Source organism: Lingula anatina, chromosome 3, assembly GCF_051362555.1.
Source record: "Lingula anatina isolate TDL-2025a chromosome 3, LinAna3.0, whole genome shotgun sequence".
In the NCBI taxonomy this organism is placed as follows: domain Eukaryota; kingdom Metazoa; phylum Brachiopoda; class Lingulata; order Lingulida; family Lingulidae; genus Lingula; species Lingula anatina.
In genome coordinates this window covers 24,669,307-24,730,254 of record NC_141769.1, presented here as the reverse complement: position 1 = coordinate 24,730,254, position 60,948 = coordinate 24,669,307, and the positions used below count along the sequence as shown (strand labels likewise).

Sequence of the window (60,948 nt, the reverse complement as noted above, 5' to 3'; positions counted from 1 at the left end):
AAATAGATTCCACAGAATACCTGAGGTAGTCATACATCTACACTGTTTCTGTAGTCTTCATATCCAAATGAAATATTTGGAGTTAACTTAGATAATGCTTTTACGGTTACAGTAATGAATTTTCAATTACCCTTTACCAAATAGAATAGTAGTACAATGTACAACATTAAACCAGAGCTGAATATCATTATCATTTTATTTTGGATTTCTTGTACTGTTTTCCATCAAGCGTTTTATATACCAGCACATGTACTGTGCTTTCATATTTTACTGAAGTATTTATTTTCCTTCATATAGCATTTACATGCATAATTAAATTATTGCCATTTTATGACATAAGCATGAGGATAGGATAAATGTGAAATAAAAAAATGTATAATTTAAAATGTTCTTTTTTTCAAAAAACAATAACTAAATAAACAGACAGACAAATAAATAAATAAATAAAATAAAATAAAATATTTTAAATAATTAAGTATAATTAAATATATCAAATTACTTCAAATGATTACTAGTATCAATATCAAAAAGGATTTGTTGGTTAACTTCAAAGAGAATCTTATCAAAATGTTTACTATTAAGCAAATCAAATCTACCGACTTGAAAAGCAGTAGAAGTAGTGGGTACACATATTATAACCAAACTAGCCCTGTATATTAAACTTCATTTATACACATATTGAAAAAAAAAACAGTTCAATTTGCCACTGTTCCATTTTCTGTAAGAAGAACAAAATTTAAATTATAATTGTTTCTGTGTTTCAACATAACAGCAAATACACATCTAAAGGTATTTCACTATTTATTTACCAGTACTTACTTGTATTTATTTATTTAATTAAGTATCATATAATCATTTCAATATTTTGTATCACTACAGGTCCTCTAAAATCTCTTCCAATGCCTTTAATACAGAGATATCATCGACTCTTGGTTCTTTTCCTTTTAAATGATGAGTTTGTTTTATCCATTTCTGTATATTGGCAACCTCCACTTTTCTTGCCTTGATCACTGACTGTGGATCAGCTGCATTTTTAGATCTGATGTAAAAAAATTATAAATTAACATTTCATAAAATATAACTTACATTTGAAAATTCCTGAACACCATCAAAATAATTTTATAATTCTAAAAATTGTATACAAGTACAAATGGTTAAACAAAGAATAAGTTACTGGTATTTAACTGAGATTCAATTAAGATTTAAGGTTACAGGGAACGTTAAATGAACAACTGAAGAATCTTGAAATGATAATCAATGTTGTATATAATTGTACCTGAGATCTAAATGATGTGCACCACCTTCTATTTTCACTGCTATCAGGGTGCTTGAAAGGCTGGAGTTGAACTACGGGAAATATAAAATATTAAATATCTAAAAGCTGATAATTTTACCACTGGGAATAAAAAATACAAGTTCACCATGTGCCACTGTCAGAGTCATCATGCTTTGTATGGTAGTAAGATTATATAATCAATATCTTTATTGATGTTTTAGTGTGTGCGTGTGAGAGAGAGAGAGAGAGAGAGAGAGAGAGAGGGAGAGGGAGGGGATAATTTTCCTAATATTTGTACAAAATGTAGTATCAAAATATAATCAATATCTACATGTTTGAGTTTAAGTGTGTGTGTGTGTGTGTGAGAGAGAGAGAGAGAGATCTGATAGTTTTCCAATATCTTTACAACTTGTTTGAAGTCCCAATATATTTCAACACCCACCCCTCCTCTGTGCCAGGGATCCAAGTCTCCGTTAGAAAACACAATGTTGCTTGAACTTTCAATATCTAAAAAAATAATAAACAAAATTAAAGACCGCATGCTCAACACAAAAATGTTAAACAAGTTATAGCTTTGAAGCCTTCAAAGTGCTCCAAGTTGTCCAGACCATGTAACAGCTGTAGGCAATAACTTGTTTGATGTTGGTTTTTTGATCAGTAATATATATCTTGGGCAGGTCATGTAACAATGTGACATTTCGCCTGCTCTGACACCAGGGCCCTGTAATTCGAAGGCATCACACACTACGACTGAGCCCTAGAGTCTCGATTCCATAACCCCCATATGGGGTGAGTAGGGTGAGTTATGGAATCGAGACGCTTGCGCTTGGTCGCTATGTGCGATGCTTTCGAGTTACAGGGCCCAGATCTTCCTTACAGAGTGTGCAAAGAACAGGGCAAGGAAAGGGAAAGGAAACACGTTAAAGACCCCATTCTCACAGACACCATCGGCTACATGGATCAACCCAGCTCCACCACGACTCTCGCTAAGTGCAATCAGCTTAACTGAATGAGACACCTCTTGTTTTCAAGATATTTGCATAATCACCAGCTTTTCTGCATTCTACTTAATGCCAATCATTCAGTTAAGCTGATTGCAGTCAGCAAGAGTTCCCACAGAGTTGAGTTGATCCATGTAAATGGATCCAGGTGTGTATAGGAATGGGGCTTAAGTGTATCTACCTGGTCCCCAGTAATTTATCCTAGTCCAGTTATCTCTTGGAGTGACATTCCACCTCTGCTGACAGTATTCTGTCCTCATAGCCAGGGTGAAGGGCAGGACAGGAAACATGTCACTGACTCCGTCACTGCCGGGCGGCATCACAAACTCAGTGCAGGCCTATGAAAACATATAAATTATGTAGCATGGATAAGTACTGTAAGGCCATGTATATGCTTCATTCATTACCAATGACAGGCAAACTACTGGCAAAGATTGAACACTACAACACATCTTATTGATTCAATTAGCATATTAATATTATGTGTACCAACACTATGATAATTGAGTGAATAGCATGCTCATACTAGCTTAATTATACAGTTTGTATCATGTGTAAGTTTGTTTTTTTTTAAATTTTTTATCAGAAAAATTAAACAGTCTGATTATCCACTTGTTCAACAAGTTCTATACATTGAAAAGTTGACTGCACTGGAAGCGACTTGAAACTAGAAACCAACATGATCCAAGTACTGGATCTTTGCTTGAAAGCACTTTGAAAATCTTTACCAAATCCTTTAATTTTTGAAGAAATACACAGATCATAAAGTACTCTAATTATCTAACTACATGTACATGTATACCCACCTGAAAGTCCCAGGCCAAACTGTCAGAGCCCACGCCACAGCCAGTGGGGTCCGCACACTCCACAAAGTCAGAATAAATGTCAAAACACGTCCTACTGTTTCCACTGGTTGCATTATAATATAAACCTACAAATAAAATGAAGGGTCAGACTGAATAGATCCTGATCTGAGTTCCCATTCCTACTGTTAATCCATCTGAGAGTTTAAGTACATGTACATTGTATGTGATAGGGGACATTTAGGGACCATTCCCATACCCTATCGTACTAGCAGGATCGATCTATGTCGAGGGGTTTCTCGCAAAATTGCATTTAGTTTCAGTGTGCTCTAAAGTTAATAGCAGCTTCAGTGGGCATGACAGACATTTAAGCTGCTTAAACTGAATGCAATTTAGCGAGAATCCCCTCGGAATTAAATGGATTCTGCTAGTACAGATGGATCCTGCAGTCTTGAAATTTGGGGAATAGGTTTTTTATTGTCTCTTGTGGAAAAAAAAAACATACAATTCTAATCAAAAAAAGTTTTATACAAACTAAAAGTGTTGCTTGCCTGCTGCAGCTGCCAGACCCTTCAAGTTCAACTCCACGATACTACTATTAATGATTAGCTTGCACATATTCTGTTTAAGGAAAAAAAATAATAATGGGTAAATACAAAGTTCTACTGCTGTTGCTGCTTATCACTTTTCTTATTACATGTATTATCATTACAATTATCATCATTTATGTCAAATAACACTTCAAACTGCTACTCGTAGGTATACATATTAAAAATATGAGGTAAACCTACCCCAAAATTAAAAATTCACAGTTATCAATGACGAATTTGCAGAAAATGATCTAGTTTTTTTATTAATCTAAATAAATAAATAATCCCTTTTTAAAAATCAATGAGATTTCTATTGACTGAGAAAACAGCTACCTGTATGGGGTTTGCAGGAAGGTTATTTGCAGGATATGGATAATTAAACATGGCCACGTTGGCAAAAGCATTCCTTGTCCATCCCTGCAAGTGTTTGAAGTCTGCTTTATTTTTCAATGGGTTACACAGCTTGAATATTGCAGAGAGCTGCTGCAGTCCTGCAGGGAAATGTTGAGATCATTAAAATATGCAGAGCAGTTACCAGAAGATGCATGTTTTAACTTTTGGCAAAAAATAAAATAACCATTCCATTTGTGTTGTTGGCATGTAAAATTGTAAAGAAAGTGGATGACCAAGATACTATCTTGTTAAATATGTCAGCTTTAATTTCTGTTTTCATTGATTCTGTCCCTTTGGACATTCTGAAATAAGACAACTTTACTAAGTGTAATTGCAGCTGTACAAATAAAACTTTCAAGAGGATTTAATTCTTTATGAAACATATTTTGACTATACTTTATGTACTCTATATACTAATATTCAACATTAATATTTTTAACATATTCACTCTTTTTATCTTCCACTTATCAGCAAGGTCTGAAAGCTATATATGTACCTTTACTGCCCAGTTGGTACATCATTTCCATTTCAACAAAAGCAGCTCTAGTCTTGGGGACGCACTCTGGGTGAGCCATGGCACAATCCTGAAATCACAACTAACACAATCACTTTCACCTTCTACACACTTTCAAATGAGGGTTGATTATATTTAATGTGAAGAGAAAGATAATTTTTTATTGAGCTAATGGTTAAATACATGAGTTGCAAACAGGGATCCATTTTACATTTCCAAACACATGTTGCTGATGCTTAAGATTACCATGCACTTTGTCTCGCAACCTTGCAATTGGAGGGTTTTTTTTTTTTTTTTTTTTTTGGGGGGGGGGGGGGAGAGATATACTGTATTATAACTGTAAATGGGTAGCTGGTGATATACATGGTAAGTTGATGCAGTGGTTCATTCTCTTTCCAAACAAAATACTATTTCAACCAACACGAGTTATATCTTCCCAGAAGTAGGTTCCTGGAGCAGCCCCAACTGTGGAGAGCAGTGGTGCACTGGCTGCAATGGCGCCATCTATCACATTGGGGTACTTAAACCGCATGTATGCACTTAGGATTCCGCCATAACTGTGAAAGGGATAAAATGTAATGTAAATGAAGAAAAGTCAGACTACAGAAATGTTGCCATAACTTTATAAAATCTATGGCTACCTTGTGCTGACTGTTTACAACGTTAAATTTTTGAGGCAAATTTTGAAAATGAATTTTCAGAAAAAAAAAGAGCCTACAGATTAATTTTTGATTAGCCTTTAGATGATCGATTTAAAGTCTTATTTATTACTTTTGCAAATGTCCTTCTGAAGCTGAACAAAAATTTTAATATGTTTATACATATAAGTTTCAAAATATCAAAAGAATCTTCTGAATCCTCCATAAATAAAATCCTCCAAATTAAAAAGGTAAACAAGTGCACTTGGAATTTTGCATTTAAAAAATAACTAAAAGCACTTATCTACACACCTGCCCCCAAAGGCAATAACAGGGACATTCTTGGCTCCCAAGTCTTTCTTCAGCTGTGTCAGCAACACTGCGTAGTCTGCCAGTGCCTGCTCTGCTGTCAGTAAACCAATGCACGGATCCTTGAAAGATTCCTTTCCACATGGTAATGAGTTTCCATAAAATCTCTGGAAAATGATACAGATTTAACATTAAAAATATTCACATCAGGTACCATAGTCTTGAACTGAAATAAAAAATTCAACACTTTACATGGCAGATGCTAATAATTAATTTACTGGTAATTAATGAGAAAGGTCTGAAAGTAGAACCGGCATTCACTCGGCTTCCTTATAGAAACGTAGCATGCTTCTTGGCTTCAAAAGCCATATTAAGCAAATTGATACAGAAGTGATATGTTTTACATTGCATCACCCTCAAGTCTCTCCATCACCTCAAAAATAACTAATGGAATGACTTAATTAAGTTCCTTGAAGTGATATATCAGAAAAGTACTGATGATACACCTGTATCATGAAGACATTCCACAGAAGCTCATGCCCTGGTCATTATGATCTCTGCAGTTGATTCCTAATAAACGTAATCTTTCCTTGGTCTCTGGAATGTTACCCACCTCCCTTGGGAAATATGAAAGTTATAATCTGTTCAAACAGTCTGACAGTCTCTGAAAAATGGGGCGCTTTGGGAGAAACAAAAGGGCTCGAAGTAACTATAATGTCATTGAAGGCTAGAACCCTCATGGTAAATTAACCTGCAGTGACAGCAAATGGTCTGTTTCTCAATGTATTGCATAATATCAATCCCAAAGGCCAGATTATGCTGTACACACGTTTGTCGTGAAAATCTCATTACGTCAACTGATTTGTGGTGAGAATGTCCACAAGTTATCTGTTCATTAAAAGGAATTATATCTTTTGGCAAAATTAATAATAATAATAATAATAATAATAATAATTAATATTACTGGAAAATTGCCTTTAAAAAGCCTTACTAATTCTGTTGTATTTCTTTTTTTCATTTTGAAGAATTTGCTTTAGTGCTGGATAAGATCGAACACATATACTTCCATTACCTACCCCCCCCCCCAACTTTAGTAGTTCCAGCTGCAGGTAATCTTCTTTTTCTAGACATCCCTGTCACCTCCAGCTTTCCTCTAAAAAGACTAATGGTCAGGCAAGAAAAAGATAAGTAGACAAATTTGCCTATTTAGACAATTTGAACCCAGAGCAACTTATCTACTTTCCTTGACATTTTCTTTGCCCAACTTGCACTATACAAAAAACTGCCTTCCAGCATACATCTGTCTTATTTTACCACATAAAGTTGAATCTTCTTCATAAAACAACAGGCACAAGTATAATGCATGAGCTACACAGCTTACAATTATCATTATAAAGAGTTGCCTTCAATTTAATTTTTGGAAGCAATTGTTTTTGACAATTAAATGCTGATGGAAATTTTCTTCTGTCTTCCATTTGGAGACAAATGAGAATAATGTACAGTACGTTGTTTGGAGATCTGGGAAACTGAATTAAGCAGTCGTAAGAGTCTGTTGCTATGGCAACATATCAAGAAGAAATTCCAATATCCTTTCACATCATGTTATATTCCTGAGAGAGAGCATGATCAGTGCACAATAGGTCTATTACTAAGACATTACACACTCGCACCCTTTTGAACCCCGTTTAAAATTGCTGAATACCCCGAAGATCACAGTGTTGAAATTGACTTTCTTTTATGCAAGTACTCATGTATGTATAATACAAATTGGACAGATTGGACTCCTTGGTGCTGAGTGTAGTATGCTTGTGCTTAATTGTACATTGTGATTAGGTGGAGGAAACATCAGGTACAGTGCAAAGACGTCCAACATTTTGGAATTAAGATAATGTTATACTATATTAATTGGCATTTTCTTTAACTTGGATGTTTTCCAGTTCTGACCAGTATAACACTCTTCTTCTACACACAAAATATAACTTAATGTTACTGTACCACAAAGTGATAATTATCACCAGAAGGTAATAAACACATTGTTTATTCCCTAGCTTTATTTTGTACTTTAAATTTCCACCAAAGATGAAAATTCTTGACATTTTACAACAATGATATACTGGTTTGTGTGCATGTGTATGCATGTGTGTGAGCATGCTTGCGTGCATGCTTGCGTGCATTCTGGAAGCCTGATCATATCAACTATGATCTTTGTATAAGCCATCCAATGTTGAAATGATTGGCAAATAATTAGGTGTGAACCACAATCTTGTCAAACTTTCAATTTCTAAATGGCCATGCCAAACCTGGTCAAGACCATAAGGGGAATCAAACACTGCTCAATTTATGAGCAAACATTAAATTATGTATACTACAATCAGGCAGTTGGGGCAAAACCACAATTATTATATAAATATAATTGAACCATCATTACCTTTCTTTCCTAGCTTTAGAGGTGCTTATCATAAATATCTGTGCCATTTTCCAATCATACACATCAAATGTACATTTTTTTTTGTCTGTTAATACTTGGAATATACTTAGTTTTCAAAGTCTTTAACAATCTTACTTCTGAATCATAAAAACAGATGTCCCCTTGCGTCAGACTAACGACAATCCAAAACTTCGTGCTCAAAAGATCATTACTTACTCATATTTCTCAGACATTTCCAATTATTTATCTTCCTATAATTACTCCTTCTGTCCATTAGGAAGCAATTTTTCTTAGAATGACTGGATTCTGGTAAAACTTGTCTCTATTGTCTTACAATCAGGGACATATTTCTAATACTTTTATCAATGCAGTGCCGCAATATGTCAGTGTGTTGAAATCTCAAAGGAACTTGGTATTCATGTCAATGCATTCAAATAACTCTATAATAACGTATCTCCTGTCCCAGATATATGCCAGGGAAAAAACAGATATATAGAAAAACACAATACATCCATTAGTTCTCTGGCTCTACCAGACAGTTCATTATATAGTATATGTCTCCAAGGGTTTGACATATCCTCATTCAAAAACAATATTACATAATGGTGTTATAATTTGATATGGGACTCCCTTAACTTGCAGCATGGTTTAATTGGCATGGAGTACTAGTTTGTGTTATGTGTCTAGAAAAATTCTGAATTATTCCAAACTGCAAATTGAAAAAAGATGTTCAATTTAATAATTTAAGTAATTTGGTTTACCCCTGTGAGCTAAAATCAATTGACAAGCCAAGCAAATTTAAGGCATAAAAAATTAATTTGCTGCAAAGAGGAAGTGTTATATGTTTGAAATCTAATTATAAATACAAATTACAGGCATGAAGAAGGTTTAACTAAAATATTTAAAAGATAAAACTATTTGGGCTTTAAAAATTCCAGATTATTAATATAAGAGAAATGGCTGCTTTAACATGTGTACATATGGTAGTATAACCACCAGCATATCTAGCAAGAATAATTAATGAAAAAAAAAACAACAATATTTAATATTTTGGCATTTTTGTTGATCATTCTTGGTAATGGATTTTTGGCAGCAGAGGAAGGTTGGGCTTTGAATCACTCAAGGTTTGAATGCAAAGTCAAATGCATGCGGAGGCGGAGAGACCATCTGCAGATTAGTTGGCTCTTCTTTTATGAAGGATCCACCATATTGGATCAGCGGATCAGTAGATCCAAGGATCATCTGTTGTGAATGCCTTCATACAGATATAGCTGCAGTAATTAAGTGCTTCTAAATGTCCATGAAGCACACCAGAGAGAATACATCAATCACAAAAAAACTACACATCAAACTACTACTTTGAATTGGTTTCTTTAATATTTTACATATCAATATGTAGTTTTATATATTCTGATCCCACTTACGTAACCATCTTTGTTGGTAAGGATAAAAATCATCTATCATGTTCTGTTGTTTTCAAACTTGTACTGAAAGCTTCAGTATAGTCAAGATTATCACATTAATACCATCCTTTGGACCTTTCAGAAAAAAACATCTGATTACATTGACCTATATCCAGGGTACAAGTAGAACAATTATCAATTACAACTTGATTAACAAACAATAAAACTACAAAGTACATGTACTCTCGCTTTTCTATATAGAGCAAATCACCTGAACTATTTATGAAGAAATTCTTCAAAACACATACCATTTTAATTATAGACTGCCATAATGTAATTTTATCTAAAAATAAGACAAATTAAACATTTTTCAGATCAAAATGGTAAACAAATGTAACTACTTTTTAAAAATACAGTTAGGTGCTATACCTTTGACCTTTGCCTTCTGAACTGAAATTACTGCAACGTGACTTAATCTGAAGTGAAATCTAAAGACAATGATTGTTTTGTTCAGCATGATGAACATGCAATAACTCTCTTCAATAATGTAACTACTATGAGGCTTTTGTGTGTGCAAACAAGCATAGTTTATGGGAGATACCCTGGATATGACCTCTACAATCCTCAGTAAGAGCAAGAAGTGGCATTTGGTTTCAGAATTACAATGCCATTCTGTCCATGTACAAATGTATGCAGCTAAGTAGGCATCCTAACCCTTAGCAGAAAAAACGGGCCTGCTGCAAACTTTCTCACAAATTCGATTCAAATTTGCAAAAAGGAATTTTATGTTCTTGTAAATTTGTTGAATTTTCTGCCAATTTGTAAAAACTTGAATACTTTCCTGCAAACTTACTGCAAACCTTAATGTCAATAATGGGCTTCTCGCAAATTTGCAGCAAATTTTCAAGACTAAAAAGACTTTCTTGCAAACTTGCCACAAACTTAAGACATTCTTGCAATTTTGCTGTGAAATTACCAGCAATACAAATTTTTTCTTACAAACTTTTGCTAACTCCTTGCCACAAACTTTTCATTTTGCTAAGGGAATGCCTTAAGGCTACCATAAACACAAGGATGATAAATCACCATATGCTGCATTCAATGAAAAATATAAATATTTTCAATTTCATAATTCTCCTTAGTAAAATATCAGGCTTGTTGCAAATTTGCTGCAAACTGCAATTCCTTCTTGCAAATTTGCAGCAAATTTGCTACTGTGTAACAGTATGAAAATCAATGCAAATTAGCAGCAATAATTATTTTCTTGCAAACTCAATGCTTCCAACTTTTAGTATGGGGCAATATTGCTGCAAACTTTTTATTTAGCCAAGGGTCACCACACTACTGAAAGCCTCAAAGGTGCTTATGAAAAACAAATGAGTAAATCAAAAATTTCTGAACTACACAGTATACACATACTGAGAATGAAGAAAACATGGGGTACGTATTATAAAAATATCATTATACATTTACATATACGAAATGAATGATATCCACACATCACTGGAACAAACAATGGTGTATCAACAGTCTCATATTCAAGATATATATCTGTCTGAATGACACAAAAGTACATTATTTATTATTATTGTGTCTGACAGATAAACACCCAACAACAAACCCCTCAATTAAGGGCGTATTCCCAGACATTTAGATCGATCTATCCCCGTGGGGAATCTCACTAGATTACTGTCAGATAATCCGGCCTAAATGTGCGTCCAGCCTACTACAAGCTGTAAGGGGGTAATTAACTTTCATGCCCGCTCTGCTGACAGCTATTTAGCATGAATCCCCAGGGAGTTAGGTCGATCTAGTTTGGATTGATCTTATCTCTGGGAATGGGGTCTAAGAGTCAAACTTCATTCTGTACAGTACTAATCATGAGCACCTTGGGACTTTAAGCACCATCACATTTCATTCCAACTTTTATTCACAATGACATATGGATATTCCTTAATGACGATAAATCATCCATGTTAACTTTTAATTAAAATTACTACTATAGTTCTTACAACATACTAGTACTGGGTACAGTAAGAGACCATTCCCACAGATATTTAGATCGATCTATCCCCCTGGGGAGTCTCATTAGATTGCTGTCAGCTTAACCAGCTTAAATGTCTGTCCCGCCTACTATAAGCTGTACGGGGGTAATTAACTTTAGTGCGCGCTCGGCTCCCGGAAGCTGACAGCAATTTAGTGTGAACCCCCAGGGAGTTAGGTCAATCCAGATGGATTTATCTAAATCTGAGGGAACCTAGTCTAAGGCTGTATTCCCAGAGCTTTTAGATCAATCTATCCCCGCGGGGAGTCTCACTAGATTACTGTCAGATAATCCAGCTTAAATCCCGCCGTCCCGCCTACTACAAGCTGTAAGGGGGTAATTAACTTTCGTGTCAGCTCGGCTGACAGCTATTTAGCGTGAACCCCCAGGGAGTTAGGTCGATCTAAAGTAGATCAATCTAATCTCTGGAAATGGGGTCTAACTATCATGAGCGATCCTTACATCACTTGTTTGTAACCTAGTTCATTCAATATCTGCAGAAGTACACCTTTGAACTCTTCAATGAAGATATATAAATATGTACATGTACAGGTATATGATAATCAAATCCTTAATGGACTAATCACGTCATATGAAAAATATATTATTATTTCAAGCATCATCTCTCATATTTTCTGTATTGATTTTCAACACATTCGAATATACTTCAATATGAATGTTTTTAGGTTGAGAAAGGAGTCCTGTGAGTTTGAACATTTTTTTGTTTTATTATCACTTGACTTTTGATAGAGTTCACAGTATTTTAGTGCATTATATGACTTATTTATACAAAATGATTAAGAATTTAAGTTAAAAAAATCAACTAAATTTAGTGAAATTCACAACTTTTTATCAATCTCATCACACACTCATATTTTTTCTATTTGACACATACAGTAAATAGTTATTCTTGAGCTTTTTAGACACAAAAGTCTAAATGGCAGTGGTGATTTCGATGGAAGATCTACACGCCATTTTGACATTATACCAAACATATTTCAGACCATCACGGAATTCTTGTGAACACAGTAAAAATACTGGCAATTTAAAGAAGGAATTTGATACAACAAGCCACAAAAGGAAAAAGTCCATTTGTTGCGGGTACTTATCGTACCCCAAAATTTTAAAATGGTCAAAAAGCTCCACGATGCACCATGGCAGCCATGAGAACAGATACACCAGTCCAATCACAAATGCTGCAAAGTAATTTTCTGGGCGCCCTCCTCGATTCCAAGTGAAAAATTTCTCGTAAACTTCCTTCCTGTTCTTATAATCATCTGTGAATATGTACAAATTAGTGAATGTTATTACGACTAACGCAGGCACTGTTATAACCACCCCTGATGTAATGAAGTATGCCCGTTGCGAGCTCCAATCTATGACACAAAGGTGGGTGTTGTCTTCATACCGTCCACGATTTTCCCCAAACATGAGGGGACAGCAAAAACACAATGCAGATATCCATATCAATGTTACCCAACAAAAACATCGCAGTGGTGAGAGCTCCGCTTCATGCCTCTGTGGTTTTCTGATCCCAACAAAATGGTCAATACACAAACACATGTAAGAATATAATGAAACTATCCATAATATTGCATTCAGATAGGCCTCCACATGACAGAACTTATCGTTGAATACCCATTCACTGAACAACGAAGTCCAAAATGAAAACGGTACGATGAAAATACCAATTAATAAATCTGCCACAGTCATTGATGTCAAGAAGTATCGATTGATGCTTTTTAAGGCGCACGTTTTCCACGCTATCACCAACATCAGAATGTTGAAAAACCAAATGAGGAACATTATGAGAAGAATGAAAAAGCTATCGTATTGGAATGCAACTTCCATTCTCACACCTCTGAGCACTTAAAGTCCTTCTGAGTCCTTGCTTTGTACGGGCCACCCACTTGTATTTACTGTGCACTGAGAAATGTTTCCTTTGCCAAAAAGATGTAAACAGTGACTTCAAAATACACACATCTTGGATCGTCTTAATAAAGCATCAATATATATATATACCACTTTTATGCTGCCCACTGTTATCTCTCTGACTCCATATTTACAGAGGGCATTAAAAAAACATCACCTGCATCTCTATAAGTCATCAGATACACAGCATGAACTGAAACACAATGAATATCTTTAGTCCTTGCAAATATGCTGCATCAAATCACTAAAAGTTATGATCTGTCAAACAAAAGTGCACTCAATCTAGTTAGATGCCATTCTCTGGTAATAATGTTCCCTGCAGGACTGATGGCAGACTTGTTTCACAAAAGTATTGTGGAGATTGAGGGAATCAAACTCCCATCCCTGGTGTGGCTTCCAGCATAAAGGCCAAAAGTCTCACAGAGCAGTCTCATGAACCTTAGACCACAGTGGTAATGATAGAGAGATATTGTGACTGCCTCCAGCACTGAAACATTCTAAAAATGAAAACCAAATCCTGTAAATCCCACTTCTCATTTGTCTTCAGAATGATTTTGCCATCAAACAGAACCGCAGGAAGACTACAGTGACAGGCTATGAAGATACTTTGAAACAATGCTCCTCTGTCATTTCTAGGCAGTTTGCACACAATGGAACATGAGCTGTCCAAGGTTTGGAACTTTCATTAAAATTCATCATGTCATGCCCACAAAACAAAAACTGACACCCTGCAATGCTTGAAAAGGTTTTCAAAATGTCAGCTACACTTCTGTCCACTGATTTTGTTCCTGCATTTACACAGGGGTCAACTTTATGAATACTCCCCTGCAAAACTGAATTTTTTTTTTTTTTTTTTTATCGAAAAAGTCACCAAAAATTTATCTCTGTGACCTTTTATCTAATACTTGTCGGAAATCAAATGACATTTTCAAAAATGTCACCAGTCTGTCTAAAAATTTAATCTGTGTGAGTGAAGAAAACTTCACTAATAACTGCCCATGTTGAAGATGAAAGTAATCTCATCCAACAAGACATCAAGAATCTGGTAGCTAAATCCACACACTCAAAATTATAAACTTTGGTCAAATTTTTCTCCACGCACAATCTTCCTGTATCGTTGATGAATTGACATCACTCTGTTACCCAAACACGTTGGCAATGGCTTTCTTGAACACTTGTTTTGACACCAATGAAATCCAGAACTTTTTTGTCAATTTGCACATTTCTATGCATCCATTTGGTCCCTGCTACTACAACAGTACATCTATAATGAAAATAATGTGAACTCCCAAGTTAACATCACAACAATGATTGCACGTATATAATGAGTTCCTGGAATCATCACAGGCAGCTGATTCTTACCGCAAGGGTTCATTTCAGCAGGCAATCACAGCAATTTTCCTTGGTTCAATCTCATTAGTCTTCTTCTTATGACACAGACAACACGCAGATCCTCGAGATATTAGTTTGGATAGATGTATTTCGTAATCAGTGTCTTTCCTCATTCTAATCTGGATAATTGAACCTGAATTCTGTCACATCGGCCTTAGCTGACACTCAGAATGTGGGTTACACAAGGTATTTATAAACTACAGCTATTGAATGACTAAGAAAATGAACCACAATGTAATCTAAGACAAGTGACATTAAAAGAAGTCAGTGGCATTCAAGAAATGACTCCATTTGTTGGAATTGTGAGGCGCAGCAATGGTAAATCATCCTGATTTGAAGGAAAATGCTAGATTCTTTTTTCGTGCTTCAATCGAAGTGGTGGAAACTTTCTTGGATCACATCCTTATCTCTTTGGTCATTCCAGGATTCACATCAGGATCTCACAGGAATCAAAAGTTCAGCATGTGGTCAACTTTCACATTGCAGTTAGATTTCCAAGTTCATCCTGTAACTTCTTTCTTTTTGTTTTAGTTATATTCTGTAATATAGCCTCTGCTTCTCACTTCATGTGACTGTTGCTTATCTGAAGATCATTCTCCTGTTTTACATCTTGAAATCTGAAATACATAAAACAAAAGTCTTATCACAACTTATCAATTTATGTCAAAGAAATTGGCCCACTGTTAAAACTGAAAGAAAAGATAAGGTCCTTAATTAAATAATAAAAAAATTAGCATTAGACTTATGGGTGGGGAATTGGGGGGGGGGGGGGAGTTAAGAGAGAACCCACCCTTTACATTAAACCTTTTTTTGTCCCATAAACTCTGTGGTGTCCAGATATTATTCAGCATCACTTACAATGACCATGCACTGTTTTCCATAAAAATAATCTCTTGTGACTAAAATTCTGGGAAAACAATTAAAGTCACAGCAAGACGGTTTGGCTGTTTTGTGCCTTTGGGCATAAAAGACCCATGATATATTTTTCACAAAATGAGATATAGGATATTGAAGTTAAATTAACAGTCAAAAGATGTGAGACAAAGAGAGAAGGCTTGGAAACATTTGAATGCTGATAGTGGTTTTATAATTGCAATATCAAATATATCCTGTTACATGTTCTAGATGCTAGATACTGAGAATAATCTTTTTAAATATTGCTAGATTTATGCATCATACAAAAGGTTAATTTCAACAATTATCATAAAACTTCAAGGATTAGTACATTGTTATGTCCTATGACAGGCAAAACTTCTTGAAGCAGATGGTAATGGTGGTCTTTTTGAAGTATTGTTTTGGTACACACGACATGAAAAAAGATTTGGAAATAGCATTCCAATAACTATTTGATGAGGTTAATACGTGAAATGAAACAGACTGTATCCAATCCTAAAGCCTACATAAAGATTTTTATATAAGCTATTATGGTTTTAAATTCAAATGTCAGACAATCCTGTCAGCCAAATTTGACGCTGTTGCAAACAACAGAAATTCCCAGAGGGAAACAAGAAAGCCCGTTAGCCAAGAAAGATATTTGATAACCAATTAACTGTGAAAAGAACTGTCTGGTGAATCCTACAATACTATCTAAGAATAAGACCCCATTCCCACAGATTTTAGATCAATCTATCCCTGTGGGGAGTCTCACTAGATTATTGTGAGCTTACCTGGCTTAAGCATCTGTCACGCCTACTAACAGCTGTAAGGGGGTAATTAACTACCGTGGGCGCTCGGCTGACTGCAATTTAGCGTGAACCCCCAGAGAGTTAGGTCGATTCCGGATGGAACAATCAAAATCTCTGGGAATGCACTCTAAGAGTCTATATATGGACAGATATTTATATCTGCCCGCTGTCAAATATACTGTCTTATACAACAAAACAAAAGAATCTGTACTAGTACTTAGTTGTACACTGGTCTATTTTTTTATGAAAATAAATCAATTTTTGGGATTGATCCCAATAACATGACAGAAAGAAAGTCCATACAAGATGACTAACATTCAAAAATGATTTTGAAATTTAACATCTATCTCCTTCACGTGAACCCCCTAGGAGGTATTGGTATTATAATAATATTAATAATTTTTATTATAAATATTATTATTAAGCAAAATAGCTCCCTCTCATTTCGTTTATAAGAAAATTTCAAATACTTATCTTAATACATGTATTATTGCAATAAAAACAAACACTTTTAAAGAAAAAAGTCCATTTTCTGTTGCTTCATTTTCCACCCCCGCAGATTAAATGGATACCAGGCAGCCAAGCTTTATTCTCCAATTTTGCTGCCTTTTAATTCGGTTTTTGTTGTAACTCTCTAAATAAATCAGATATTATCATGAAATTTGACATGGTTGATGATTTGGATGTGAACCACAATCTGCAGCCAGTGTCTGTTTTTTGATTATTTTGCTAAGGAAATATGAGCCCCTTATTATGATGTTCAGCTGAACAAAGGCATTTTTTAAATTCACCTCTTTCTTGATAAAATAGGAAGTAAACCTTTCAAGAAAAATTCCTGGCACCAGAATTTGATACTTAATGGGGTTAGTACTGCTGTTTACTGTTTGGACTACAGTAGTAAAGATAACCATACACTAGGGACAAACTATAACCATCACAAACATATAAACAAACATCCGTGTCCTCACCATTCTTTTCTAAAGTACAGTTATTTGTTCCTGCTGTGAGAATAGTGCCTCAGCAAGTAATTCTGTTGACATTTAGTCAATGCTGATATGAAAAAAAAAAAAGTATTATGTTACAGCGTTATCATTGCTACTGCTCCCTAGATTAGCGGATGTATCCTTTGACAATAATGCCCATTAAGTGGAGCATATGTGAGCTGATATAGGGAGTATCAATGAGATTGCTTTCCAAGAATTGCTTTTCCTAACTATACAGACTCTGGTGGGAAATGATATTACCTTTTGGTTCAAAGCACAGGTTTATAAAGAAAAGATAGTCCAAAAAAAAATTAATCCCATGTACAATATTAATGTCACCGTGACCTTGGGAACTTTTTTTTGCAAATTCAACACATCACACAATATTCAATGTTGCTTATTCAACACATACCCTAATAAATAAATGTCATCCAAATAGGATAGAAAAAGTACGAAGAACTGCAATGCTATGAAGTTACCAGGGCACTAGATGCAAATTACACTAATGACACCTTTTAGCTATAGTGCCGTAACGACAAGAGTTAATATCTGCCTTTGGGAAGAGTAATCTGTTAAAACTGCATTATGGCAGACAGGTTTTAATGGGTCCCAAAGATACCCTACTTTATTACCAAGAGAGACCTTGTGATGGGTTAAACCAATTTAGTCAAAAATGCTGAAATTCCTTAATGCACTGGCTTTAGACTAAGAACTAAAGCAGAGTAAAACAAAGTTCTATTACATCAAATAGTGTGCAAGTCATGTTTACAGTAAAGTTGGGTCCACTTTTCTTGGTACATGATATGTACCATCTCATCTTAGCAGGCCACTCATTTAGAATTGTGCTAAATTGCATATGAGCATATATATCTACAGGTCTGTAGCCAGTAATTGAAAGTAATCTTTTTCTGAAAAAGTGGACCTTTCTACCATAATATTAATGACAGAGAACCTACAAGATCAATTTTGATTTAGAGTAGACCTCTTTCCCCAGAAAGGGTGGTCACCCCCCCCCCCCAAATTAAATAAATAAATAAATAAATAAATAAATAAATAAATAAATAAAAATAAACCTGCGATTACTGGCCTGCTAAGTTAATTTCTATCTCATCCTATGTACTATCATTATAAGTGGTTTTCCATAGGACTGGTTGCTTACAATCATTATGACAGTAGCCTGCTGAGAGGAGTTGCACTAAGTTAGGTGGAATTAACTGGACTGGAAGCATGACTTATGTCTTCATCATAATATCTGTTTGTTTCCAGAGTAAGCATTCAGCATAGTGTCCTACTAGTGCATGTAATTTCATTGATTTCATTTGGGCACAGTAAACTGCTGCCTTAGTAGCTATTCTAAGATAACGTTGCACTAAAATGCTCTTACTTGGAAGATGAAACAATTCGAAAAGGAAATAGTAGCACTTTCCGTACATGGAGTCCATAAATAATGAAGGAATATTTTAGAAGAGATCAATCGATATATCACTTTGATTAATAAGGATTACACACTGTAGCATGTCTGCTGCTGATTTTAGCTTGATTGAGTTCCTTCAATTAAACAAAAATACTGTAAAATATGTAACTGACTTTGATATTCCAGGAGATTATGTGCTTAATAACTGTACCAGTAATGGAATATGTCAGAAAATTATTGGAAGTCACTTCTGTTTAAGGAGGAGGGTGATCACATTAATGTGCTGAAATGAAAACTTACCACCCGCATTTAATAAATTAATTACTTAAGATGCTTAACAAAAGACTTAAATCTACAATTACAATCATACTGTATTACTGTGACCTTCAGACACATTGATTTTGTCCTAATGAGTCCTACCAAAGAGGCACACATATCCATACAGTGTACGTGTCTTTGCACCTGGCGCAACAACCGTGTTATCAATAAACAATCAATTCAGAGCCATCTTTGCCAAGACGCAATATCTCTAAGTGCTTAATGCACTAAGGTGACTTCCTTTACAGCTAAAATTAGATGTCACTAGTATTCCTTACTTTTATTTTAATAAAATCCAATTCATTACTTAGGGTTCATTTGTTTAAATTCCCTATATGGTATTTAGGTTTAATTTTCAGTTAGTAAATCAGTGTTTTTTTCCTAATATTGACTAAACAATACAATCAGCAGTTCTCCTTCGATGAACACCAACTTTTATTTATCTACAAAAAAAAAAAAAGCCCTGTTTCCCAAGGGAACAACAGGAAGCAATGTCAATGAAAGGACATCAGAGAAAACACTGCAGTAGGTTATAAGTATGTACTACATGTAGTGCACCAATGGTTGCCACAATAAAGAACAATTAAATAAAATGGCTGTGTGGGAAATTGCCATCATTTATTAGTGCCCAGATACTACAGCATCTCCCTTTTATAGTTTCATCTCCTTCTATATCTGGTTGAACTGCACAAACATGCATCACTGAAAATCAGTGAGGATCATTGATAAATGGTCAAGCTACCCCATTTATCGATTATCAACAGCTTGAATCACAGAAAGGACGGCATGATTTCAAGGATCATTGCAGTATTGTTAATATCACCGAGATCAGATTCAATTACTGTGAGTTCGATAAATCTTGACCAAAATTACCATTACTCATCAGGGTGCATAAGAAAAGACAATCTACTGTTGTTGTCAGGCATGTTGTTGTGCATTCATGATTCAAGAGAATGTCAGATATAAATGAGCTTATTTACAAAACAAAAAACAACTGATCAATACTACAGACAGCTGACACGCAAAAAAGGACAAAAACAAAAACAAAAGCATTCCATTTATCTAGTTTCTCCCTTTTTGAACCAGAAATTCTAGGTAACACCAGGATCTGAAAAAGACAAAAACAAAAACAAAAGCATTCCATTTATCTAGTTTCTCCCTTATTGAACCAGAAGTTCTAGGTAACGCCAGGATCTGAAAAGCTATAATATTCTAATAACTCATTTCAGAGTAATGGTATGTGGGAATAGCAATTAACTCAACAAGGTCTGAGAACTGACATTGTGAGTGATTGGCAACCTAAGGGTAATGGCACCTGAGGTAGCAGCAGGCTTCCATTAAAAATAGTTTAACCCAGACACTACTTCATCATATTCTGTAACATTAGAAAATCTATCATAAAACATTGCTGTTAACAAACACCACAGAGAATACAAACAGTTTACGAGAAGTGGGATGGCATAAATATTTACGACAACTAGAAAATCATATAAACACCTTGAAAAATATATATCCTCAGATGGCTTCAGGGGTAACAACTGGTGAGTTAGTACATGGTAAAACAATATATTCTAAGTGCTAAGGATTGTCTTCATATCTGGGACTCAATAAGAGAATTGACTTGCTGCACTTGTGCAATATACAGCATATGTTACTGTACCAGTGAACCAGTTACGTTGAAATTCCAGAAATCTGGTTGAAAGTTTGCTGCAAAACTGAGCCATGTGTTATAAAATTCAAAATTAAAATACCAACATACTTGACTGCTCAAATACAGTTTTTACTATTAAAACAAAATTATCAAATCCTTTCAACATACCTTAACTAAATGCACTAAACACATCAAGCTAGAGAACATACAATGTAATGCCCTACTGCAATATTTGGACTACAACATCTGCTTCCCTGCATCTAATATGGTATGGCAAATTAAAATGTGATCTTATAGGAACATTGTTTTATTTACTTATTTATCCCCTCATTTATTTATTCAGCTATTTATTTTTATCTTCTTTATTTTTTATTGATAAAAAGTAAGCTCGGTTTCAGCTGGCCTATTAACTTTTCAAAACATGCACCATAATAAATTTCTTACTGGTGAAATATTAGAATACTTGGCATCTTACGGAATCGATTTATAGCCAACATTTCATGTTTATTTTTAAACGAATGATCAGTATGGTTAACTGAAATCTGTAAAACACAACAGGGATAACGAGAAAAAATAAATGAGACACATGTCATCCAAATGTCAAATGGAAAAGTGATTTCTGTAACAATTTCTATTGATCCTGCAGCGCACTTGGGCATACATTGAAGTAAATGGGTTATCAGAAAGCAATTTGAAATACCTAACCTTATGGTGCTGCACATATCCCATAATATCCTATAGATAGACTGATAGATTATCTACGAAGATGTCACATGCTGCTTCATGCTCTTTTCCCTTCTTTTTTTTTCCCTCCCTCAAGTCTACTGATACAGATTAACTTGAATTGGAATATTTATTACCTGCAAATCTACACCCTCAACTTTTTGTGAAGTAAATTAAGGAATGTAAAGATGTATGCACGTGACAGTGATGACAGTTCCACAAAACCACTCAAGTGGAAAAATAGTCTTAGAAAAAAAATACCTAAGAAATTGTACAACTTACCGTGATGATCTTACATGCACTGCATCAAAATACAAATGATCCATTACATTCCACAGTCATAACAATGGTGATTTTATGACATCCTCCTCTGAATTAAGAATATGGTCATGCAATCTAATTTGCCAAAAATCTTTTGAAGTAGCAAAGCATAAGAATATGCCATACATATGTGTACAGCTTATTCATAAGTGCAGCAGGACAGAATGGTAATAGCAATTAGAATCCTAGCTTTGGGGTAGCCAAATGGAAAAATGGTGTGAACAGCCTTTTAGAGGCAATCATTCCCATTACAGCTGGCTGCTCGAAATTCATGAGTGATTACAATTTCTTATACATTGATCTGCCATCACTGTGATTGGATTTAACATGGTTTGGGAGTTGGCAGCTGGGTTGCTGTGAATGGTGTACACATTCAGATGTGTTTCTGGTAGATTATCGCTTTAAACCCTCATCTTACAGGGGCGGATTGAGGCCAGCTTCTGGGTCTTCCGAAAGATGGTCAGATTTTAAATTTTGCCGGGTATCTTACTTTTTTCTGTCGGAAGACGGTCAAAAATGGAGGATGGATAAAAAAAGATAATTTGGAAGACTGTCAGAAAATATTTCAAGATCTGCACCTGTCTTAGGACCAGTGAAATAAAATGTAACTTCTTCCATAATACTAAAGCCTTGCACACTTGGTATCCCCACATTACAGGCAATTCTGCCTACACATTCCCAATGGGAGACAGGATACTTGTAAGACATTGATACAGAGAACATGCACTCTATTGATCAGATTCTCAGAAGGATGGATTTCTGCCTCTAATTTTCTTCTTTTTTTGAGTAATACAACTTGATTTGACCAAATATGACACAAATCTTTATAGTTAACACAGTTCAAATGTAGAATTCTGGGAACCCATTGTCCACCATGATGATGAGGTCCCCTGACACACACACACAAAAACACACACACACACACACACAACGAATATAATTCGACCTTATCAACACTAGTAACTATAATGCCATAAAAAAACAAAAACAACTTAGAACCACATTACAATTATTAATATACACACCTATATATGGCTGTAAATTTTATAGCATATATTTAATGTAAATCAAGTTTGTAAAAATAAAACAAGTGAACTAGTAAGTACAACTACTTTCTTTTTAACAGGCCTACAGCAGTTTGAAACATGAATGTGCTGCATTTCACTCTACCCACTAGATTGACTGCAAAAGTAGGATGCCCATGATGAATAATCACTACATATCTGCCATATAGTCCGTTGATTTGCCCATTTTAACTTGTCAGCCTAGTAGGGCACAGGATACTAATAGGTTGAATCGATGTCGATTAGTCTGAAGATAAAATCTATAGATGAAGGAAAAATAAAATAAAAACAAAATGCTAAAATGCCCATCTATTTGCTCAATTTAGAGTAAATTTAAATTTAAAAACAAAAACTAAAAAACTTTTTATTAATCTGGTGTCACTTCTACTGGTCAGTTGCCCTGAACCAGTGTGAGTGGTGAATGTCACATATGGATGAATTCATTTTCTCTGTAGTCCAAGCATCACAGAATGCTAAAATAGGTGACATAAAATTAAAATAAAAGTTAGCATCTACATGTTCAAGCTAAGACTTACAACCTACAGTGGGTAGACGAAGGTGAGATGGATTTATTGATGTACGGGCGTGATTTATTAGAATGGTCCAACTCAATATCTGAGTGGAGCAGAGTTCCCTGCAGTGGCAGTTCTGGTATAATTAATGACACCCATGTCTGAAACACTAATACTGCCCAGCTTTCAGAAAGAAAAAGATTCTGAAAAGATTCTGCCCCAGAACATTTTCTGACTTTCGTGACAAAATGACGTTCTGAAATTTATGTCAGACTTTTGACTCTGGAAAACGGCCATCACAAAAAACATTACACAGACAAAGAGAGGCATGCATGGAAAACTTAATTAAAATGTGTTGTTTTAGTATGGATTTAATACATTATGTACTTGAGAACTTTCATCATGTTCAGCAGGGATGCACATTACATTCGATAATTTAGTACGATAATCTGATATATTCCTTTGATGAACTCATGACTACCCTGGGCTTTTCCTAATCATGTTACTAACTTTATCCATTAGCACAAATGAAAGATGAATATTCACACCCATTATGCTGTGCGTACATTTCACCATGTAAAATTATAATTTTCTAATGGAAAATAGCTCTACAATATTCACCTCTTGTGGCCATTAATGGATTGGATTATTTATTAAATTACCCTTTATTCATTATTAATAATAGTCTCATTGATGCTCAGATATTTGTCAGTAAAAACAACCTGTAAGATTACTCTATGAGAAAAAAAGTATTATGAAGAAAAAATACACACCAAGTTTAGTGGTAAAGTACACTTACTTATAAACTAAAGCAATGTAGAAAGGTGCGTTCAGACCATGATAATTTCAGATGGGATTACAGGCAAACTTGTCTCAGTAGACAGGAGCGTTCAGACCATGATAATTTCAGATGGGATTATGGGCAAACTTGTGTCAGTAGTTGCCCTGATTCCCTACTGATATCCCTCTCTCCTGTAAATCTACCTCTCTGGTGACCCAAACTAATATGATATTATCATTCCAGATGCCTGTCTAGTGTATAGTCAAAGTTTGAACAGACCTTCAGATTCTCCAACATGTCTTTTGATCAGTTTATTACTATAAATCACATAAAATGTAATGCATATACATCTCATCCATCTGAACTGACAATTACCCTAATACAGGAAGGCTTTTTGCACTCCAAATCATTGAAAACAAGATTACCCCTTCACCCGAGCCAGAAAAAAATTAAAAGCAATCTTCTAGGAGTGTTACATAAAAAAAAAACTCCTGATGTAGATACACACATGCATTTGGGCATGTGAGCAAAGCTGATCACTGAAAACAAAATTACCCCTACACCTGAGCTAGAAAAAAATTAAAATCAATTAATCTTCTATACATGTTACATAAAAATATCCTGTTGCTGATACATACATTTTGGCATCATTTGAGAAAAATAGGATCATCAAAACTTAAATTACCCCTTCACTTGAGCTAGGAAAAAACTAATAATTTAAATCAATCTTTCAGGAGAGTTAATTTACACATCAAAAATATCCTGTTGTAGATGCATTATGTGGATAAAAATCATACATCTAATGTCTGTGATTTTTAACAAAGATGGAAACACTATGATCCGAAAACTTCATAAAGTGTCCATTCACTTACTTTTTTATGTGCTTAATTAAAGGTCCTATAAATCAACTGGATATTTCAGTCCATGCCATGTCAAAACCCAAGAAAACCACTGCTTGTCCTCACTTGATGTCTGCTTGCCTGCAGTGCATCTTGTTACATAGCACTTTAATTAAAAAAATTTTTTTGGAACATGACTTTGTTTTTTCTGTTTTCTATAACCAGTTTTTAGAAAATTGTATTAAAATATTTTATTTCATGTTTATTTCAAAAAATTTAATCCTCATTTCTTTATTTATATGGTGGTACATTATAACAGTTATAACATTCAGATCAAATGGTGAAACCATAAAATATTTCATAAATATCATCTTACCAGAGAACTTTTCATTATGTAAATACTCGCCAAACACAACAAAAAATGTTTGAATTTGTCAAACCCTGGAAATATCTTAATTGATCAACGTGACTAATATTTAATCATATCATCTAAGAGCACTTCTGTGAGCAACTTGAACACTAAATCTGGCATGATATATATATATATATATATGACTGGACCATCCTAGAGAAGGCAAAAGTGGGTTTCAAAGGGGGAAGGAGGTTATGATTTATCGTCTTTGCTTATTGCACGTCTAGGACTGAAAAATAAGATACTACAATATATGTGCAGCTAGCCTAACAACTTCATAGCAGCTCATGACAACCATCCGTCATCCAACTGAAGTATTTATTTTTCACCTTCCATGAATCCTCACCCTGAGCTTCCAGTCAAAAACACTCCAGCTTCACCATTTCAAATTGAGAGTATGCATGTGCATGTTTTATGCAATTATCAGAATCTAACTCTATAACTATACTATAATTTATAACTATACTGATCACAAATCTGCATTTTGCTATCTGGATTTCTTAGGCCCATAGAAGGGTTTTGTGATGTGGTTTGGTGCCATAAACTTTGAAAGAGGTTTTTCATGGTTTCTGGATAGGATGATAAAACAGTATTGTTCTTTATTTTAAGACTAAATAACGATGTTTCAGTCCACCACCTGTGGACCTAGATCATGTGAATGGTGATTTTGCACCAGATTCCGTCACTCTGGAATTGATCATCCAGTTGTTGGCCAATTTTTTTTTTTTTTTTTTTTTTTTACTCTCAAATGTGGCCACACTACAGGACGGAGAACGGACAACATTCGGTGTAAAGGGGGCCTAAAGAATAATTCCATTTTAAAATGGTGCCATTAAATTTTATCAAACATAGCAGAATTGTAGACAAGACAAGCGGATGAACACCAAGATTGCCAGCACATCAACTTTGGAACCCAGGCTGTGAATTCATTACTGCTCCTTATATAAAGGGCAATCACCTCATCCATCAGGTGAAACATCATTAACCAACTGATGTCCTCACAAGGAGGAATTACAGCAGTGTCATCACTTCAATACACATTGACAATGTGAGCCCAGTATTAGATTTCCCTAAAATAACGCTGGAGAACAAAAGGAAGTTATAGATCAATGTCAAAAATTAGAGGAACACATGATATCTGTAAAGTTGAGCATCGATATCACAGATGTATCACAACTTTGGTTTGTAAAACCCAGTTCTTTTTATATTTCTTAAAAAGTGTCTATTAACTTTTTTTTTTTTAAGTGTAACAATAATGTTTCGGTTTTAGCTCTATGTATTTCATTGGCACTATGTTGAATTAAGCATTTTGGTACTAAGCATAACCTTTAGATTTAAACCACTTAATAATTATTTGTTGCTTGGACCCATTATACATGCTTGATGTCTACGCACAGTTCATCATGCTAACCAAAACAACTTTTTTTTTGCTTAAATTGGCTTAAACCATCTCAGAAAATATTGCCATAACATTATTGCATGTACATGGTCTTATTTATACCTGAAAAACATCTCAACTAATTTTACTTCTTTATAAAACAATTTTGAGAGAAGCTTAGCAAAAAAAGGAGGATAAATTCCAATATTTTGGGGGAGGTACATGTAAGTTTACTCTTTCACCGGTTTCATATTTTGATAATTTCCACCAAATTTGAATGTTTAAAATTTAATTTTTTCTCTATTTCTTAAAATGCCTAAACTGATCACAGAACTTCACTTGGGATCAACAACATGAACATCAAAAGAACCCTAGAAAACATAACATGCATCTGATCATTGCTGCTTATTATTTGAAAGGAATATTACTGAAAAAAGTAAGATAGCAAAAATGCCATGGATTGGCATTATATTGTTCTTACATGTCCTTAATGAAAAAACTAAGATGGCAAAAATGCCATGCATTGTCCTTACATGTATTGTCCTTACATGTGGCCAAGTGTGCTGAAATCCTTAAATGTGGGCGGTGCGATAAAAGCCGTACTCGTAGGTTTGCATGATGCAATCAGGAAGCACGCATTATGCCTTTTACCCCTGAGGATGTGATAATAAACCTTAAAATGTCATCGGTTCAATATGTAACTAGCATTTGAGTAAAACACAAAAGGCACATCTTAGTCTTTAAAAAAAAGGGTGAAAGTTGTAAAAACTAAAAGTTCTGAAAACATAGCTTGCATTTCTTCATCACATTTAAGACCATATGGAAAAAATGATCAAAATGAAGACTGAAAATCCTAAAACCTTTCACCCATGAAATAAACTGTATGGCCACTTTGAGTAAATATATGCATCATTCATTTAGCCTAAAATCTTTCTTGCAGGAGATAACTACAAAAACAATGTTTCTGCTCAAGCTGATGGGTCACTATAATAGCTGACCAGCAAGAGACTCATCATCATGTGTCAGGCCTGGTGCAGGCATCGACGATCATGGTCCTCAAGTTTACTCTATTTTCAGTCGACTGGATGAGCTCATTATTGTACAGCAAGAGACTATTTCTAATTAATTGAATCCTTACAGGTTAGTCGACAGCATGCTTCCAGACAATCAATTTTTGGGGTAGCGCTAGCAATTTTTTCACTTAGCCAAATCACTACTTTTTTTAATCACAAATGGTTTAAATTTGAATAAAACAAGTGAAATCAATCATATTTTGTTTAGCCAATTATAAAAGTAAGTTTTACCATTTGGCTAAATTGTTGAGTGTTACCCCTACCGTAACCCCAGAATTTAAGAGATATTACAAGCAGTGGTTATTATTCAAAAGTTGACGGCTTGATGCCACACTGTGAGCACTGTTAAAATTCTCAACACTATTATTAATAAACATACTAAATAAATTAAAATTTTCAAACACATCACTCATTCCAGTAGTTTTTTATATTCATAATTTACCTATTTTAGTTACTCATAAAAATGTACTCACTATACTTTCTGATGTGAAGTCATCTCACTACTGATAGCCTGATAATCATTAAAAATAAATTCTTTTGGAGATTAATATTGATTCTCTTTGTTGAAATTCAATTAATAATTAACCTAATCCGTACACTGCCAGTTTTCACCTCAACACTCTTGGTCTCTTTCGAAGTGATAATTATCTGAGCGAGCACCAGATGGCAGCACTAGCCTGCAGCTGTATGACCCTTGTTGCATGATAGCTATAGCAGAAAGACTTTATTTCCTTTTTGTTCCAAGCAAATTACATACATCTACCACTACAATATATCATACATACCGGGAAGTACGAGAAGCATGAATCATTTAGAACCAGAATGGGGAGTCATCAGACCTTCTTTGCCATGTATTGCTTCGAACAGTACAGTGTATATAGAAATAAAGATATGTGACTGTGATTTGATCAATTACAGTAATTCAACCTATCTGACCAACTATGTGAAAATAAACATATTAAAGGGCTATTCACACTACCAATTTGGACCGTGGTTAAGGCCTGATTGCAGTCCTATCTTGGTTAATTTTTCTTATGTGAACAGACTATGTACCCTTGACCGTGGTCCAAATAAACCTAGTTCGGGGCCCTATGGTGGTTAACTGTAAATCGTGTTAAAGACTGGATGTTTACTTTTGGACCACACGTTTTTGTATTTGATTTTTATTAACAGTGCTGTCATATGTGATGTGTTTTTCTTATGGAAATATTAGTTTTTATGAGTAAATTAAATATTTTACACAGCATAACAACCATCGTTACGTGTACTCTCGCCATATTGTTCATATCATCATTTTTTTACTGAGAAAAAGTATAGTGAGCATGCTTAACAGGAAGTACTGGTATGATTGATGAAATGGCAATTATTGCCATAAGAAGTGTGAACGCAAGCGAAGTGGGTGTATTCAACCACAGTTCTATTTAATGGGGTTTATTGGACTGCCATTTACTTGCTAGTGTGAATGGCCCTTAAGTAATGTAGGCAAAATCCAAGCAGATGTGCTTCTGTATTGGAAAATATCTGCCAAGCAAGCTTAATTCTAAATATACTATGAGGTATACATATCCCATCTCTAATGCGCTCAAAATCAAATTGGATGTTTATCAGGGGCCCTAAAAATTGAACCTGTTATCTGTTACAGTAAAATGGAATGTTTTATCTTTCTGAGAGAAAACAATATTTTATCTGCATTACAAAATTGGATAATGCAATCTAAAGCTGTAAATATTGGATGGATAATGCAATCTACAGTCTGAAATATTGGATGCCTGTCTTTGAAACCAAAATTGGATTTTGTATATGTATCATTCATCTTACATAGTTAGTGTCAGATGTATATCACTGCTGCATGATATGGTAGATCTATGGACAACAAGCATATACAGGTAGGCTGGTGACCCCCCCCCCCCCCCTTCATCTTCTATACATTGAAAAAGCAGCCGACCCCAGTAGATTTAATTAAGATCTCAAACCCTCCATCAAAACTATACATGTAAACCTTAGCAAAGCCAGGTGGCAGATTCAACCCATCACTAAGTAAAAATAAATAAGTGAAAAACGTTATTAGATTAAGAAAAACAAGATAAATCCCGATTTCATAGGTATTATAATTCTTGATTTGGAGAGAGAGAGAGAGAGAGAGAGAGAGAGAGAGAGAGAGAGATGACATTAGTCAAACTAGTAATCCTCTATTTAAGTGCTGCTCAGTGCCCTAAACAGCCTAAATTGCTTTTTAAAGTAAATGTTACTCTATTACAAGTACATACATGTAGGTATTATGTTGTATTTTATTTAAAATTATAGGCATTACATGTATATGAAACATGTATACTTACCTATAATTATTTTAAAACCATTATCAACTTAAAACCAATCACTTGCATAATCCCACAGTTATTTTGATATCTGAATTTTCTGGTTCACTACATACACAGTGTTCCTTCTAAAAGCTACATGCGTGCATTTCCTGGCTTTTCAACAAGAACCAATTTACTCCAGGAAACATCAATTCACATCCCCACCCCAAACCAGCTATCTTTGCTCCCTGAAAAAGATTGATTACAATGAATTTCATTTCTAAAGGTCAAACACTTGATGCGATTACAAAAAATAATCACAAATTACACCTACTTCTATTTTCATATTGAATGACAAATGGGATTCTTCAATCCTTTAATTTGATCATATCACTATATTCAGACTGGTGGCTTTGTGCAACAATCGTATTACTTCTATCATCAATGTCAAAACATTATGATTAAAAGTAATACATAATTTAGTACATACTATTATTCTATTCCATCTACCTTTCAATTTATACCCGACATGAAATAAAATTTATTGTATTGTATTGTACTATATCTGAACTAGCATCTGATTTCTGGAAGAAATAAGTAATTATCTACCCGTGTTATGAATCCCAGAATGTACTACACACGCTACCACTGAATCACAATGCTTTTTTGTCAAATCTGTTGTCTGATACGCGCAAATATCCCCTATATGGTATCACTCTATGGAAATAAATATTCAAGCACTATGTAATATTTCACTGGTTACAAAACATTAACTGTCAAATAGACCACAGTACATCTGACTATATGCACTATGTTTTTAGATCCACTATTTACTATGTACAATAAAGTCCGGTACTTGTACAAGTATATCAAGATATGCATCAACTGTACTAAGTGCTTCGTGAAGTACCTGTAATTAGTTCAAAATAATAAATTATCAAATCAACTACTCAGCAAACTTCTAACCACCTGTCAAAAACAAAAATACACTGTAGTTCTCCTTAATCCTAAAGGCAAAAAAAAAATCCATTTGGGTATAATGATAACACAATCTATTTCAAAAGGAGAGTGGGAGGGGGAAGTAGCACATAATAGAACAGCATCACGGCAGGCTTTCCTGCTTACCTTAAGTTAATGGTTATAATCTGTCATCTAACATGCAGGTGTCGGACGATAGCACTAGAACATTCATCAATTTTAACATGGTGGAGATTAAAGTTTCACTATTGCCAAGCATAACAGAGTTCAGGTTGGCTTGTATATAAAGTGTATATACTGGAGTCCATCTCTCATTTTTTTTACTCGGTTTGAGGGTCAGTTTGCATGGGTATATATATCTTAATCAGAAAAATGTTAGGTTACATAAAAAAGTAAAATATTAATCTCGATAAAAGAAGTCCTTTAATTAACATCCATGACAGAAAGTGACTCCAAAGTCCCAAATGTTCCAAAAAATATATAATGGAACATAAAAATCAACCATCTATTATCATGGTAACTTTGGTTGAGCATTCTCGGCAATACATCTACATTATTGATAATATCCAAGTGTCTGTTCACGATTTCCATGTTTGCATTGAAAAAAAATTATGCATACAAGCAGAATAAGGGTTTAAACATTTCTTCCTAATTACACAGTATTGGATCCATTTATAGACTATATTGACTCTCTGAACCATTTCATTTAAAAGCATTCAACACTCTTAGGGTTTTCAGACCCACTATACAGACATTTTACTTAACTGTACCTAAATAATATATCATATGCTTCCTGGTGGATGATAGGCAGCAACTTAAAAATAGACTCAACACAAAGAATTTTTGTCATTTTGTTTCAGCTTAATTTAAAGACACAATATCATCTAATGTACTTCTCTACATTATGAAGTTCTATATAAACATACCTTGAATATCAGAGTTCACTTGTGGGTGGGAGAAAGGCATTTCATGAGACCAGTTATAATCACTAATAGTTGATCGAACTGAAGACTTTGACTATGCAATTATACTGCACTTCCACTCAGAGTCCCGCCATCTTCAGAGTACCTAGCATACCCAAAATACACTACAATCAACTGACTACCTCGTGTTCATTGCAAACGTACCACCCAATACGATGCAGCAACCAAAGAGGCTGGTTACCTGAGGCATGCAAAAGGTGAAAACTTCAAAACACGCCATACCATTCATGTAATAGGCAGCAAGATAGTGCACATGTTAAGAGCACCCGGACAGCTGTTTCACATACATTCCCACCTCCACACATAGGATTAAAGAAACTGGGATATCAGCAGCCATACTAATTTGTTTATATTGGATAATACAATATATAACTTTGGTTAATCATGCACTTGTATAAAGAATATATTTGAATAAGATCGTGTAAAGTGTTTTATATTTCCTCATTACATATAACTATATATGTACCTACATATTATTTGCTTTCATCCAGAATATGGTCCTATGAAGTCAATTTAAACAGGTTTGATTTATCAACATAGTCATTAGACCAAGTGCAATCATTGTCTTTTTTAGTATCTAGCCCAAAGATTAAAATAGTCAGTATCAGCCTGTCTAGTTTATACTCAATAGAAGTGAAATCGATCTCCATATCTCAATGACAATTTATAATACCCATTGACATTTGGCACAATTTAACCAGCTGGATCAGGGCCATGGTGATAATTATCCTGCAAGTGCCTTGTAAATGGAGTGTATAATTACAAAAAAAAAATCTGCTGACAGGCATCTTTTTTATTTTCTTTTTTTATAAACTTTTAACCAGAATTTACCAAAACCTCAAAAAGAAGTTTTTTTGGCACCTATTAATAGGATATTGAAACCAATACAGACAGTATGCTGATACCAAAACAAATTTCTTTTTAATGCAATCAAGGTTAAAAGCCAAATCAATGAAGATCACCAAAACCATATTTTCTACACTTACTAAAACTGAATAATTATTAGCCTCTGGCTAACAAGACTCTATTCACATCACCAGCCAGAGAATGTTTGGTTTTAAATTTAGCTCAGTCTGAACATGGACTGTTCCTCAGCCCAAGCTGTTCTTTATTTCATTGCTATTAGGTCTATACGGTAATGGCTTATATTTCAACCGGGAATATTTAAACACGAAGTAATAAAGTCTTAAAATTTAAACATTCCTATTGGGTGGTAGCAACACAATTGAAAAGCAGACTCCCTAATAATTCTATACTATACAGTAAAAGCACCAAGATGTTACACAGAAATGTAATTTGAATGATTCCAAAATTATGAACCTTTAACACTAATAAATTTTCCTGGTTGAAATGATCGAGCCATTACCATAATGTCTGAATGCAGCTTCACAGTCAGGTATTTTGACCACTTCAAAGTCTCCTGGAAGAAATTATCTGAAAGTAGGTTATAGGTGTTTACAGACCACAGGTAGCCAGTGGTACTTCCATCTCATACATTAAGACCCCGTTCCCACAGAATTTAGATTGATGTATCCCTGTGGAGAGTCTCACTTGATTATTGTCAGCTTAGCTGGCTTAAGCGTCTGTCCCGCCTACTAAAAGCTGTAAGGGGGTAATTAACTACTGTGCGCGCTCGGCTGACAGCAATTTAGCATGAACCCCCAGGGAGTTAGGTCGATCTGGATGGATCCATCTAAATCTCTGGGAATGCACTCTTAGAACCCTTGAACCCATATCAACGATGAAATGCACAGGATAATTTTTTAGTTGGTGAACTTACATTCCCCATTCCTTTCCCTTCTTTTAAGCTTATTAGTTATTACTTTAAGCAAAGAATCACTACTGACAAAAAACTACATGGTTTTATAAAGTTTCTACTATTTTTTCGATAACTAAATATGAATGCATAGATATGTCACTATATATCCTTAAAAGAAGAGCCCCAGGAACAATCATATTAAGATACGGTTGGACCATTTTCAAAATAAAATATCAAGTTCTTATTCTCTCTCTCTCTCTCTCTCTCTCTCTCTATCAGCTGATGTCAACCACTTATTATATCTATGCAAATAAGCAAATCTTACGTCCTTATTTATTCTTTCATTTGTTTCATTTCTGAAAATTACGACAGGTTACTAAGTCAGCTTCATTTTAATAGTATTGAGAATCAGCTGTTGCTGAGTAATAGGAGTACATATAATCTACACAGACGTACCTCAATAATCATGGAAGCAGGTCGATAGCCATCAATCATATTTCCAATAATAAATTCATCACGTGGTGATTCCAAGGACACTTCTCAACTTTTGAATCTACAAATATACCTGGGTTTATTTGTACATAGGCAACTTAGAGTGTGGAACCATTTTAACAAATACTAAACACGATACTGTTTAAAAACGACAACAGATGGCGGTTTCACACTGCAGTTTATATTAATGTACTATATTATGAAGTATACACGCAAAACAACCTTGAACCTATTGATTGAATGCCTGACACTAAAAGCATTTGTTTCCCTCTGTTTTCTGGTTAAATTTTCATCATCTTGTTCTCAAATTATGACTTAGAAGGTAAACATATGATATAAATGCAATTTATGACATATCTCAGTAGCAAATATGCAAATACTTTTACACGACAAAACATTCATTGTTAAGGTCCTTAAATTTTTAGTATCCTGTTAACAATTTTATCTAGTTGACATCTAGACTTATTCACAAACTAGAGCTGCCAGTAACTTATTCCTACTCCATGATGTTACACTGTACATCATTGACTTTACAGATCTAATAAAACTTTTCTGTTTTTTTATTATACTTTTATTTTTTTATGCCCAATATAATATCAATGTCAGGAACCTAGGTGTGGAATATCACAAGTAACTCTAGCAACCAGGTGAAGTCCTTTAATATTCCTCTCCCCAGGGAGCAAAGGGCCTCTGCTAACATATTTTCCTCCTAGTCTGATTTGTATGTTCTCTCTATGTAAGAATCAGAGGAATAATATTACATCCTTGTTGATATCCCAGGAAAGAAGGCACTACTTCCCTTGCATAGGTGATTTAATTGTAGCATGCTCAATATATTCCTGTTAGGTAGGTACTTGTGTCCCTGGAAACACTGGCAGTGAACTTCCTCATTACCTATACTTAAACATCGGCCATTTATACTCAGTATTTCTCAAGAAACACTTTAATCATTTTGATTGGAAATAATGTTTTAAAAATGAGACTTCTAGTAATTATTGATCTGGGAAAATCTCTAAAAGTCAACAAAAATGAAGCAACTATCTTTGAAACAGAGCAATCTTTTAAATTTTGACAAGGGAACAAGACCTTATTGAGTAAGTTAACTTTTACTAACAATGGGTATAATTATACCAACATTTCCATCTTTAAGTTAAAGGACCAACTTTCTTACCAAGTTAATTTCTTTTGTGATAACTACAGACATTTAGTGGAAATAGACAGCATTGATTAACTGAGTCACTGACCTTACTCAGTACCAAGTTTCATATCCATCCATCCCAGACAGGGCATAGAGCCTGAAGCCCATAGTAATACAGTACTGTTCTTCATCAGGCCTGTAGCCAGTGGGTGTTTGGGAGGATAGAAAGAACCCCCTTTTTGGCTGGGAAAAGGTCCCCTCTGGGTAAAATTTTATCTAGGTACACAAAGATGTCGTGTTAAAAGGTCCACTTTTTCAGAAAAAGAACCCCCCTTTTGAAATTGCTGGCTACGGGCCTGTTTATAGTCCCTGATGAACATATCCAGGTGAAGACAGGTGTTCTCTCCTTTCACTTACCTTGAAGTATGCAGGTAGACACTAGCTCGCTGTGATCTATTAACTTACTGAAATGCCAGCGTTTTGTAACGGGTACTACATAACAGACTCTTAGTGAGAAAAAAAAATATGATGGCAATAAACCAGGTTTTCACGACTCCTCCCCGCACAAAAACATACAAAAGTATAACTCATGACATTTCCTGTGAAAGCACAAGATTGAAATCTCCTGTTTACGTTTTTGTCGGGTGGATTCTCACCTTGAACAAGGGTGATGTAGACCAGCTTCAAGACAGTGAGTTCAGTATACACTTGTTTTCAGGCAATTATTATTTTCTGTCTCAATACAAAACTTACTGAAAATCATTCCCTGTCTTGTCTCTTTCTATATAGTACATGTCTTCAGTAGCCTGAACTGGTTGATCCTAAATCAAGCTGGGATAAAATCATAATGGCCAGTAGAAATTACAAGTATGTACCTTAAAGTTAGAGGCTGTTCAATCTAATATCCTTTACTGAGGACTTTGTAGGTTAATAGAAAGAGATGTATGTTAAGTTTAATTTGCCTGTTACATCTACATTAGTATAAATCAATCCTCAAATTCAATCTCTGCCCTGCACTTACTGGCCGTGGATGCCTATAACACAAATCATTAACAAGAAATTCCCAAGTGCAGGAGCCTGGTAATCTATATACACTAAAGTGAACTAAATTATTGTAAGATGAAAGCATGATATATACATATAACATGTTGGGAATATAAAACCACCACATAAAAAAACACCAGAAAGATTTTTTCTAAAAAGTAGACAAACACAGAACTCTATATATGGTGTCAGTACATGAATAATGGATAGGAGAAGCAATGAAAAATGTACTGGTATTGTAACAGAATATGCTCCTTCACAGATATATAAAGTACATATAGAAACATTTTGTGTTATGAAATATATGTAATTTTGTAACTTAATAGGGTATGAATAAATTTCAGTTAGATTTAAAAAAACATTTAGGTTTGGTCAGGAAATATGTGTATAAGACAGTTTGTTTCTTTTCCAGCGGATGGCAAGGATTGTGAAATTCTATTTGACTGTTTGAAATTAAAAAACTTTTAAAAATTGCTTTGTATACAGGGTTTTGAATCACTGACATATCTAATATATATGACGACATAAACAGAAATATATATAGATCATATGAAAACTTGCAATATACAACAGATGTAACAAATGCCAGCATTCTAACTAGTAAGTTATGCAAGAGCCCAAGGAAATGTGTTGCCATTATATTTCTCAGGTGGGAAATCAAGAACATTTACTAAAATCAAGGCTAAAGGTCAATTTTGAGAGTAATTTTCCAGAAAGTGATCACTCTAGTATGTTAACACATGGTTCAAGAGAGTGGTTCTTGATTCATGAGCACAAGAGCTTCAGATACTACTAGTGCAAATACAAGTATGTACTTACATGTTTTTCTAACATGTAACTACAGCATTTCAAAGTGAGACAACATACCTGCCTATAAAACTGCTGGCCGATGTTCCTTATGTCCTGATTAAATTCCTTCCTCAGGTAGATGTGTTTCTCAAACAATCTTCAGACCCTGAAAAATATATAAAATACCAAATAATCAAGTGTGCTTTTGTTACACCTGACTGGACAACAGAAAAAACATTTGGCAGATGATCATTTAAGTGTCAAAAGAACCCTGACCTAATGAACCAAACTCTCAAAACAAATAAACATATTAATCCAAAACACCTTTGGTTCAGAAGAGCATCAACAAAATGAATATATGTGGCAAGAGCAATCTTCATTATGATGGAGAGGTTCCATTCTATAATTGCCTCCTAGAAGTATTCTAAATCCCAGTGCAACTGCAAATCATTGAGACTCCAGTACAAACCAGACGTGATATATCAGAACCTATCTACCTTTATCATTTAACACCCACGCTTTATACAGAGTTATACAGGATGAGTCACCATTTAGACAGGTCTGTTCTTATCAGTCTTGAATAAAATCATGCAATCAGCGATCTGCACGAGTCATGGAAACCTTGTGTTTCCTTACAGCTTTCTTACTTCTTTTCTGCCTATTTGCACCTGAGTAGTTTCTTTCAACCATCCCAACCCCTAAAGTGAAGTCCTAAATCTTACTGTTTCTGAGGTGAGCATAAACATTATGTTGATTACCTCCTATCATATTAGGTTCACATCAAAACCAAGGGATCAACATAAGCTCATTGTGAGTATGGCCCACAATAAATAAATAAATAAATAAATAAATAAATAAATAAATAAATAAATAACATCTGACCTCATTATGTAAAACTAATGCAGGCATGTAGCCAGGAAGGTCCCCTTTTCAAAAAAGTGATTTTTGACCTGCTTACTTGACTCACCATAATAAATGTCATTGACTACATTCAGATAAACCCTTCATACTAGCTGGATCGCTCTAACTCTGTGGGAAATTCTGGCTAAAGTGCATTCAGTGTAATCAGCTTAATTATCTGACACGCCTCCTCCAGTGAAAGCTTCAGAGAGCCAAGCACCCACAATAGTTAATTACCACCTTGCTGGTCGAGGAGGCAGACAATTTTGTCAGACAATTTTCTCCTGCCAACTGTCTGCAGTAGGATGTAATGCAATCTACATTACATATGTCAGGTGAATGTTTACACTAAAAAAATCAGGCCAGTAAATAATTGGTTTTTGGTGAAGCAAAGTATATAGGTCTACAAACAAAACGGTGTGCAGCAAACCTGACTTTTCATCTCCTCCTCTGTTGCTTCCCTTAATGTTGCTTAACACTGTGCCAGAAAATAGATTAAATAACATGTTATCAAGCTTGCTTTTGTTGGCAATATGGCAAAACATATATCTTTGCTTATTCATAAGAGGAACCTTGCCATCATCAATTAGCGATAAAAAAACTGATCTCTCCATCATTGCTTACAGGTGTATTCTAACGTCCTAATAATTTTAATCATAGCAAAGTTACTGAAAAGAAAAAAAAATGAATTTTGCTTTTCTGACAATTCAAGGTATGCCAGTTAAAGGGGCGTTACAAGGAATTTACTTTGAATGTACTAAAATGTTTCTAAGGATGGCATGTGTATGCCTCCAACAATTTGCTACATCCCTTAAGAAAAAAAATATATTATGTAAATGACAGTTCATTCAGCCACTGAAATAAGGAAATACTCTTATTAGAAACACACCTTCTAAGGACTTTTTTAGTATGGCAGCAAAATGTTGGTCAGTTTGTATTAAAACTGGTGAGGATGCTATAAAATATTGCAATTTTTTTCACCAAAATCTAACTTACTTATTCAGTCCTTTACCCTTATCTTCTCAATTATGATTATGATTGGGATTGATAAAAGATATTTTTGTGAAACATTTTTATCTGTAATCATTTCACCTTATGGGTCTAGAGCACATAGAAAGTGAAAAATAAATAAAAATAAGTACTTCAATATATCAACTATACATGTTAATTAACTTTAGTAAGCCAGATTAGGCCCAAGAAAATTTTACAATAGCTTGATTACACAAAAGACAAAAAAAATGCAAAAATCATTTGAATTCCTCTTGAAAAGCTTTTCTACTCACCTAAAATTCTAAGGGTGTTTAGTCTACAAAGAGGTAATAGCCATTTTCCCACCGATTCCTGGAATTCTGCATGTTATGCAGGAAGCTCCATTGGTATGAGGATCTCCTATATCTTATAAAGTCCTAAAGCAGTCTCTGCAGCAGATTAAATCCAAAGCAGTCAATATAAATACGCTCGCTCAATTCCATTGGCCAGCAGTAGTATATATTTCTTGCATCGTGATACATGGCCAAAAAATAGTTTTGAGTCCTGATGATCAATTGAGATTATCTGCGAAAGGTGCGAAGAAAGACAATCTATTTCCTGTTTTATTTTTCCTTCTGTCCAAATAAATATTGCTTCTATCTGCTTGTATTTACAATTTAACAAATATTTACTTCATATGGGTTGTGCTGTGGGTTTTATTAATGTGATAGGTGTGACAATCACAATCAGTCACTGAAATGTTAGGTACTGTTGAGATACATGTGTCAGGTGAGACTTACAATACAATCAAAATCTTCAAAGGGTGGTATGCCAGCATCAATAAAGAGTTTTTTTTTTTTTAACTATTTTTGAATGTTTTTATTTCCCTTCAAATTGTATGTGTGTCTGAGTGTGTGTGTGTGTGTGTGTTTCATTATTTAAAATCTAATACATTTCAAAATTATATATGATTGATGCATACTTGAAAACACATTTGGGACCATTCTGAAAACTTCTTCAAATTAGAAGCAAAATCAGTCATCAAAGACAGAAACAACAAGTAGGCTGGATTGGTGGTGTTGATGATGACTTCATTAAGAAGAATTCACCCCTTGTGTTTTGATGGACATTTTTTAAATTCTTAGACATCAGTCTAAAACTTGAATTGCTCACACATATTGCATTGTACGAAACAGAACACTTGTCAGTTTTGGTGTGTGTGTGTGTGTGTGCATGTCACATGATGTGTATGTCCTTGTATGCATGCATGCGTGTTCAGATACATTCATATATCTGCCCACATGCATGCTAGTATGTACACATACCTGTGTTGCAGTTTAGATATCACAAATGAACATTCTGAGGGCATGATCCACATAGACTTTGTTCACAAAAGTGCAGAAATAACAAACAAAAAGGCATAATACATGTGTACATTAGTGCTGTTCATGTCAATTATAACAATATGTTTAAAACCGAGGGCATGGCTTTTATAGCTACCTAAAAGCACCAATTTCCTGTCAACAATTAGTCAGAACACAAATTTCATAATTTTCATACTGGCAAGTGGAATGGGGTAGTTGAAATTTAGGATTATAAGGGAATATTAATAATTTGCATGCCTAGTGGTGCAATACAGGACTGTATCTAAATTTCATGCATATTGGTGACATTTCACCTCAAAAAATAATGAATCAATCATATATTTCCAATATATTACAGTAACTATATTCCATATTCCTCTTACTAAATAAATGAATACTAAAAAAGTAAGTTATGGAAATGATGATATGTTAATTTTCTTAAATTCAATGGATATACTAAGTTAAAACAAGCAAGAGAAAAAAAATTACAAGAAAATTAAAAAAGAATGGCAGAATAATGATGAATAAATTAATGAATGAATCCCTGGGGAATAAATATACTGAAAAATAAAGAAAAAATAAAATTTAAAACAAATATATTAAATTTTAAATTGCTAAATACTTACATGTTCAGCAAATATCACCAAGGCCTTAAACTGTGGGGCAATATCACACAGAAATCCTGCAGATTTCCAAAATGCTGTAATTGGCCCCTCATTGCCAGTATAGAAAAATATTGGGCCCTGGCCTCTCTGCCACCACTGATCTAAAAAAAAAAACAGATTATAATTTGAGTTCAGAAAGAGCTCCTTCAGGACAAGTTGATCCATGGACTAAGACCCCATTCCCATAGATTTTAGATCGATCTATCCCTGTGGGGAGTCTCACTAGATTACTCTCAGCTTAGCTGGCTTAAGCATCTGTCCCGCCTACTAAAAGCTGTAAGGGGGTAATTAACTATGGTGCACGCTCGGCTGACTGCAATTTAGCGTGAACCCCCAGGAAGTTAAGTCGATCTAAATCTAAATCTCTGGATCGATCTAAATATCTGGGAATGCATCTAACAGATCTGCAGATCAAAAATGGCCATCCCCCTTGAAAGCTAGCTGCATAATCTCCTAACAGACATTGAATACATTCCCCGTGGGGAATACATGGTAAGCTTTCAAATGGGTTGGCCATATTTGATCTGTGGATCAAAATATTCTTTTCATGGCCATTTTTAGATATTAAATATTAAAATATTTCTGCAATTTCATTAACTATGTGCTCTTTAGTGTCAATGTTTAAATTACATCAAAATCATTTTGTATGGCATATCATTTCCAATCGAAATTATAGAATTCAGGGACTGGTTAGTTATATTTACACCACCAACTCTTCTTTTACAGAAGGAAATATCAACCTCAGGTACCTTTATATTTTAATAATATACTGTCTGTTGGATATGTTTAGACACAGCAATATGACCCTGGGACTTTTTCAAAAATGGACAGTCATACCTCTAATTTGACACAATGCATGAACAACAATTGTTATTAATCCTATGGACTCTGACTAACATTCACTATCAACACAGTGACATATCCATCCCTACTGTATACTCCAGTACATTGTCTGATAACAAGTTGTAGTTACAGTATATTAACATTAACTAGCCTCCATATAAATGTATACATTGTCTGATAACAGGTTGGGGTTATAGCTGTATTAACCTTAACTACCCTCCATAAATGTATACACCGTCTGATAAAAAGTTGCAGTTACAGTATTACTAGTAACCTTTTAAACTAAGGTTGAATTGATGCCACCTCATTGACACATGACATGATATCACATACTAGGTTTGGTATTACACACACACATACACACTTCTCTCTCTCTCTCTCTCTCCCACGTACACACACACACGCACACACACACACACATTGCAATCCTGGTATCATATTGATATCTCTACTGTGTATAATAAATATTGACATACAAGCTTTACACATACCCTTTAAAGATACAGAGTGAACTCGAGAACAGAAATTATTTTCTGTGGAAATATCAACTGGATCCTTTCCCTTTGCCAACAATTATCCATGATATGGATCCAAAATTATCCATGTTTTTCTAGACTTAGAAAAGCTTTTGTCAATCAGTCATGTATAAAAATATTGGGGTTCCAGTAGAGCATTAATTGTTTGGTGACAATTACATGAAGGGGAAAAATGAGATGAAGAACTTGGAAATGGGTTTTCAGACTGTAATATGTTCTCTCAATGGTTTGGGACTGGGTACACCTTTACTGGTAATATACAGATTTTTCTCTTTTGGCATTTGAAGAACTAGTGTGCAAACTAATAATTTGTCTTACTATGTAGTAGTTTGTCTTCACTATATAGTAAAGCGATTAAGGGAATATTGATGTAGTTTTTAGGATTTTTATTTTTTTTATTTACTTATACTCCATCTATTTATCAATTATTATTATTATTATTATTATTATTATCATTATTATTATTATTATTATCATTATTATTATTATTTATTTTTAATTATTTTTAATTAATCTATTTATTTATTGCTATATAGGTCTAACCCGCTTTGTCTTGTATGACAAGTGTGACCAACTAGTGCTCAAAACATTATTGTACTCATTACAACAATTTATTGTCATAATTGTAACAATTTTAATTGTTTTAAAAAACTATAGACTTGTCTAAGACATATGCAGAGTACTACTGGTAGCTATAGCTCTCTGATGATAGTCATAAACAACACATGCTGATTTCCTGGTGTTGCACTTACCTTGTATCAAGTAACGCTGCTTGTACGTCTTTCTGCCAAAGCTTGCAAAATTAAAATGATCGAGATATTGGTCAAAATATTTCTCAACAAACGGCACATCTTCTGAAGTATGTGCTACCGGTAAAAACAATGTGCAAATACACAGAAGAAGCGACGGCACCTTATATAATGGCACCATGTTATTCGAGGTGACCTAATACACAAGTTTTAGCATTCCCAATCAATTTCCGGATATTTACATCAATTGTGTTAGTTGCGCCCCGTCGCAGATTGCATCTGTGATCATCACACCGGTTGGTGCACGGTATTGTGGGTAATTAAAACATGGCTGCGCCCATGAGTTTGTAAACGTTAACTGTGCGTTTTGATTATCAATGAATTTAGTCTACTTGTTTTAAGAAAGTAGGGTAAGTACACGAACAAATACATTCAGAGTGCGATGTATCGAAGAAACATGCCCAGTGTATCGCCTAGATCTTCAAAAGTAATATTGCGGGGACTCATATTTAGAGGGGTCTGGCCTCAGTTTTTGGCCTCACAAGTTACAGTTACACTGTTAGTTTTACAGGCTAGGTGCTTACTGCAGCTACAGCTTAGCACGTAACTTGTAAGACGGAAAATGAAGCAAAGTGGGGATTTCGTGGGTTGCATTCTTATACGACTACTGTAATCGTTTCCCGTTAGTTGGCATAACAGTAGTATTTTAGTGGGATCCTAGTTCTATCATTCATGGAGACAAAACATTTCTAAAGGTTTTTCTGACAGATACTACGCATCTTTTTTGCCAACCAAAAAGACAACAGGGACAGTTTTCATGTAAGCCTTAAACAAAATAACATCATTTTATGCTAATTGTTCTCTTTCTGTAGTCATCAATATGTGCACACAAACGCCAAAGCTAGTCTTCCCCGTCCTACCAAAGCAAGCTCGACACCCAACCCTTACACATAACTTTAAATACAACTTAAAATACAGCTCTCCACCTCCAGTTCTCTTCTTCATGTCTACCTACTGACTGGTATCAGGACAATTCCCCAGGGATTTTCTGAACCATTGTAGCAAAATCACTATCAGTCTGGTATTGATTGGAAAGCCCAGCTTCTTGAACTTTATGCCATATGCACTGGCTGAGGTGGAAAAAACATCCTTTCACTTGGGCATTTGGTAAGGAATGGCGGAAAGCATTACCTAGAGCTATTTCAAAGTCCATCATTATAGTATCAGGAGCAAGCTCAGGCCTAAGTTCCTTGAGCTTACTCAGCAAATGATTATATGTCTCTTCTGTCTTGTTTTGGGAGTAGGGCGTAAATGCATGAGAGGATATGGCCCTCACGGAGTGCATGGATAGTCACTAGCTGGAAGAACTGCTCTGGGGTGGTCTTAAAAGTTCTATGACAAAACCAGTTTGCAGATGCAGCCAGAGTTCTTAAGTTGTTCTCTGTTGCTAATACCAACATGTGGCTAGCTTGGCCTTTCCTACTGTCATAAAGCAGAAATTGCTCTCCATTTGATGTCCACAACATCATTTCCCAGAATTTTAACCTTTGCTTTGCAGCCATGATTCCGTCTCATGGTGCACTCATATGAAATGACCCCACTGACTAACTCTTTCTGCTTAACATAAACATAATTCTCAAAGATGAGTTTAAGACCGCCACGTTCAGACTGTGTGTATTCTATTATCAAAGGGATACCTGAACAAGAGAGATAATCTGTTTACCCCACCTCTACCTGGAGATAGGGTAGGCTACTGAGTCTATTTACTGTCCTGTTCCCTTTCATTTCCATGACCTCATTTTATAGTGGCTGTTCTCGCAGCTCTCGGCCTCGTGCATCGGTCAAGTTTTTTCCCCTTTGAAGAGGATGGTTTGACATACAAACCAGTGGTGGACAAAACCATTTAGCTTTTCATCTTGGAAGCTTTCATGACTTTCATAAGGTATCTTTCTCTCTGCTCTTGAGACTTTCTGGTCCAAGATATAGTCCATGCCAAAAGAAGAGAAATGATTGCCCAGAGTGAATTCTCCTCTTCTTATATTGGCCCTCTCAGCGTCTGTTTGCTGGCTCTCTACGACTTCATACAAACTCTTGATTAAAGCTGGGATGTCTTGTTGTCTCCACTGGGTTTTCATTTTGAGCACGTGATTAATTGCTTCGCAGTTGTTGTTGGTCCAGTGAAGATATGCCCCTTCTTGGCTGATATTGGTCTCTAAATTTTCCTGGATATAAGGGTAGATATACTGATTGAAATATGGTAAAAATTCTGGGGCTTTATCCTCTATTACCTTTTGGGTCATTTCCTGATGTGCCTCTAGGACTGGTTATGACGGTGCTGAAGTCAATCCAGAGGGTCCAAAAATTGTTGTAGTAATTTGTTGTCTTGTCGAGCTCTCGACACCAACTTTGTCCCAGAGGTGCATAATACAATTTTGCTTCAAGTGTCTTTCACATGATAACAACTTTGCCTCTTCGAAAGAAAAATTTGGCAGCCTTTCTGATATTTTTCATGGTCAGATCCAATGATGGGGGAGCTGGCTCATCCATCCAACTCCCTAGCCAATGTGTCTATAAACGAGGCGTACGTTTTCCAGTCTGATGTACCATGGACCATGACTGGGCCTAGGAAGAGAGGTGGGTTGTCTGCTGAACGCCTAACCAGGGCCAGGTTTTTGTACACCGTAGCCGTAACATGTAATTGTCCTAAATCGATTCCAAGCACTGTACCATATGTTACTGGCCCCGCACAACAAAACCTCTTGAGATCTGCAATCTGTTTTTCTGTATACAGGATAAATGTAGAACATTTATTTTTCTCGTGAATTATTTTCTTCAGGAAGGGGTGATGGTGTATTTGTCCATGGAGGTTGATTAAGTTGTCCGCCAGATTTTGTCCTCCGCTGCTGTCAGTAGGCCCCGAATTCTCCTTTCTCACCTTATTTGTGCACCTTATTCTGTACTTGTTTTAAGTTTGCTGGCCTCCTCGGCTCTTCATTTTCCCTGATCATGCCCTGATATATTTCTTTATGCTTGGAGGTCTTAGCTTTTGAGGCTATTTCTTCTAATATGGTAGTGTTTGTTTAAACATAATGTTGAGCATTCAAATGGCTCAAGTTACTGTGGGGGGCAAGTCCTGGATACTGTCCGATATACTCCACAAGTGATTTATCAGGTCTGTTTTGGAGTATACTTATTCTTCTTTTGTAGTTAGAGTCCTTTTTAAGTGTCTGGTAGTTCCTTTGTAATGTTATTACTTGATTTGGTTGTTTGTCCAAAAGTTGCAATTTTCTCTTGTTTTTCACTTGTGTTTCAGTGTAATATTGGTCATTCTTCAGCACTAGCTGGCTCCATTTGCCATCTCTAAACGCCATTCTTGTCAATGGCAAGGGACTTGGATTCCACGCTCGACAATCATCAGAAAGGTCTTGTTTTTGTCCTGCCTGGATGCGGGCAGCATTACGTCGGTTGTCTATGATAAACATTTATATTTTCTTTCTTGCCTGGGGATATTTCAGTGATTGTTGGTGCTAAAGCTGACGTCAGTAATGAAATGACTTCATCCACCGGTAAAACCTTGTGTTACTCCTTCTCCTTCTAGTTACAAAAAATCACAAAACTAGGAGAGCCACTAACAGCCTGGGCAGCTCAGTCAGTGGCGCCCCCTCATTGTGTAAAGGTGTCCCACCTATTGCTGTCCCCTCATCCTCCCATGACTGATCAACCTCCATAGTTTCATTGGAATTTTCGTGGTCCATGGGTGAGTTCGCAGGCATGTGGTCACTGGTGGGCTCACTGACAAAGGTGTTGCATGCTGACTGGAAATTTTGGGGTGCAGAATTTGGTGGGCTTGCAGGCCCTTGGTCAGTGGTGGGGTCACTGACAAAGGTGTTGCATGCCGACTCGAGATTTTGGGGTGCAGAAGTTGGTGGGTTTGCAGGCCCTTGGTCACTGTCATCCAAGTTGGTGTACTGCAGTTCACGCTCAGTGAGACTACTGTTGAGGTCTACAATAACTGCTGGCTGTTGGATTAATTCTATGAGTGTGCTGAAGTGGTCTGGACGGAACTGATTGACAGTTTTGGGCACGCCTACACTTGTCCAGATGATGACCACTTCTGCAATTAAGCAGACTGGGAAACTCCTCTACCTGTGATTTTCCTGGAAAAAGGTGCTGTCACAAAGTTCTCATTCAGAACTGGTGGACAGTAGGACCTGATAAAAGAAAATGGAATAATAGTGTTCAATGATAAATTAAAATCAATTTGGATCTTCAATTAAATCTAAATGCGAAATTCAACATGAAAAACAAAATTTCTTATGACGTATGACTACTGAAAGGATGATCAAAAGATATCTGTAGGTTACCATTTGTACATGAAAATTAAATTGTGGAAAAGACCATTGTTTCCACATCAGAATCTATAGATGTAATGCATTAAAATCCACTGCAAAGTTTCTTTTATCTGTAAAATACTAATAATTGAAAGTATTACCTGAGGGCCACCTTCAGTGCTGCATTTGCAGCATTCATGTGTGTCATCCCAGACCATTGGCCTGGCCTGCATGCTGCATACACCTCATTGTTGAAGCTATCTGCAACAGTGGCACATAGATGTCCTTTGTAGCGATGGGGCTGTATGTCGTAGTTATTTCGGTGGGTGATTATCTTCATGGCTGTCAGGAGCCTAAGGTGCAGATGATTGTTCTCTGTACCATATAATCCAAGGGATAGTGCCCTGTATAGGCAGTTTCCATCAGTGCCCACCTTCAAAGGTTTATGGGTATGGAGCAATATTGGATGAAACAACCTCAATATTTTGAATGACACTGGATCTCCCTCTGCCAGGTTTGGATGTGATCTCATTGGAAGTGAAATTTCATATGTTCTGAGCAGCAGCTGCTCTGATATGTTACAGCAACCTAAAAAAACAGTAGAAATGAATATCAGATATAATGACAATGTAATGATGGATCGGATCTGTTTATAATCTTCCCAATAAGCATAAGTTATAAGCATTAAAAAAGTGATAAAATATGGAGATGATCAGGAGGTTCCTGATGCATATATATATGTACCCTTTTTTTCATATCAAGCAACCTTATAATGACAGCTCAGTTTGCTAGTTTAACATACTGGCTCCAACCTATTAACTTCCAAACCTAGCATATGGCATCTTTTAAAAGCTCAATATTTACAAAATCTGTGTATTTTGATTAGAGAAATCACTAGTTGGGCACATTTTCTGAATAATACGGTCAGTTCAAGCCTTTTTAGTTGGCCTGTCACAAAACCAGTAAGCTTAGCACTGTAATGTATACATCGTGGTAAATGTTGAGATGTGCTTCTAGACCAAGAAAGTAGGCGAGGTTATGAAGCTTGATTACAGTACCTGGGTAGGATTATTGCCCAATCGCCTGCAAGCAGCCTCGAAATCAATAGGCTGCATCTACTGTAAAGGCACAGCACTTGCAAATAAAGTCAATGTCATCCTTACTCCAGAGATTAAACACATCTTCAGTCATGGGAACACACAACCTACAAAAAATAAGAATAAATTAAGCAACTGTATGAAAACGGTATTAAGGTATGAATTGGGAATCATTAATAGCTCTGAAAGATATGTAGACGCTGGAACTTTTACTTAAGGAAATTTCCAAATACGTACATTTTACCTTCAATTTGTGGTATTAAATTGATTTTCAGGTATATTACCCTGACATTGATTTTTATTTGTTGTTACAAGCACTGCGTACGTGTCTCTGATTTTAGCTTGATTCAGTTGCCAGTTTTAAGGCTATTTATGTGAACTGAAACATTTTCTGTGATGTTTACAGAAGATCAAAAGAGAGCTTCTAACCACCTCTAACTCCCCTGGAAAGTTTTTTTCTATATCTTGTCATCTTCAACTCCAGTTCTAGTTATACTGTAAGATTCCATTCCCAGAGATTAGATCAATCCAAACCAGATTGACCTAACTCCCTGGGGGTTCACGCTAAATAGCTGTCAGCCGAGCGGGCACGAAAGTTAATTACCCCCTTACAGCTTGTAGTAGGCAGGATGGACATTTAAGCCGGATTATCTGACAGTAATCTAGTGAGACTCCCCACGGAGATAGATCAATCTAAATGTCTGGGAATACGCCCTTAGCCTACATTTTCATTTCCAGCCTTCAAGTTGCAACCAACTGAGTGAGAAACATGTCTGACGAAGAGGATAATGTTACTTATGTGCGGCCAAAGAAGACAATAAACTATGGAAGTCTGGAGCAGCAAGAAAAGCTTCGTCTGCTGTCAGGAAGCAGTGGGGAGGCTATCCAGTCGGCCATTGCAGCTGGCAATATTAATATATCAGAAGGTTTGGATAGTACAATTCACCTTGTACATTTTTTTTTTTCTTTTGTCAAACCATTTTTGAAAAGTGAAAATCAAATGACTTCATGTAAGGCAATCTAGTCATTGAAAAAAAATATTATATAAATGGAGTATTTATTGTTTGTTTGTTATGCCATGCACTGGACTTTTATTTTTCAGTTTCTAACAAATAAGCCTTTTCACAATGATAATCTCTGGCAAAGACCTTTTGGTAATAATGATACACCAGTCATGAAAAATTGTGGCATATTTAATATTTGGTTGTTATAAAGACCCACAAAAACTTATGGTTAGGATAAAGAGGTTACAAGGAAGCACGTTTGTTTCAGAAACAATGGAAATAGAAGAAGCTGATGGCCCAGATTCCAATGCAGCTGTACTTGCCTTTTTTGAAAAACGTAAAAGGGTATGTGTATGATAAATATAATGCAAGATTTTAAAGTTGAAGAAGATAATTGTTGCAAGAACAAGAAATAAAACACAAAAAGAAAGAAATTAAATGCAACTCTATGTGAGAATCTGGGTTGCTTTAAATTAATTTATGACAAGTTTTCTTGTAACAAAATCTACTTTTTGTCCCTTGAAAATAGATGCAAATTTATTTTTCATAGCATGTAATTGCTCAGAGGAGTCCAGTTCATATTGCATTTAAAGTATTTAAATATATATTTATATATATATCTAAAAATTCGCTCATATTGCAGGCTCGACAAATCCAAGTATCCACAGATGATTTAGAAGTCAAGGCTAATCTGCGGCAACTGGGAGAGCCAATATGTAAGTAGATCACTGAATGCAGGGCCAGAAAGGTAGAAATAGATTTAGACTGAAAGATCCGTTTTAACCTAAGATTATGATAGTCCAATGCAATGAAATTGTGCACCTGTGTTATATAACAAGACAGAAATGGGTAATATTTTACTAATAGTTACTTTATTTTAATAGACCACTAAAATAACCTGAATTGAAGAGTACCCTTTTTTGCCAATTTATAATTAATTCAGTGGGCAAGTTATAGCTATGACCTCGGACATAAACACAGAGCTCTTGACTTTTGAATTTGTTTATTTATGAAGTTATTTTTAATAAGCAATTCCCATGTTACAAAGGTTTGTTTGGGGAGGGACCTGCTGATAGGAGGGAGAGACTGAGAGCCCTGCTGGCAGACATTGGGACAGATGCCATTAAGAAGGAAGTTGAAGCTGAAAAGGCACAGGACAAGCCTGATGATGTGACGTGGTATCATGAGGGGACAGAAACGCTGCAGGATGCCAGAATGTGGATAGCCAAATATTCCTTGCCAAGGTGAAACATTTGAAACTTTGATCAAATAAGTGATAATTATGTATCTAGCCTTGCATGTGTTTTTATGGCAGTATCTAAATTTGATTCTTTTTCTGTTTTGATTTGACAGAATGATTACTATTCCTGGACCTTAGATTTACCACAACATCTTCAATGGTATGGTTGAAAAAGATGGGACTTTTTAATTGACTTGTTGGCTTGACAATTATCCTCTCTAAAACTCCTGATGATTCTAACATGTGTAACATGTAACTGTACATGTCTCACTTAGAAGACAGTTGTTTCTTGAATATGAATTTTGAAATGGTCTCTATTTTACATAATCTAGTGATAAAAAGATATATTTTGACCATGTGTTACCTTTCAGAGCACGAGAACGACTGCGTAAGGCCAGAGAAGAGAAAAATATTCCAGAGGCCAAGAGGCAAGCTAGAACCCAAGAATTACACAAGAAGCTAAGAGTAAGCATGATTGTACTTTTCACTTCTTATTTGATTTCAGGTTGATTATATTTCCTCTAGACTGTCAGTGATAAATCTGATTGACACGATATTAAAAAAGATTTTATGTTTGATTATATGGGGAAATTGCCTGTCTGACTTTTCATGACTGCTTGAAATGCCAGAATGCCAAACTAAAAAAGTTTATGTGGAAATATAATACATCATAATAAATCACATTCAAACATAGATGAATGGAAATAAAATATTAGTTCAGACCAGCACAGAATTGGGAGGACCTGCAGATTTCTTGTAGTGCAGGTCCTCTGGTCCTTCATTTTCTCCAAAGTTTTCCTCATATCTGATTGTATATATGACAAATACCTGTCTTTCTTCCAGTCTTTAACCAATGAGTACAGTCAGATAGGAGATAACAGACCAATCTCATTCTGTCAGTTCAGCCCTAACTCGAAGATGTTGGTTACTGCATCATGGTGAGTCAGTCTCTCTCTCTCTCTCTCTCTCTCTCTCTCTCTCTCTCTCTCTCTCTCTCTCTACGCTAACAAACACCCACACACGTACATTAACACTCTGCTTAAAATTGTATTATTTTGAAACAATAAATAAAAAGAATTGATTTCTAAATTTACAGGAGTGGGCTCTGCAAGTTGTGGTCTATTCCTGACTGTAGTGCCATCAGAACACTCCGAGGTAGGTATGCCTGTGCTACTTAATAGCTGAAGAGAAATGGTTCTATCTGTTTAACAAGAACATTCAGAAGTAAGAAAAATGTTTTAATTGTAGATATACTAGTAATAGCAAACCCTGTGTTTTATAAAGTAATAAGTAATACTGCTACTGATTTAAAACTAAGAATCATATTCAAGTTAATTTTTTTATCCCAGTAAGGCATCGCCCGAATATTGTACCATATTTATATTTCACTGCACCCTTCAGGTCACAACTGTAATGTTGGAGCAATAGTATTCCACCCAGAGGCCACAGTTAACCTTGACAACAGGGCGTGCTGCATGGCCTCCTGTGCACAGGATGGGACAGTCAAGCTCTGGAATTTAGAAAGGTAAGATTTTAATTAAAAGCTATGTCGTTATTAAAAAAATCAAGCCTTTCATTAAAAGAGAGGTGTGATGGGGAAATTGGTATCTTTTTATTTAAGTTATATTACAATAATTATCTAATAATTTACTGGTCTGTTGCTTACAGGGATATGTCCTAGTGCTATGCTAGTTTAATTGTATTCATTCTCAGGACACATTAATGTAATCTTTTATATATAATTTTAAGTGCCTAACATATAAATTGTAGTTTCTAACTTTGCTTAAAGTGATTCATATAATTACTGTTGTTTTATACTTGCTGATTCTTAACCAGTAATGCTGTGTTTTTCCCCTCAGTGAGGAGCCTGTGGCAGACATAGAAGGACATGCACCATATCGTGTGAGCAGACTGGCATACCATCCGTCAGGGAGGTTCCTGGCCACATGTTGGTAAGATTTTGTCATATTATTTTCATGGAGGAATGTTTTCAGGATTGTGCATGATTTCAGGACTTTCAGTCTTTATTTTGGTTTTGGTTTTTTCACTTAGCGATGAGAAATTGTAAGCTACGTTTTCAGGATTTTCAGTTTTTACAACTTTCACCCTAGTGACGTTATTAATATGTGTTGTGTAACCATGGTGGTGATAAAAAATAACCTTGTCCAGCACAGATTGTTTTTAGATAAAATGCTTTTTACTGTGTTGTCATATATGTACTATCCTGGTACAGTAAGAACTAAGGCTAATATGCAGATAAGAATCTTATGTGATTAAATATTGAATGGGAGTATTGAAGGACAGAATGTGCAAATATACAGCTCATTTTTTACAAACTTAAAAACAAATTCTGAAAAAAAATCTCTCACAATCTTGTTACAGTAACACATAAAAACTTAAGAATTGAGCAAAGATCTTACACCTGTAGCCTGTGACAGAATGCATTTGATGCAGTGTTCCAAATTAATTTGTTACAACTTGAGAAATGAGATGTCCCTTTCAAATTCTATATCAACTTATTGGATTATGGAGAAATGTGAAAAAAAGAACACTTCTATTTCAGTTTTGACAATTCCTGGAGGCTCTGGGATCTAGAGGCACAGGAGGAGATTTTACACCAAGAGGGTCATAGTAAACCTGTATATGACATAGCATTCCAGGGAGATGGATCCTTAGCAGCAACAGGGTAATGTATGGATATATAAATATATAGATAGTGTGGAATTCCCTTTTAACAGTACAGTTTTGATATTAATTCCCTGTTGTTAAGACTATAATGAGTCATAGGATAGGAAATGTGAAATTGTATCATTTCTGGATCAATAAATATATACATTCACAAAGTCTTCCATCTCTGCCTAATTTTGGCACCAAGTTATTTTCTTAGTTTTGATTTACAAAAGAATGTACCTACTAGAGGTACATTAACTTTCTTTTCAGTCTTTAAAACTCTTACGAGGAAAAAAACTTATTTTACATGCCCAGATCATGTGTCTTTAACAGCCAGTCCATTCAATGACATTATGTTTTTGTGTAATTTCTAGTGGTTTGGATGGCTTTGGTCGTGTGTGGGACCTAAGGACTGGGCGCTGTATCATGTTTATGGAGGGACATCTCAAGTCTGTTCTAGGAATTGACATCAATCCTAATGGGTGAGATTAGATTGTTTTATTGATACCTTTACATGACTTTTTATTTCATTACCAGTTTGTTCAGACTTCAGCCTAATTTAGCTTTAATTTGTTTATCAGGTCAAATGGTTAAAAGTCATGGGTTAAAAGTTTTGTTTTTCTCAACATAATCGCAATACTTAAGCATTTGGAGAAGAATATTTTAGCTAAGTTAAGGCCGGTGATAGGGTTAAATACGCTTAAAATCATGTTTTTGAGTTTTTTGTGTGTTTATATTAATCAAATAAGTATCTAACGTTGGATGTAATAATTTTTATGAATTTGCATCGCAAAATGTGTCTTTTGATGAGTTTTTCAACCGGCACGCGCCCCAGTCAGGCTGACAACTAAGCCACGCCTCTGTTACTAAGGGCCGTTGCCATGAGGGGGTCGGAGCACAGTTAATGAGTTATAAGCCGATTACGTGTGCGGTAATAGGTCATAAGTCTTACATCAGCTTAGCAGCGAAGAAGTCTAGCTAGTACACTATGGGGAAGAGAAAAGTTCGTGTTAAAAGTCCATTTCCAGAGGAAAGAACGAAAATTTTGAAAGAGAGTAGGGCCTGTGCGTGGCGGTTGGGGAAAACCCGCCCTATTTGTTCAGTCGGATAACTGATTTCTGTATACCTAATAAATGGGTGAAAGAGTTAATCGAATCGCCTAAATTAATTGACAAATGAAAGAAAAATCGATAAATAAATTAAAAAAAAAAAAACGCTAAAAAGGATTCTTTTAGCCTAGCTCTTAATTTTTGCGATATATATTGGTGAGCGTATCTGCGACACGTTACGAAACCAGAAATGATTGTTGGTCGCCGTTTGCAAAAGGTAAATCTAATGTTGACAAAATGAAATTTTATTCTCCAAGACATGATATCATGGAGCTTGAGAGACACGCGAAAAATTGTGATGTGAATGGCCAAACGAGAGAAATCCAAGCAAGGGTTGACAGCATGATTAAAACAATAAAAATAAAAATGCATGTTAGCGGCTTTGCATTTTGCGATGTTTGGAGAAAAGCAATTTCAAAATCACTGATCAAGCGGGAAGAAAGAGTTCAAAATGTATCCAAAAATGAAAATCACAAAAAGACTCCGAAAATAGTCAAGACTAGCAGGTAAAAAGCAAATAGGGTCTAAGTATCATGTGTGTAAAAATAAAATATTTATTCAAAAACCTTCTCTCAGCCACTTTTACCGCTGAATCTTGTGCAGCTGAGCGTCTCCCCTTTATCTTAGCTGGCATTTTGAGAGAGACCGCTCTGAAGTAATCACTGGATTTTTCCGTTGATCTGACGATTACCAAGTGCCGTGCAAAATAATCCTGCAGCGTTACCCGTCAAAAAACTCTTATTAACACAAGTGACGGCCACTTGCTCTCGACAGACAGTTTTATCTGATCACTTTGCCGATATCAGAAAAGGAATCTCTCAAATTACTTGTTTGCCGAGGAAAAGCCATTGAAACGTTCAAATGCAACTTCACACCTCTTAATTGCGGTTAAATGTAATCGCCTTTGTTAGCGCTTCCTTCTACATATCCTTGACACCCTACTGGGCATCACTAGGCTAAGGCCCTCTCCAGAGCTGTCAATCAAAATGGCGGCACGCTTACAAGCCTAACGAGTGGTCGGAAAATGTAACAAAAGCACGATTTTCTGCCCCTTCAAAGCACCCAAACAAAATATTTTTAGATGACAATAAGCAATGGTTCCATCTGATCGTATAACCGATAACAGGTAAATTTGCCAGCTAAGCATTTGACTAATAAGCCCTGTTAACCAACCTGTGAACGTTTTTGGCTGTTTTAACAGCTTTCTATATTGACGAGATAAGTGAATCGCTGCCAAGTATAGCTCACTATCTGAGCAACCGATCGTTACAAAAGTTGCACCTATTGTTGTTAGGAATGTGGACTACAGCATGATATCAAGGGTTTAAGAGGAAATTGTTTGTTTGAAAGTTATCGTCTTTTGAAGTGAATAACCCATTGAAATATGGGCTGATTTAACGTAAAAGATGATAAAATCAAAAGTAAATAGGTTAAGACAATTCCCTGGTACCGCGCTGTAGTGCTTTCACCCAGCTTTATGAGGCATTTTGAATCACTCGAATAGCTGTCTTGGTTATAGAGAAAATCCCAATACCGAAAACGGCATTTTCCCCCTCAAATTGGCGCCAGAGCGTCATCTGTTGGACACTGTACTTAATCCCCGTCTTTAATTGGCCTTTTGGGAAGTTTGTTTTAATTTTTTATAAAAACTTATAAGCCCAGGGCTTTGTTTCTATGACTTTGGTCCTTTTACTATCAGTCACCTTAAGTCATTTTATCGCATAATGGTTTGTTGCTTTTGTGTTCAAGCTACCATATTGCCACAGGAAGTGAAGACAACACATGTAAAATTTGGGACATAAGACAGAGGTGTCTCGTCTACACCATCCCCTCACACACAAACCTCGTCTCCAAGGTCAAATTCCAACGTAAGTTTTTGTTCTGGTCATTGCATGGTGTGCATTACTGATACAGCTATTCTTGGTCTGTTATTGTGATTTGAAAACAGTTTGCTCATTGTACATATTAAGTATAAGTTTGATTTTCTGTGTCAGATTTCAAGCCACATAATATTGATGCATATATACTAAATGGGGTTCATATGCATAATTGCACGTTTGCATTGTCTGTGCACCCTATCCTCTCAACATTAAATAACATGCTTTTAAATGCTGACTGGAAGTCTGATACATTTATATATATCATGGCAAGAGATGAATGTGACAAGGATTTTGGAATCTTTGTCAGTCTGAGACCAGATAGACCTTGATACAAATATGTGACTGTCTCAGACGTTCAACTTTTTGAAATATACTTTCTAGTATACACTTCGAAATTAATTAGTAATGTTAAAAAGTGTTGCAGTTGCTGTCAAAAAAAAACAATAAATGATATGGATGTAAGTGTGGATGTATTTGTACTGTGGAAACTTTCCATATTTTATCTTCAAATTATTAGATAATGGTCAAACGCAAACCGCAGCCAAGAAGATTCACCATTTTACAAATCTTGAATATAAGGCCCAGTAAAGCATGAAGAATTAATCAGAATAATTAATGAAGTCGAGGCAATAAAATTATATATTTCCTTACAGCTGGCAATGGAAGATATTTGGTCACTGCCTCATACGACAATACAGCAAAGGTATGTTGATGAAATGTAAACTGATTGTATTATACTCTGTGGTTGTTAAACTAGAATAATAATGTGTGTGGAAGTTGCATAATATATTTTGTGTGCAAATGTTTATGTTTTAGCGAATTTGAATTCATTTTCTCAATGAAGTAAAAGAAATATAGCTTTGCAGACCAAATTAAATATATTTTTCTTTCTATTTATCTCATCTCTTTTATCCGTTAGATTTTAACGGATAAAACGGATATTTTAACGGATATTGTAATATTCTGATATACTCCAGGTGTGGTCTCATCCGTCCTGGTCTCCTCTGAAGACTTTAGCAGCACATGAAAGTAAAGTGATGTGTATAGATATATCTCCCAACATGGAGTATATAGCCACTGCTTCCTATGACAGGACATTTAAAGTATGGGCACCAGATATTCTGTAGCACTGAACTGGTTTTGTGGGAGTGATAAAAGAGGGGCACTATGCTCTGAATTTATATCTTGGGACTAGATTTTATAAGGAATATAGAAAAATTTATCTCCTTAAATTCCTCTGTGTAGTTTTTTTTTTTTTTTTTTTTCAATGGCAGAACTTGCATTTTAAGTTGTTTTATTATGATGAATGAAGAAAGGGAATATGTGGATACGAGTAAGACAAGGTTTCAATAACATGTATTGGTGTGACTCTGGAATGCCTCGGCTTCCTTTGACTGAATTTTCATGATCAGAGTTACTATAAATACTAAGAGCTTCCATGTCCAGAGTGCAAATATTCAGAGGGACATTCATTTTGCGATACCAAGCTTGGAAGACATTCTGCCACACCTGAGAACGAGAATAGGGAACAAAGCAGGGATTGCACTTCTTTCTCAACCTTTCACTGATGTGGAAAGTGAACTTTCTCTATTTCTACACGTTTCATCTGTAATACTTTGCTGCCTTATTCATTTTTTCCCTAATGTTGTTGGTTTACACACAATGAATTGAATGTGTATAATGGAAAAGAAATCAAGATATGTAATACTTTTTTACCTAGATATCATATTTTGCAATAAAATCAGAAATGTAACATAATAAAACTTCTGTTGACTTTGAAGCTAATTTGATATTAAACTGTTGATTAAAGCGATCTTCAAGGACTGGAGTTTTACTTTCACCAAGCAGGCCATGTTTTTTTCCTTTCTTGGTTTGTTATTTAACAGCCTACTAGTAACTCAAAAAGTTATGGACAGATTTTGATAAAATTTTCTGGATAGGTCAGAAATTTGCAGATGTAGAATCTCTTGGACTTTGGTGATCCTTTCACAACTTTAATTAGAATAAAAATTTTTATTTAAATAATTAGAAATAAACTGCCTTGGTGGAGTGTTTTTATTTTAGTTTGAGATGTTTACCTTTGCATTTGTCAGAAATGTGTGGGTAGACTGTAGCTTGAAATAATGGGTCCTCTCCATAAATCTCTCACTATGCTGGAGAGGGAATAGGTATTTCAGAAACATTTTGTTTTATTCTCATGTGCAAGACAATATACAACCACCCGTAAGCCAAAATCTTGTCTACTATCACCAACTCCACATGATATTGTACTCCCATTTGTAAGTATGTAAAAAATTCTCTGCAATAAAATTACATAGAACATTCAGTTTTGCGTAATTGTCCAATATTTAAACCAAGCTCACAACATTAAGGTCCATTAATGTTGTTAACTAGACACATTTGATGAGCTTGAAATATGCATATAATGGGCAAATGAAAGAAAAAACTAAAAATAGCCCTTAATGTCAAGTAAGGCCAGACAAAGTTGATAAGTTGGTTAACTGGAGCAATCGATTCTAATTTTATGGAATTTTTTACTTGTTTTTTAATGAATAAATTAATTGGTTTGATGAGACCGAATTTTTATGCAGGAGAAATTGATACCGTTGGCTGTTGTTTCTATGCTCAAATATCGCCCACACTTGATTTGACATTCTTCCCCGTTAAAGAAAAGAACTCGACCAACCCCAATTATTAGCAGCAATGCTCGTTAAACTCATGTTAAAAGGATAACAACTGATCGTTTTGGGAAAAAGCGGATTTTCTGGGGTAAACGACGATTATCCCATATGGTTAATGTATCCGTTCTGACATTTAGTCTATTTTTTTTTCTAAAAGTTTGGTTTTTTGGAACAATCTCTTAAGAGATTATTACGGAGGTATAGCCATATGTATGATGGTCCATGTTGTCTGATGGCAACTACAGATTCCAGAATAATAGCGATAGCCGCAGTTTTAGTGGTGAAATAGAATTTATTACATATTCTAAGTTGTTTACAATGTTTTTATTGTGAAATATGAATATCATACGAACATTTTTTTATCCTTTTAATATACAAAAACAAATTTTATACTTGTTAACAGATAGAAGCCGTTATCAATTTTGTCTGGCCTAAAAGCGAGATTTTTTTTTCATGAACCATACTGGAATCTCTTGATTATTTATTCCAAGCTGATTACAAAAGACGCCTATTTTAAAGTCAGCCCACCGTTCATCATTAACTTTCATCATAGACTCATTCTTCTTAAAGCAAAAGAAATATTAATAGAAATGAATGAAAGGGAAGCACGTTCTTTTGGTTGCATATTTACACCCAGTTTTGTTATTTAAATATCCTGTGCCATAATATATCCTGGCGTAAATTCCTGAAGTGTCATTTAGATTACATATATTTTCACAACATCGGAATCTAGTGCGATTATTTTGTCATTTATGAGAACGAAACCTCCTTATATCAAATATGTCATTTTAAAATGAATTATCATCCCCTTATTTTTACGTTTCTTTTATTCTTTTAAGAATAATAAAACATTTAATCTAAGAACGTCTAATTAAAACATCTAATGTGAAAACGCCTAATTATGTAGGATATTATAAAAAAACAACGAATGAAAGGGATGTGGTGTTCACATTGGGTAAATATTCCAAATTATGTTTTCATATTTGTCAGATTTTATTTTCAGCTGTATTTTGAGTACAAAAATATCAACTTCAAACCTTTTCAATTCAAAGACTTATTAAAAGGATTTAAACTGTACGGTTCTGATAACACGTTTTTAAAGTGAATGGCAACTCTGTTCAAATTAGGATACTGTTATTATTAGGTTGTGCTGTTGTGTTTTCATTAGCATTAGCATTCCACGCCGTTTTTGAGCGTGTGAGCGCGTCAGGATAGGGGAAGGGGTGCGATAACAAATCGTGGTTATTTATACAAATGCCTATTATACTGATTTAAAAAATATGAATGCATTTTCACGTAAACAAGATCCGCAATACCTCCATTAACATTTATGTACAATAAATAAGACGAATAATTCAAATGGAAGACCTAAGCACGCCTTGCCTTCACACAACTGGCTTAATTAAATGCTCACGGTTTCCCACCTGTTTACGGATAGTGATCTCACGCAGATACTTACTGGGGAGGGGAAAAAGAAGCACGTAATTCAGTGGAAATCTGAAATCTTAGATTATGTAAAAAGTGACAACATGCCAAGACTTAGAGAGAGAGAG

General features: G+C 35.2%; 3 protein-coding genes across 8 annotated transcripts; 1 reads left to right on the top strand and 2 right to left on the bottom strand.

Annotated features, from left to right (window-relative positions):
• Positions 1–208: 208 nt before the first annotated feature.
• LOC106179479 (dipeptidyl peptidase 2-like) lies at positions 209–43,606 on the bottom strand. The gene is made up of 12 exons (XM_013563122.2): positions 43,387–43,606; positions 41,217–41,356; positions 5,528–5,691; positions 4,999–5,134; positions 4,560–4,647; positions 4,004–4,161; positions 3,632–3,701; positions 3,084–3,208; positions 2,459–2,615; positions 1,719–1,783; positions 1,277–1,347; positions 209–1,039 (listed from the first exon to the last, which is right to left on the bottom strand). The coding sequence occupies exons 1-12, from the start codon at positions 43,562–43,564 to the stop codon at positions 874–876; spliced, it is 1,518 nt and encodes a 505-aa protein (XP_013418576.2). The 5' UTR covers positions 43,565–43,606; the 3' UTR covers positions 209–873.
• Positions 9,305–37,988, bottom strand: LOC106181494 (melatonin receptor pdcr-1). Of its 6 annotated transcripts, none has more exons than XM_087008184.1 (3): positions 37,855–37,988; positions 37,436–37,523; positions 9,305–15,340 (listed from the first exon to the last, which is right to left on the bottom strand). In XM_087008184.1, the coding sequence occupies exon 3, from the start codon at positions 13,248–13,250 to the stop codon at positions 12,333–12,335; it is 918 nt and encodes a 305-aa protein (XP_086864310.1). In that variant the 5' UTR covers positions 13,251–15,340; positions 37,436–37,523; positions 37,855–37,988; the 3' UTR covers positions 9,305–12,332. The 6 variants fall into 6 exon arrangements, with proteins under 6 accessions (XP_086864310.1, XP_086864309.1, XP_086864315.1 ...); XM_087008183.1 differs by lacking the exon at positions 37,855–37,988 and adding an exon at positions 37,682–37,846; XM_087008189.1 differs by lacking the exons at positions 37,436–37,523; positions 37,855–37,988 and adding an exon at positions 36,278–36,592.
• A 48-nt stretch (positions 43,607–43,654) lies between the features above and the next one.
• On the top strand, positions 43,655–58,528 carry LOC106179471 (U4/U6 small nuclear ribonucleoprotein Prp4). The gene is made up of 15 exons (XM_087008182.1): positions 43,655–43,793; positions 49,550–49,737; positions 50,084–50,160; positions 50,459–50,531; positions 50,864–51,059; positions 51,427–51,520; positions 51,899–51,993; positions 52,152–52,210; positions 52,457–52,580; positions 52,915–53,007; positions 53,619–53,741; positions 54,100–54,207; positions 56,584–56,702; positions 57,368–57,417; positions 57,692–58,528. Exons 2-15 carry the CDS (start codon positions 49,581–49,583, stop codon positions 57,839–57,841), a joined length of 1,518 nt encoding a protein of 505 aa, XP_086864308.1. The 5' UTR covers positions 43,655–43,793; positions 49,550–49,580; the 3' UTR covers positions 57,842–58,528.
• The last annotated feature ends 2,420 nt before the right edge of the window (positions 58,529–60,948 follow it).

What these genes read in the sequence shown, in the direction of transcription:
- LOC106181494 (XM_087008184.1), bottom strand. Translation starts at nt 13,250, where the DNA reads ATGGAAGTTGCATTCCAATACGATAGCTTTTTCATTCTTCTCATAATG.
- LOC106179471 (XM_087008182.1), top strand. Translation starts at nt 49,581, where the DNA reads ATGTCTGACGAAGAGGATAATGTTACTTATGTGCGGCCAAAGAAGACA. An exon ending in AATTACACAAGAAGCTAAGA is followed by an intron (nt 51,521 to 51,898) that starts GTAAGCATGATT and finishes TCTTTCTTCCAG; the next exon opens with TCTTTAACCAATGAGTACAG. An exon ending in CTCCAAGGTCAAATTCCAAC is followed by an intron (nt 56,703 to 57,367) that starts GTAAGTTTTTGT and finishes ATTTCCTTACAG; the next exon opens with CTGGCAATGGAAGATATTTG.
- LOC106179479 (XM_013563122.2), bottom strand. Translation starts at nt 43,564, where the DNA reads ATGGTGCCATTATATAAGGTGCCGTCGCTTCTTCTGTGTATTTGCACA. An exon ending in GCAGCGTTACTTGATACAAG is followed by an intron (nt 41,357 to 43,386) that starts GTAAGTGCAACA and finishes TTTTTTTTTTAG; the next exon opens with ATCAGTGGTGGCAGAGAGGC. An exon ending in GCACATCATTTAGATCTCAG is followed by an intron (nt 1,040 to 1,276) that starts GTACAATTATAT and finishes TTTTTACATCAG; the next exon opens with ATCTAAAAATGCAGCTGATC.